We start from the raw sequence: 72089 nt of genomic DNA, 5'->3' as shown, positions 1-72089 counted from the left end.
TTGTTTAACTCAATCAGTACACACCGTTTGACAGCAGCTATGCAAGAAAGCTGTCTCATTAATGGTGAATGTGTGTCAGTAATGATATCTTTGTGGGGTTTAAGCACCACCTGTAATGCTTGGTAGTGATGTTTTAATAGTTTTGTTCCTAAACATTCAGTGGGGAACTGACCAAAGGCATGTATACCTATACTCACAGGTGAATTCTGAAAATGGGAAACCTCCATGCTGGCAAAAATCACCCATATCTTACCTCAGGGGGAAAGTGTTCAGAAGATAAATGAGACCTTAAAATTTGCCTTATTACTTTTCTACCTCATGGGGGGTATCACCTATCTCTGAATAAAGGAAAACATAGTACTTGATCTTGGTCTTTCAGATCTTTTTCTTGACCCCAGTCTGTTTGTTTCTTTTGCACTAGTTAACACTCTAAGCATTGATTTAAAAAAAAAAAAAAATTAGCCAAAAACCAGGAGTTTCCATCATAAGATAGTATCTTATAATAGCAAAATTGGTTATATATTATGCCATTATAAATACTTAAATTACAAAAATATTGCTCACTGTTTACTACATAAGATACTGTTCATCTTTGGTACGTACCTGGATGAGCTCCGTAATGCTGTGGCAACAAGAAACCATATCTAAGGAGCTTATGTCTTGGTCACCTATAGTCTAGGAGACCCTGCAGGGCAGCTTTCGTCTGTGCGGGGACCCAGGATTCTAGGCTTCTAAAGTCTCAGACGTCTCCATTTTGACCCATGATTCCATGAGCACTGAGGTGAGCAGGCACCAGCTCAGCAATGTTTCACCCTGGAAGTGACACGCAGCTCTTATGTTCATATTTCATTTGCCAAAACCAGTCCTTTAACCAAAGCAAACTTCAGAGGACAAGAAAGAGCAAACTTTCACTGACACAGAAGTAGAGAACTGGGTATTTAGGAACAGGAGGGAGTGGGGGGGGGGGCAGGGGCACATAGGTGGCTCCGTCACTTAAGCGTAGCATCTGACTCTTCGGCTGAGGTCATGACCTCACAGTTCGTGAGTTTGAACCCCGCACTGGGCTCTGTGCTGACAGTGGGGAGCCTGCTTCGGATTCTCTTTCTCCCTCTCTCACTGTTCTGCCCCTGCTCTCTTTCTCCCAAACAAACAAACAAACAAACAACAAATCTCCACCTGTCATCCACAAATAATGTCACATGTCAACCTGTTCAAATAAAGCCAATATACTAGTAAATTATGTTTTTAAATATATTAATCTATGATTGGTCATGCAAGTCTTTACTGCAGAAACTGAATCGATTTATTCTCTCCGACTCTAGTCAAAAATGTGAAATGATTATCATGTGTACACATACAAACAGAGACAAGCTTCCAACTTTCAATGGAAAACATATCTAAATACCCCCACCTTACTAAAATAACAGAATTAAGATGATGTAATAACTAGAATAACAGAAAAAAAAAGTAGTCATGAAATATCTAGCTGTGCTCAGAAAAAGAGAGAAGAGTCCTTCCTAGACCAGGAACTATGAAAAATTGCAAAGGGACAGCAAAAGGAAAGCAATGATGTGAAAATGAGGCCACAATGAAACGATGCAACCCAGGGTCCACTGAGGAGCTCTTCCCGAGGAAAGATAGAGTTAGTAGAGTGATTAGTACACAATAAACTCTTTTGACTGAAATTTTCCCAATCAGAAAATAGCATTGGTTGAAACCACTGAAGTTTGGAGTGATTTATTATAATGCATCATTATGTAACAGCTTAGTACAAAAGTCAAAACCAATTGTTTGTGAGCAAACATGCTTAAAAATGCCTTAGTTAAGTAGATAATAGTTGATTATAAAATAATTACTCACCTCAATACAATACCACATCTATTGACGATCTACCTAAGTGCCATGTGAGATACTATTCACCCCTCAAAGATTTGGTACAAATATTATTAAACAGATCCCAGATTAAGAGTAATTTCCTTAAACATTGGGCTTTCTTTCTTTAATGCTTTGTAAAATACATTCATGCCCATTCATGAATAATAATAATATTTTATCTTACACTGACTTTTTACAAGTTTTTATTTAAATTCCAGTTAGTTACCATACAGTGTAATATTAGTTTCAGATGTATGATATAAAGATTCAACACTTCATCACAATACCTGGTGTTCATCCCCTTCACCTATTTAACTAATTTTTTAAAAGTTTAAAAAGTTAGCTTTTACTCTTAATTAATGATCTAACCATAATTTTATCCCTCGAATTGTCTAGTTTCTCGGCATTTGTAAAAGTTGAAGTATTGAGAATATTGACCCAAAAATGTTACTGAAAAGAAGTAAACATCTTCAAAATATTTGGGAACTGGATATCTGGGGCCACTGGGGGCTTCTGGGTGGCTCAGTCAGTTAAGCATTTGACTCTTGATTTCGGCTCAGGTCATGGCCTCCCAGTTCATGAGTTTGAATCCCGCTTCGAGCACTGTGCTGGCAGTGAGGAGTCTTCTCGAGATCTCTCTCTCTCCCTCTCTTTCTGCCACACCCCTGCTCTCTCTCTCTCTCTCTGTCTCTCTCTCTCTCTCAAAAAAAAATCTCCACCATTCATCCACAAATAATGCCACATGTCAACTTGTTCAAATAAAGCCAATATGCTAGTGAATTTTTTAAGTATATTAATTTATGATTGATTATGCAGGTCTTTACTGTCAAAACAGAATCAAATATCAAGTGCCCACAATGTACCCCACATTGAAGGGTTAGAGTTGGAGGGAGAGGAGTTAAAGAAGACAACAGGTGCGATTTTTATGTTCCTTTTGTAGATGGCTTTATTGAATTTTAATTGACATAAAATAAGCAGCACGTAATTCAAGTGCACAATATGGTACATTCTGACATGTGAATATACTGAAGAAGCCATCCCCACAGTCAAGACAGTGGCCACATGTATCATCTCGACAGGTCCCTCCTGCCCAGGTATAATCTCTTCCAGATACCCAGTTCCCTTTTAGTAAAGGGGAGCTTTCAGGTTCCACTGTAAAATCTCAGGTCTCTCACTTAGCAGGCTCCCAATAAATTTGGTTGAACAATACTTAATTCTAGGGAATACTGTGCTTTCTTACATTTATATTTACCAGAAATATCAATCAAAGTTTTTTTTTTTTTTTCATGCATGCAACTCTCTAAAGTGATTACTGTTACTATTAGCCTTTTTATATAAAAGAGGAAACAAGGGATTGGAGACATTATGGAATTTATTCTGAAATTTAAACATAGGACCTTGTAAAGTTTGTTAGAGCTCACTAAATACCTCTTCAATGAATGGCTTAAAATCAGAAAAACCTTGTGAGCCCTTAAGACCAGGAATCAAGGCTTTCCTATAAATTTTGCTGTTAAGTAACTTTTGTGTCCCCAGGGACTAGTCCATTCCTTTTATATACTCAGTGCTTAATAAGTATTACCTGACACTAATGCATTTCCTATGGAAAAAAAATGAATCATCAGGAGAATCTAAGTTGTTTTATTACTTTTCTGGGAGACTTCCTGTGCTTCATTACCCACTGAGTCACTTAGAAATAGATATTTCCCAAAGTTTGGTGGGAGTGGAGGTATTCTACATGGAATGTGTGCTCAATCCTTATATTTCAGCTTCATAGCCACCCCCTACTTTTGGCAATACTTCGTGTCTCCAGAGAATGGGTCACTCTTCTCTGTGTCCCCATGCATGGTCTTTTCTTTTCTTTTAAGTTTATTTATTTATTTTGAGAGGAGAGAGAGAGAGTGAGTGCCTGTGCAAGAGGGGAAGGGGCAGAGAGAGAGGGAGAGAAAGAATCCCAGTCAAGCTCCACACAAGTCAGCACAGAGCCCAACGTGGGGCTCGAACTCACAAACCATGAGATCATGACCTGAGCCAAAGTCAGATGCTTAATCAACTCAGCCACCCAGGTGCCCCCACACTCAAGGAGGGTCGTAGTGGGTGTTTCCTCCACTCTGCTAAGGCACACTTCCATCTGCTTGCTAATCAGAATAACTGCTGCACCTTTCTCTTGCTGTCATCTTCATGAGTTAATGCCATTCTAATTCCTTCATTGCTGTTTTTTTGATTTGGGGGATGAAGAGAAGGTAAACATGTACTCAACAGGACTTTGGGATCTAGGATAACATTTTGATCAATGGTTGGAAAACAGAAACGAATTGAGAATAGGTGTTGGTGAGTTCACTATGTTGTCATACACAATTACATTTCCTCATCTCCAGAATGAGTGAGTTAAGCTACTTGAAAACTTTCAGATGTTCTGACAATAATACTTCTAGGAGATGTTAAATAGGAGTTTTATGAGTAAAGAAATTTTATTGCCAAATTACTTTGGATAAGACAGGCTAAATTAGACTGAAGAAGTTGCATTAATGCAGAGACTTTAGTATGTGAGCACTCACTTTGTGAATTTTTTTTTAAGTGGTCTCCATATCCGACATGGGGCTTAAACTCATGACTCTGAGATCAAGAGTTGCATGGTCTACCAATCGAGCCAGCCTCACTCAGTGGGAATTTTAAGAGGTGATAGCAGATGCAGTATTTTCCAAATAATCTGACTATGGAACACTTCTTATGTACACACAGTTATTAATATCTCTAGACATAGTGCTCCTCGGAAAAAAGTTTGGGAAATTTTAACATAGATGATTGCTTTTAAAATTTGAGTTTCTGGGGCACCTGGGTGGCTTAGTTGGTTAAGCGTGGGACGTTGGCTCAGGTCACGATCTCATAGTTTGTGAGTTTGAGCCCTGCATTGGGCTCTGTGCTGACAGCTCAGAACCTGGAGCCTGTTTTGGATTCTGTGCCTCCCTCTCTCTCTGCACCTCCCTTGCTTGTGCTTTGTCTCTCTCTGTCTCGAAAATAAAAATAAATGTAAATTTTTTTAATTTGAGTTTCTGTGATTCTGAATTAAGTAACCAGGACATTTTAGGAATTACTTCTGCTAATAACTTTCTTATTTCTAGTGGTTTAAAAACAAAATGAAGAATTTAACCTTTGGTATAAGGAAAAGGTACACATACATATATATACATATGTATGTATATACACATGTAATAAACACATATGAAATAATGACAAATAAAACTAAAACTTACGACATTTATTTACCATCTTCTTGCTACAAATGATAATTCTAAGTCTCAGCATGGGGAATAGAATGAATTAAGAAGCCTACGTCCTCTGTCTTTCTCTGCAATTATGCCTTTAATTGGCATAATTCAGAGAAGAAACCAGATGTCAGGGCATAGGAATATGTTAATACCTTGCTCTCATGTTGATGTCAGTTATGGCTCTTTCCTCTAGGGCTCTGTGGTCCTTGTCTGTGACGAGAATGACCTTGGAAGGCTTTTCTTTACTCCTTTCTATATTCCATTTGCTTGTTATTAAAAGATCTTAGATCCTTACATGCAAGTTTGGGCAGCGTATTTTCTGATTGTTACAAATCCGGTTTTGCCACTAATGAGTCAAGGCAAGGCTGAAGGTGCCCAGCTATAGACAAGGCATTTCTGTGACTTATCTCGTTAAATGGTAGGAGAGAGAGTTGGCAATATGTTTACCTTTAATTGTGACCTAAGATTATAGTAACTACTGTGAGGGAGTCAAAGTTTCTCACTGGAGTTTTCATTGAGAAGAAATACACACATTTGTAGCATTATGCCTCAAGAAGTTTCCTTAATCTGCTATGGGCAATTTTATTGCAAAGCACATTTACTTTGAGAGTCCGGTATTTACTGCTTTGAATCATTTTCACAAACAGTTTTTCCAACTTTTAACATTTCAATTATGAAAAATCAGATTTGCTGAAATATAAAGCACAGAATGGATAAGAAACTCCTATCCCTTTCCTTGAAAACCTGCTTGCTAAGGTGAACTCAAGGGAGTGAACAGATTCCTTTATTTATTGATCATTCAGCAAACATTCATTCTTTGGATACTTCTAGTGATATCAGACATGTGAAATTTTCATATGCAAAAGAAATTATTTTAAAACTCTGTGTATTTAACATGTAAGATCAAAGACACATCCATTACAAATGTCTCCTGGCAGATCTTATAGTAAAACCTAAGCCTTTTGATTTAGAATTCTTGCTCATCTTACTCTATCCAGAATGTGGGGAAATCCCCACTTCTATAATCTTATACATAGAGGCTTCCAAAATGATCCCTGTAAGATATTCCAAAGACTCTAAGAGCACCTTATTCTACTCCAGATAAATCTTTTATCATACAAATCCACTGGGCAGACAGAACAAGAAGCAGAAGTGCTTTGTCTAAAACCTGGATCAAATGGAGATCCTTACAGGTAATTCAGTATACAAATGACTTAGAGCCACCTGCCAAGTATACCAAGTATATTAAAATCTGTACCCCTCTGATCAGTTGCATTAACTAAAATGGAAGTCACCATCTGATAAGCCTTTAGGTATTCATTGTCGTTATTGAAGCTCCATTTACCTTCTACACAGATCAATGTAGAGAATCAGGTGGAAATGTGTTAGGAATTACCTTCTTTATATACATCATTCAAATTCATAGTAGCAAAGTGACACTAATATCTGCAATTTGTTCCGAGAATAACTGTCTCTTTGGATATGTTCTCTAGGTTTGTGCTGCATAGTTTCAGTACAAGAAATTCAGAAATTAACCTTTCTATCACACTGACCTTTAATCTATAGGCTAAGGGAAAAAAATGGCAAAATAAACACGGGATGGCTCCTATTGAGCCTACTGTGAAGTAGAATGTGATTAAGCCACAGACTCTGACTCTAATCTTTGAATTGCAGTGACTTTCTTGTTATTCAGTCATCAGTAACGTCTCAGAGTCAATGTTCTATTCCAGAAAGGTTCCTATTCCCCAGGGCCAATTGTCTTGGAAAATAACTACCTGATCTTTTGGGAAAATGTGGGAAGAAAACATTCTGAATGTATTTGTCATGTTGCAGTGTCCTTCCTAAGGAACAAGGGTGGTTCTTTGCATTAAGATAGGGCTTACACTAGGTTTGAGTTTCATCAAACTGAGAACACAGTGATAAGCCCTCTCAATCAAATTACTACATTTTATCCTGGGCATCCATATTCATCGATGCATCCTGTGCTGAAATTGTGCTCCTTCCCCTTGGTGCCATCACCCTTAGAGTCCATTCCCATACATGTTTCCTCAGTTTTTTGCTTATATGAATTGGCAAGTTCCATATTTCTTTTACTTGTAAGATTGCTTTTTCTAGGTTTGATGTTTTGTTGCCCACTGTAGGGCACTCTGGGGTAGGACTAGAGTTACAAGCCTAACCACATTCAGTCATGTGATTAGAATGTTACCATTAGGACCTTTTGAGGCTATTGCACACAGAGCCTATATTCCACCACTGCTATCATGAGTATCTGACCCCTTTGACTTTTTTGGACTCTCACTAAGACATGCATTGGTTTGGATGCCTTATACCAAGAAGTTGACTAATATTTACCACTTTTATAGGTGGAGAAGTGCAAGAAAATGAGTTGTTATTAATTTTGTATCTTCATTCTGATCATGTATTCTTTTATCAGTTCCTTTATTTTTTAATGTTAATTTATTTATTTTTGAGAAAGAAAGAGAGAGCAGGTGAGGGACAGAGAGAGAAAGAGAGAGAATCTCAAGAAGGCTGTGCACTGCCCGATGCAGGTCTCGAACCCATGAATCATGAGATCATGACCTGAGCCGAAATCAAGAATTGGATGCTTAACCAACTGAGCCACCAGGAGTCCCTATTGGTTGGTTCCTTTAAAACATCTTCTTTCTCGAGACGCGTCAAATACATGACTATAATGATAAATTGTGTATGATTTATTTAAGCTAGGCTGCATATTTCTAAAAAAGCCTGTATTTTATATAAAGTATGCACGGATTTTCTTCCATTCTCTCAATCTGCAGTAGTAATGAAACCGTAGCTCAAAATTCCACAGAACAGCAACAACTTAGTGTTTATGGCAGTGATATATATTTCAGGAGGTATTGTATGGCTGCAGTACTTAGCATCTTCAAGTCATTTTGGAAATAGAACATTGAAATATATATTAGAAATATAATAAAAATTTGCTATGGTCTTAGAAACTTTTACCATATTCATAAAAAGAGATCATGTTTCATTTAATTATAATGTAGGATTATTTCTTTTTTTTAATATTTTTATTTATTTCTAGGAGAGAGAGAGAGAGACAGCATGAGCAGGGGAGGGTCAGAGAGAGAGGGAGTCACAGACTGAAACAGGCTCCAGGCTCCGAGCTGGCAGTCTGCACAGAGCCCGACGCGGGGCTCGAACCCACGAACCGCGAGATCATGACCTAAGCGAAAGTCGGACGCTTAACTGACTAAGCCACCCAGGCGCCCCAATGTAGGATTATTTCTTAAGATAGTCTTGAAAACATAGTTTTGAAAAGTAATCACTTAGCATGGGATTCTTTGCTAAGACCAAATCTTCATTTACTAATTGTTGTTTTTTGGGGGAATTATCTTTTAATGTATATGATCAAGTATAAAGCAACATCATTTCCCAAATTATGCCTTTAATAAGATGTGTTTTTCTTATACTGGTGTCATTATAGATCTCTTTTAATGGCACATTTATGAAAGTATTTTACTTTCATCAAGAAAGCATCTTGGGAGGAAAACATATTTGCCTGAAATTATATCAATCAATGTTAGTCTGGATGGAAATATGGAAAAATTACCTGATAGTTGGTTAAAAGGCAAGCAAAACAATTTAAGAAATGGTTAGTTATTCCTGAGTGTATGTGATCACAATTTGAAGTGTTTGCAGGTAAAAAGTAGCAGGAGCTGTGAGCAAGAACACTGCTTTTGGTAATGTGTTCTGAGAAAATGAAGAAATCATCACACATTTGTTTATAATTACCTGGGAAGCACATATAACATTTTATTTTGTAGCTCATTATAAAGCTAGCATTAAGCAAATATATGTCTATGCATGTCCTTGTGTAAAACTATACTTACATTTGCACATGATTGCACATGTTGACATATAATTGTATTTATGTGTATGTATATGTGTTGTTAGATTCTTTCCTATCTGCTTGGTTTTATTAAAATTGATTTATTTGTCCTTAATTTGATAAATGAATTAAACAATTTTGTATTTTCCATTATGTTCACAATTATACTTATAACATTTTTTTGTTTATAAAGGGGTTCAATACTACTTATATACAGAAATACGGCTTACTCAGTCTACTCTGGCTTCTAAGCACGTCAGAGCTTGCATAAAGGTGATATGGAAACAGTATACATGAGACCATTTGGTCATTTCCCCCAAAATACTCCTTTAACATAGAAAGAAAGAATTACATGGAGTTACAGTAATTTCCATATAAGATCCCAATGTATGTTCAGTTCACACTCTAAGAAACTGAGGCAAAATGAAGTTAGAAGTCAGAGGTTAAGAAAACAGCATAAAGGGTAGCTGCTCTATTATAATTATGTGAACAAGTCCACTCTGATGCCTAAAATGGTCTTGATGTGTTACATGTTTAGAGTAATTTGGTAGTAGAAAGTCACTTAAGCATAGATATTTCTTGAACTTACATGTTTAAAAGTAGTTAGAAAAACTAGCATGACCTGGGTGTCCAGTCTTGTGACTTTTAGTCATGCTGCAGAATTTCCTCAAACTGGGGAGGGGTTGATCTTTATTTGTGATTAGACAGACTTTATATGAACTGAACATCAGTGGAGGTTGGAGGCAAACCCTTGCATGACTACTTGGCAAAACCTTCCTTGCCATCCCAGGAGAAGGGTGAGTTAGGAAACCTCTTATCTCATCAGTGTGAAGTTCGAGTCAATAGATAAGATGACAATTTGTAAGAGTATTTGGAAGGATGAAAGGCAGTGTGTTGGCCAAAAAGTGAAATCAGTGGCCCATGTCACCAAGGACAGGAGAGAAGAAACCAAATATATTTGGTATTTACAGCTTTAAAATAATCATTTTCTCATAGAGCACCTTATCTTTTTCTTTTGTGGTCTCCACTTTATCCCCTATGCCTAGCAGAGTAGCAGGCAAACCTTACGTAATAAATATTTGTTGAGTAAATAAAATGACTGAGCCAATCTCAATGATCAGGCTGTATCCCAAATTCATTTTCTCCACTGCTAATAGGTTATTACGTAAAAATATATACAAATACTTCAATAAATTGTAATGTTTTCTCTATTAAAATATTTTGTTTCCTTATGTATATTTTAATACTACTTTAATATTAATTTTATTTTTATTGAGGTAATACATCTCATAGTTTTTTTTAAAATGGTGTTAAAATCCTTAGCACAGATCTCCTCCTAAGTCCCAGTCTCAATCCCCATAGTAAAACATTTGACTTACTGATTCTCATTGTACTTATTTATTTCTAAATGGTTTTCTTATTCTGCTATTTCTTTCCTTAGCAATTTTACACATTGTCTATTGACTGCTATAATAGTTGAGGATTTAATTGTCTTACAAATGTACATAGGCTGTCTTTCCTTATCTCCACCCTCTACATATATTTTGGGAGGACAGACATATTTGCCTGAAATTACATCAATCAATGTTAGTTTGGATGCTTCGGAAATTACCTGATAATTGGTTAAAAGGCAGGCAAAGGAATTTAAGAAAGATTTAACTGTTTCTTTTTTTAAAGTTTATGTATTTATTTTGAGAGAGAGAGCGAGCAAGTGGGGTAGGGGCAGGGAGAGAGAGGGGGAGAGAGACAGAATCCTAAGCAGGCTCCATGCTCAATGCAGAGCCCGATATGGGGCACAAATGAACCATGAGATCACGACCTGAGCTGATGTCGGACGTTTACCCAACAGAGCCCCCCAGGAGCCCCAAAACTTAATTGTTAATTATTATTCACAGAGTGATTTACGGTTACTCTTGTCACTCTCCCATGATTCTGATTACATCTACATCGGAACAAAGTGGTATGTTAACATTACGTTTCTTTTCTCTCATAGCCATTTCTCCCCCTGGAGTTAGTTATACCCTCTTTCCACTTTGTTTAGTAAACGTTGTATCTATTGTAAGTCGTTCACAAATGATCTTTCAAACAGTAACACAGAATAGTCTAACTGCTGTTACAAATAAGTCCAGAAATCTCGGTGGCTTTATATAGTGTGAGTGTATTTCTCCCTCGTACCCCAGTCCACTGGGCGGTAGCTGGGATTCCATGCCACACAGTCATTCAGAGCCACACATTTCTTGCATCTCAGGGCTCTGATGTCTTCTAGGGTCGCAGAGCTCTTTACTGACATTGTGTCTGGATACTAACAACGAAAAAGGGAAAGCATGGAGGATCTCATAGGTCATTTTATGGGAATGGCCTGGAAGCTGCCCACATACTATTGACTAGAACTCAATTACATGTCTCTCTGCTTGCAAAGGGCTAAGAATTGAAATCAGTTGGGTGCCCAGAAAAAAGAGGACAAGGGATCAGATGAGCACTTCCAGTCTCCAACTGCACACACATTTATCAATAATTTTTCAAATGTTCTTTCTGGGTACAAAAGACTCTTTTCTGGGAACTCTCTCAGATTCCCATTAGTCAGAAAAATGTCCCCTTTCTCCAATTGTTCTATTCTCCTAGGTTTGCTATTTTCTATTTTCCTGAAGATTTTTTCAACATAATTTTATAACCTGTCAAATTTAAATTTTTTTTTAATATTTTTATTTTATTTCTAGGAGAGAGAGAGAGAGAGAGACAGAGTGAGCAGGGGAGGGTGAGAGAGAGAGGGAGACACAGACTCTGAAACAGGCTCCAGGCTCTGAGCTGGCAGTCAGCACAGAGCCCGACGCGGGGCCCGAACCCACGAACCGCGAGATCATGACCTAAGCGAAAGTCGGACGCTTAACTGACTAAGCCACCCAGGCGCCCCAAATTAAAAATTTTTTGAGTATATTTTCTAATGTTTATTTATTTATTTATTTATTTATTTATTTATTTATTTCTAGGAGACAGAGAGAGAGACAGCGTGAGCAGGGGAGGGTCAGAGAGAGAGGGAGTCACAGACTGAAACAGGCTCCAGGCTCTGAGCTGGCAGTCAGCACAGAGCCCGACGCGGGGCTCGAACCCACGAACCGTGAGATCATGACCTAAGCGAAAGTCGGACGCTCAACCGACTAAGCCACCCAGGCGCCCCGTTTTGAGTATATTTTCAATTTTGAGAGTTTTTTCCTGTCTTGCATCTAAATTCCTTTTTAATTCATTTGCTACAGGAGCCGAGTGAAAATATGTGTTCATCTGTTAAACCACAAATTACTCTAGTTTACTTTCTCCAGAAAATAAACTTCTTATCTCCTGGAGGCTGGGCTGAGCAGATGGAGGAACTTATGGTCGGCTGATCGCACGGCAGTGGGGAAGGAAGCTTTGGGTCCAGGCATTCGGTATACAGACGTCTAAGCAAACCCGTGTCCACCCTACCACCTGGCCTCCATTTACGGTGGTATTTCTGACTCGTCGGCCTGAGTCTCCCAGGCTAACGCACGGAAACGTTACGTCTTATCCGTAACCCCTCCTCCAGGCGTGCGGTGTGTAAACTGGTCTCCTCTTCAAATTTAGTTATGAGTCTCCATCTGATTTACATTCTTCCAACCATCGATTGCATTGATTGCAGTTTATTTTGTCTTTTTGAGGTCTCCTCTCCCTTCTGTCTGTCCTTACGACTTCATAACATTTAAAAATCCATTTGTTCTCATGTTAGAGGAGTTTGGGGAAGGGGGGATGAAACAAGGGTGATCAATTTGCCATTTTTAAATATTTTTTTGTTTTTCTGTTTTTTACTTTTTAAAGAGATGGAGAGAGAGAGCACGGGCGATATGTATATATGGAATCCCCAGCAGGCTCCACATTCATCAAGAGCCGGATGCGGGACTTGATCTCACAACTGTGAGATCATGGCCTGGGCAGAAATCAAGTGTCAGGCCCTTAACTGACTAGGGTTTGCAATTGCCCTCAGTTTGCAATTTAAAAGAAACTTTAAGTTTATTTATTTTGAGAGAGGAAGCACATGCAAACAAGCGGGGGAAGGGCAGAGAGAGAGAGAGAGAGAGAGAGAGAGAGAGAGAGGATCCCAAGCAGGGTCCACACTGTTAGCACAGAGCCCGATGCAGGGCTGGAACTCAGACTGTGAGATCATGACCTGAACCAAAATCAAGAGTCAGATTCTTAACCGACTGAGCCACCCAGGTGCCCGTGCCGTTTCTAACTAGAAGTCTCCCATGTACATTTCTGTATCTGTTTACCTCAGGGCTGTATTTATTAATTGATAAACCTATTGACAATTTATGTCTATTTAATTTGTGGTACATAAACTCAAGGTACAGGAAGGCAATTATTTTTTTTAAATGTTTATTTATTTTTGAGAGAGAGAGAGAGAGAGGGAGAGATGATGGGGCAGAGAGAGAGATGGAGACACAGAATCTGAAGCAGGCTCCAGGCTCTGAGCTGTCAGCACAGAGCCCGATGCGGGGCTCAAACTCATGAACTGTGAGATCATGACCAGAGCTGAAGTCAGATGCTTAACTGACTGAGCCACTCAGCCTCCCTGGCAGTTATTTTTAAATTGTGACACATAATGCAGTCACTTTGTTTTCACTGGTTTTGCACGGTCTTTTATTCTGCTCTACCTCTGGTCAAAGCGGCCTTCATGAGATGGCCCAGGATCATTTCTTTCACTTTCCTACCACCTTCTCCTCCTCGGAACCTGTCTTCCCACAGGGAAGGAAAAATTCCACCACTCTTGCATCTCCAGGAGGGCTGTCCCTGCAAACGTGGACCCACAAGGCAGCTGGCACACTTCTCTGGGGGAAGGGTGACAGGAAAAGCAGATGATAAATGCCTATTAGACTTTCTCACAGCAGGAACTTTTTCTAGAAATGCTATGGAGGCAGCACTGTGTGGTGACCACCATGAGCCCTGCCTTTAGGATCAGCAAATCTGAGTTCTTTTTTTTTAATTCTTTTAAAAAATATGTATTTATTTGTGAGAGCAAGGAGGTGCAGAGAGGGAGAGGGGAACAGAGGATCTGAAGCGGGCTCTGTGCTGACCTCAGACAGCCTACTGTGAGGCTTGAACCCAGGAACTGGGAGATCATGACCCGAGCCGAAGTCCAGCACTCCACCTACTGAGTTGCCCAGGCATGCCTGGAAACCTGAGTTCTTCTTTTATGGATCTTCGTGATTCTGGGCACATTGTTGGGACTTTCTCAGCCTCATTTTCTTCTTTTTTAATGTGGGAAAAATAAAAATAATAGGTGTCTTGCCTATTTCAAAGCAGTGTTGTGAGAGTCAAATGAGATGATCTATGTGCAAGGATTTTATAAACTTCATATGGGAAATAATAGCTATTAGGATTAATGTAAGTGAATACAGAAACTGGGTGAAGAATTCAGATTTTTCACTGATTAGCACAGAGAATAATATTTATTTATTTATTTATTTACTTATTTATTTATTTAGAATCATTTTAAATTACTGTGCTGCATACAAAGGATTACATTCAGAGTTAAGTTCTTTCTTTTACCTCTCTCCAGGGGCAGGGACACATGCTTCTTTTATACTGATATTGTTGTTGGATGCAAAGCAGATTTACCATAGATATAGATTCCCAGCATACATGTTTTGAAAATCTACAACCCAAACTTCCTATACTTTTTCCTAGTAGATCAGAATAATTTTTATTAATCGGACCTTTGGGAGAATGGAGTAAATAAGTGCTACCAAAATAATACATATAGACAGCACGTATGTAGAATTTACCTTGCCAGATACTATTCTATGTGCTTTTCTGATATGAAGTCATTTACTCACAATAACACTAGTAATGAACTTTATTATCCTCATTTTCAAGATAAGAACATTGAGGCACAGGAAATAAAACTTCCATGTTTTCTTAATAAAATAGAATCTTATGGGACCCAATTTCCCCCATTGTCCTTTTCTTTTCTTTTCTTTTCTTTTTTTTTAAATTTTTTTTTTAATGTTCTTTTTTATTTATTTCTTTCTAGGAGAGAGAGAGAGAGGGAGACAGCGTGAGCAGGGGAGGGTCAGAGAGAGAGGGAGTCACAGACTGAAACAGGCTCCAGGCTCTGAGCTGGCAGTCTGCACAGAGCCCGACGCGGGGCTCGAACCCACGAACCGCGAGATCATGACCTAAGCGAAAGTCGGACGCTTAACTGACTAAGCCACCCAGGTGCCCCTCTTTTCTTTTTTTTTTAAGTTTATTTATTTTGATAGAGAGTGTGTGTGTGTGTGTGTGCACACATGTGCACAGGAGGGGGAGAGAGAGAGAGGAAGAGAGAGAATCTCAAGCAGGCTCTGAGCTATCAGTGTAGAGCCCAATATGGGGCTCAATCCTACCAACTGAACTCTGAGACCATGACCTGAGCTGAAATCAAGTCTGCCTCTGGGGCGCCTGGGTAGCTCAGATGGTTAAGTGTCTGACTCTTGATTTCGGCTCAGGTTGTGATTTCACAGTTCCCTGAGTTTGTACCTGGCATTGGGTTCTGCACTGACAGTGTGGAGCCTGCTTGGGATTCTCTCTCTCTCCCTCCCTCCCTCCCTCTCTCTCTTTCTCTCCTCCTCCGTCTCTCCCCTGCTCGTGCTCTCTCTGAAAATAAATAAGTAAACATGAAAAAAAAAAAAAAGAGTCTGGACTGAGCCACCGACCTGCTCCTCCCATCGTTTTCTTCTTCCACTATTTTCCTACCATTTATTTTCTTGCATTTGGTTTGGGTTTGGGGCGCTGGCCTCACCTCCACCCACGGCACTTCTCAGGCAGATGCGCCCTTAGCTGGTAATGGCTGTGCCTCCCACACTATCCCTTGAAGCGCAAGGTCAGAACTGGGTCAGACAATTCAAATTTAAGTAGCATCTCATTGTTGACAACAATGGTTTGAAACTTTGAAATTTTCTTCACAGAGGACTAATTAAGCTGCTGTTAATGCATACAATGTTAGTTTCTCCCTCTTACCATCAGTGCTAAACTAGGGATGTCAGAGTCTGTCTAAAATGCAACTCAAGAGAGCCAGCCAGGAACTTCCCTATGGACAGAAGGAGCTGGAAGTGTCTACAGCAAGGTCTGCCACATAGTAGGTTCTCAATAAATATTTGTCCAGTGAATGTGTATGCTCTTGATTTCGTTTGACCTCACAGACGTGACCTCAGTAACTTACCACCCTACTGATCTGTGAAGTGACGTTAGGAGGTAAAAAATCAGGATGGTGTGTACTGATTAATGTATTCACATTAACAGGTTCTAACTTTTAAACACTAATTTCATTAAGTCCCCTTTAATTTCCCGCGGCCCTTCTGTGTTCTCCACCGGCAATCCCAGGCTCTCCCCGCAGCTAATGAGACCTCCCCTGGGAGGAGGAAATGCAATGCGTTGGAAGCAGTTCTCACAGTGCCCTGGGCTCTTTGAATAAGAGCAGAGAAAACACGGGGAAACAGAGGAATAAAAATGAGCTCGCGGCGAGGGCGTACAGCCTGGCAGCGTGGAGTTTCTCCAGAAGCCCAGGGCCTTTGAGTCACCCGCAAGATCTGCCCGAGTTGAGCTCCCTGCACATCCGCGTTAGGACAGGGAGACACGCCTTCTTCTCACACAGACCTTCCAGATCCCCGCGGCTCGGCAGCCCCGGGGGTGGTGCTAGCAGTCCAGCCACCCGCAGTGCCGACGGCCAGGGGCTGGGCACCGCTCCCGAGCCACAGGGTGGGCGCGACGAGCTGTCCCGATGAGTGGCGCCCTGTAGAGCCGATCCCGTGCGGCCGCGGGCGTGGAAAAGCCCGGAGTTCAAGGGCTCGGGAAGGGGAAGGAGGTCTCTGAAACCTGACACCCGGCCCTCTTCGCCGAGGAAACTTCGCAGGCTGGTGAGTTGGGCAAGCCGGGCTGTTCTTGCTGGAATGCGATCCCACCCAGTCCGGGTGTTCTCCGCGGCGGCCCGGGGAGAAGGAAGTGAGACGCGGATGGCGAGCGGCAGGCCGGCAGAGGGGCGCGCCGAGCCTGCCAGGGGGTGCGCCCTGCGCGAGCCGGGGTCCCGGGGACACTCGAGGGGGCGGACTCTGGGTGTTTCCGTCCCAACAGCTGGCTAGGATTGAACAAACAGCAACCCCCCCCCCAAAAAAAAAACCCAACCCAGATACAGCAATGCCATTTTCCTTTTATTTGTATCTCAAAACCAGCCAACATAATCATAATCCTGATCATCATAATCATATGTTTAGAGTTTCATTGAAGGGGAGGTTTGTCATTTAGTGAGGCCAGCCAGGTAAGTGATAGGACATTTCTCTGCACTTCCTCAGGTACCGCATGGTAATCAAAAGCAATTTCTGTCTTCCAGGTTTTTGCTCACTTATTTCCAAATTCTGATCCAGGCGCGGCAGCTACTAGGGCGCGTGCGTGTGTGCTTGTTCAAGTGGTCACAGGACCTTAGCTTCCAAGCTTCCCACCCAACACAACGTTATTTAATTATTTGAAAGCTGTAGGAGCAGATGACTAGCGAAAGCTAGAGGCTGCATTCCTAGGAAAAAGCTGTGTTTGGTTAAAGTCACCACACCTGTAAGATGTTTACTGGCTTTTTATTTCAAGAGCTAAAATTAAGAGTATAAGGTTCCAGTTGATTTAAATGGTACATTAGTAAACTAAGCCCACATGAGTAAATGTCGTTCCAAGGTCATTACCAACAGAATGGTTATTTAAGATAACAGTAGCTATGAATTTTTATTTCTATTTTTTAAAATGTGTGCTATTCCTCTTTTTAAATGTTTATTTATTTTTGAGAGACAGAGAGAGAGAGAGCACACAAGCAGGGAAGAGGCAGACAGAGAGGGAGACACAGAATCTGAAGGTTCCAGGGGGGATGCGGGGCTTGAACTCACAGACAAGGAGATCATGACCTGAGCCGAAGTCAGTCGCTCAACTGACTGAGCCACCCAGGCGCCCTTACTATTTTTAATATTTAGTTACAATCACGCAAACTCAGTGATATTGTAAATAAGTAAATAAATAAATATATATATTTGTGTGTATGGTTGTATAGTTCTGAATTTGAGAAGTTAACAGAAGAGATGGGCTTCGGCATTATAGCCTGTTGAATTCTGAAGTTATTATAAAGTCTACATTGTAATATGAAGTGAGAGTCACGCTTGCCTTGTGCCTTTCCGCCTAAATAGTTATTTTTCATAGATGGCATCAGGCCTTCTTTAAGGCAAGAGGGGATTCTTACGGACGACCAAAAAAGAGTAATCCTGACAGATACCTTAATATTAATAAGGCTTTTCTGCTTAAGAACTGACTATGGCCTCCCATAAAATGTTACCGTCAGTGCTTTTGAAAGGAAAACAAAACATTTCAGATGAAACTGGATGAGCCTGTTCTTACAGTTGCCAAGAAGGGATAAAGGGAATCTGTCAAATGTAAGCCAATGACAAGTCTCACAGGCTATTTCTAGAATGGGCATATTTGACCTGATAGGGAAGGTAACCCTCCTAAGTTGGTCTTCTCACCTTCTTGGCACACTGGCTTCATTCTAACATGATCGGTTGGTTTCTGAATTGCTTTTCATTTATTTAACTGTTTTTCTGGAAAAGTGGAATTTTTCCCAAACCACAGGTGGTTTAGAACAGAAATCTGCTCTTTTCCCACCCTTCTCACTCTGGAAAGCTTCATGTTAGGTATTTGGTCTTTCAAGTTGGTAGCACAGCATGAAACATAGACCAACTATTCACATAAAGCTCCGCTCACAATTAATCCAGTTTCTTGAGTTGATTCATCAGGGTAGGTTAACCAGTTGTCTAGCTGTTAAGCAAGATAATTGTGATGTTGAGATGAAGGAAAACAATTACAGTAGAAATAGGACAAACCAGGTGTTGCCCATGAAGAGTATGTCACTTCTAGAGTTGGTGGCTAAAGAAGAATGATTTTTAAAAAAACTTTTAATGTTTATTTTTGAGAGAGAGAGAGAGAGAGAGACAGAGGGATGGGGTGGCTCCAGGCTCCAAGCTGTCAGCACAGAGCCCTATGTGGGGCTCCAACCCAAAAACTGTGAGATCATGACCTGAGCTGAAGTTGGATGCTTAGCCAGCTGAGCCACCCAGATGCCCCTAAAGGAGAATGATTTTGTACTCATTATTAGGTGTACCTAGAGATGAAGTTCATTACATAGTAGTAGGGAATAGCAACATCACTAAGCATAATAAAAGCCTATTGTAAAACTCATAAGTGGAGTTGAGGGTATTACTTAGTTTCACACAATCCTTATTCATATTCTCCAAATATTAGCCTTCTCTCATAGGCCCGTGTTGAATGGAGGAAACTTGTCTAGATTACCAATAATGAGAGTAACACACAATCAAACAAATCTTTCATTAGTTGTCTTTTTTAACTAAACAACTGTTTGGTGTCTTAAGAAAAAGGATTAAAGTTTCTTATTCATTTATGCAACAGATATTTCTTACTGTCAGGCAGTGGTCTGGGCTCTGTGTGGACAGAGTTGGACAAAACAGACAAAAAAAAAAAAAAAAAAAAGCCTCTGGCCCGAAAAAGCTTGCCTTTTATTGGGGAAATAGAGAGTAAACAAGATACATAACTATAATATAAGCTATAATATGTTATGTTGAGTAATATACTGAATCTATAATCTATTAGAGATAAGTGCTGGGAGAGAATATATACAGCAGAGGAGGCATGCAGAAAGTGTCAGTGGCATGGCCCAGCACGTGTTGAAATTTTAGACCAGATGCCCAGTAAGCTGATGGAGGGGCTAAGTGGAAGGCCGCTAAGTGGAGGGGCTGAGTGGAAGGCACTCCAAGGTGAGGCTGGAGAGACCACTTGGGAAGTCATTACAGGGACTGGATAAAACCAAAGAAGACCAGAGAATGTGCCACTCTAAGAATTATTTGTTGCAGAGATGGCCTATACTGGGAAGTTGAGCTTATTTCTTATCCCTTATAGCTTATTCTTTATCTAATCCCTTTTTCTAATTTATTTATTAGACAGCCTTACCGAGAGGAAGATCTTTGAATGTTGGCCTGAAGGAAGTCAGTGGGTAAGCCATGCGGTTGTGAGGAGGAAGAGTTTTCCAGACAGAAAGGATAACTAGCAGGGGTTTGTCTGGTATCTTTCAGGAACCAAAGAAGCCTGCACACCTGGAGGAGGGGGTGAGGGTAGCAAGAAGTGGGGGAGCGGGATCATGAGGCCAGGTCACAGAGGGCTTTGAAAGTCCTAAGGCACATTGTTGACTTTCGATTTGTGATCTGAATGAAGTGAGAAGATTCTATGATTTAGATATTGTCTATTTAAAATTCACTCAACAGATACTGAGCGTATTCTGAGCCTTGGTATTTTTCTAAGCCAGTGGATAATAGAGGTTAATATCATGGAAATTACATTCTTGTTTGAAAGATAGACACCCAAGTCAATATACAAATTAGCTATTACACAAGTTTCTGTACTATTTAAAAATTTTTTTAATGTAAAATACTGAGAGTGACCTGGAGGGGTAGGAGAGTGCTGTATGATTCAAAGGAAGAGGACGCCATCTTTCTGAAGGATCCCCCTGGCCTCCCTGAAGAGAAGATCCTGTAGGGTGAGCAGAGGAGAAGAGAGACGAGCTAGGAGGCTATTTCGGCAGATGACAGTGGCATAGAGCAGAGTTGGAACAGTGGGCCTGGAGAGAAATAGATTCAGGAACCGTTGGAAGGCAGAGCTGGCGGGCCTTGCTGACAAATTGGATAAAGGGTGGGATGAAGAAAAGGAAGAACCGAAATGATCACCAGACACTGGATAGATGGTGAGCTGTCTCCTAAGACGGATAACACTAAGTGAAATGACAAAACTGGAAGAGATGCAGAACTCCTTTTCAGCCTTTTGGGGTATATTTGAGGTGTCCTTGTGGAAATGTCACATTGGGCTTTTGGATATCGAATTTGGAGCACTTGGAGGCAGTCGTAGTTGAACATAGACATTTGGCAGTAAAGAGTTTTGGCCGCTGGTTAGAGCCCTGCTCTTGAGCATATCACCTAAGGACTGTGCTCTGGCTCATTCTAACATTGAGGGATCTTGCATAGAAGAAGCCAGTAAAAACCAAACCAAACAAACAAACAAACAAAAAACAAACAAAAATAACCTCCCTCCTTCCCTAGAAAAGAGTATCATCATGGAACCCAAGCCAGGAAGTGTTTCCCAAAAAAAGGGGAATGGTCACTTGTGTCAGATGTTGCAAAGATGCAGAGTGGGATGAGGCCCAGGAAGTGATAATTGCCTGTGGCAGCTTGGAATCATTGGTAACTTTGACAGAAGACAGAGTCCTTAAAAATAAGGAATTCTATAAACTAACTTTAACAAATGCTGGAAAGAGCATTTCACTTAATCCCTAAAGAGAGACCACTAGAAAAATGTATGAGTCTCCAGAAAAATCAATTTTAAAAACTGGCTTGTAGAACAGATGAACAAAGGAACACATAATGAGAAATACGCACAAAGGTGTTGCATGAGCTGTAAACAATAGTAAGAGAAGAGTAAAACCCAGAGTGGGCTGAAGCCTGAGAAAATGCTGAGAGCCAAAGATTCTTCTAGCATTGTTCAGAGCAAAGCAGTGAATAAGGAAGTTAGTGGATGTGAGTGAAAGTAGAATTACTCAGTTTCTATTGTGCTTCCCTTTTCTTTCTACATACAAGAAAATAGTGTTCCAAAATGGGAAGGAATTTATGCCACTAAAAGAAAGTAAAAGTCAAAGGTTGATGGGAGAGAAAGTTGCTGGGATTGGTCAGGAAGACTTGTCTGAAGAAACTATGTTTCAGTTGAGACTGAAAGATGTCTGGATGCCAGTCAGATGGACAGTTAGGAGAGAAAAATCCAGATAGAGCAAAAAGCACCTGCTGAGTTCTTGACGTGGCAAAGAGCTTGATGCATTCAGTAAGCTGATGGAGGGGCTAAGTGGAAGGCCACTAAGTGGAGGGTCTAAGTGGAAGGCACTCCAAGGTGAGGCTGGGGAGACCACTTGGGAAGTCATTACAGGGACTGGATAAAACCAAAGAAGACCAGAGAATGTGCCACTCTAAGAATTATTTGTTGCAGAGATGGCCTATACTGGGAAGTTGAGCCAAATGACATTTCTTATCCCTTATAGCTTATTCTTTATCTAATCCCTTTTTCTAATTTATTTATTATTTTGAGAGGGGTGCCCTACGCAGGGCTCAAACCCATGAACTGTGATATCATGACCTGAGGTGAAGCCAAGAGTCGGGTGCTTTACCGACTGAGCCACCCAGGCACTGCATATCTAATAACTTTTTTCTGGGGATAAGAGCATCCCTAGATAAAAGTGAGGGTGGAGATGAGGAATGGAGGCTAAGGACTGGTGTGTTGTCCTCTGATGGGGAAAGCTATACCAGCCCCTGGACTTGGTCTCCTCCAAAGACTTGGAGAAGGCCTGGTGCCCATCTGTTTCCTGTGCAAACTGGGAGGAAGTCTTTGAATCCTGTGTTGTGGTTTCTTCTGTAAAACAACCGTATGATAATAACTGAGTTGGTGCAAAGATGAGTTTCCTAGAATCATAATGTTCTCCTTTCTAATTCCCAGCAGTGTTTCTAATCAAGTGTGGTTTTCATGGTTCTGACTCCTTATGGTTTTTCACTCTTTCAAAGTACACTGTGACGTTTAAAATAAATGCATGCGTGGGGCCCAGAAAACCAGAAACTAGTTTCCTATCAGTTCTTGGAAAGTGTTGAATTAGGCTGATTTTAGTGAATAAAACCTTGAAGTCTTCTGTAATCGGTCAAAACTTGTATCAACATTTAAGAATGTTGATTCTTAAAATCAATATAGTAAATATCCACACACAAGGATAGTCTTGGCAGCTTGAGAACAGAGAACTAATTCAAAAGAGAAGAGAAACAATTTGAATTCATAAATGTTGACTATATACTTGAAGAAAGAAGCCATGTTTGTGTCCTGGTATTTTATAACCAGCAGAAGCACTTTTATTTGCCTTATTTTTCAGGAACTATGTTTTTTAAAAGTGCAGAAATTGGAATAGGAAGATTAAAGAGATAGTTCAGAACTCCTTTCTAGTTCATTGTTTTTATTTTTTTTTTTATTATTATTTAGAGTAAACACATTAGTGCATGATAACTTGATCCAGAAGATGGAAATAAGAACACAAAGAATTATTGACATTCTCTGGAGAGCACATGGATGGCATAAACTTTGGAGAAAATATCATTAGTTAAGTCAAAGTTGACAGTAGTATTTGTTTCAATAAAAGATTCCACTCACCATATTAAAACTGATAATAGCAATTTAATCTTTGGCATAATTTTTATATATCTGAATTTTTTTATTGAAAAAAGTCACAAAGTACCTTTTATCTGTCAGCAACATATTTGGTATTTTGGTTGTAGACAATGAATAAGATAAATCCTATTCTTAAACATTTACATTTTTTATTTTTTTAATGTTTTATTTCTGAGAGAGAGAGAGACAGTGTGAGCAGGGGAGGGTCAGAGAGAGAGGGAGACACAGAATCTGAAGCAGGCTCCAGGCTCTGAGCTAGCTGTCAGCACAGAGCCCGACGCAGGGCTTGAACCCAAAACTGTGAGATCATGAGCTGAGCCAAAGTAGGAAGCTTCACCGATTGAGCCACCCGCGTGCCCCAATAATTCCTATTCTTGAAGAACTAGGAATCTGGTATGTTAGAAAGATTCATGAACAGACAAGTTTAGTGTAACCACGCAAGGTTTAAGCTAGTGGTTTCAATGCAATATTGTGATAATAAATAGCAAGATACATTTAAGAGGGTTAAAACTGTAGAGAGATCAGTTAGAAGTGGGAAATAAAGTCTGAAGTTAGCTCAGTAATTGTAAGGTTGGAGAAGAGAAGTCAGATTAGAGAATTAACAAGAGTGGCATTGACCAGACATTGGGAGAAAAGAGGCATTTTTATAAAGTCTCAATTGCTGGTTTTGAGGTAATAGATGAATGGTGGTCCCCCAAACTGAAATTTAGTATAAAAAAGATGAACCAAGTTGAGGGATAAAGACATACTATATTTGGGGTACCTATGGTCATTCAATGTGATATGTTCAGGGAAATGGCTTCCAGAATCTGAACCTCCTAGGAGAGGGCAGGCTGCTGATACGTGGCTGGAAAATGTTGCTAATCCTCAGGACCAGGTACTATCCCTCAGGGAGAAGTAGTAGCTATAACATAGGACTCATGATTTTCTTTTTCCATAAACACTGATCGGCTTTGGCTAATAAAGACCTTTATGTTCCGAAAAGACTTAAGGGAAATGTAAGGTCACATCTAATTATATATATTTATCATCATTATTTTTATCATTATTGTTAAACTGGAAGACTATATTAAATTTGCCTTTAGCTCTTAGTTCATGAATAAGACATCATTTATTCCTTTTGGGGGGGGGGCAATTGCTTCAAGTAACACTTCCTTTTTCTATAATTCCGTTTTGTATTCTCTCCCAGCCCCACCTTGTGAAAAATGACTCGAATCTCAGGAATGTGTTTTCCTACCAGAGAATGGAAAACTTAACAGATCCCTTAAGGGATTGAATCTAATGATTTGGGCTCTTTAGTATCATGTTGTAATAACCGATAGCCAGCCAATATCAATTTTAAAACAAATTCTCTCCCATTTTCTTCATTTTCGTCAGTAGCTTTCTTTTAGCTCTGCAGTGACTGCATTTGTGACACTTTTTATCTCAAGATCTACCTACCAAAACGTAAATATATCTTGATGTTCTAAAAGATTTAAGGAACAATTCTCTAGTTATGATTACTTTTGCAATTTCCAACAATATGTAAAATATTGTCAAATGTAATGTATGTCAAGTGATTGACCAAGTTTTATGGAGAATTATTCTTTCTCTCCTCCCTCCCCTTTCCCAACCATCTCCATCCCCATGATAATACACTTTCCAGTTCACTGTTTGAAAAAGTCTGGGAATATTTTATTACATTTAAATAGGTTCTTTGTGGGGTGCCTGGATGGCTCAGTCAGTTAAGTGTCTGACTTTGGCTCAGGTCATGATCTCACGGTTCGTGAGTTCAAGCCCTGTATTGGGCTCTGTGCTGACAGCTCAGAGCCTGGAGCCTGCTTCAGATTCTCTGTCTCCTTCTCTCTCTGCCCCTCCCCCACTGGTGCTCTGTCTCTCTCTGTCTCAAAAAAATAAACATTAAGAAAGAAAGAAGGAAGGAAGGAAGGAAGGAAGGAAGGAAAGAAAGAGAAAGAAAGAAAGAAAGAAAGAAAGAAAGAAAGAAAGAAAGAAAGAAAGAAAAAGAAAGAAAGAATAAAAAGATTCTTTGTGCTACCGTATGACTGCCTCTCACTCTCCATTTCGAGTATTTCTGATTATTAAATAATTCGAGTGAGAGCACTCTGCACGCCCATTTGTCCCAGTTGAGGTGTTCTCTCTGTACCTTGTGGATTTCAGGTGCGTAAAGCATTCTTTGTTGTAGATACATCATTTCCGACACCCAATTCTGGACCAATGGGTTTTTCGTAAAAGATATAAATCATGATGGATAATGGTTTGCAGATCACTATCGATTAAGGCTCTTTGATATCCTTGTCAAGGGTGAAAATTTGCATTGATAATGAGCCCTTGATTAAAGACTGACAACAACCACCATCATTTTCAGTTTGAAATGGTAATCCATTTGAGGAATGCATTCATTGAATGCATCAGTTTTCGAATCTAGGTCACTGTGTAAGAACATCAAAAGCTTCATCATTTTCATTTTAATGGGCACAGTTTTGCAAATTCTACTTTTTCTTACCACTGCTTTCTGTTTGGGATAATTGTTTTACATATGTCCTGTTAGGATTTCAGGCATTCAGACAGTATAGATGCCAAGATATGAAAAAGACAAAAGAAGGTTAAAGTAAACAGACACGTCTCCCATCCTAACCCTAATCTTTTTGAGCCTGGTTCCCTCTAACACAATTGCCAAAATTAGCCCAAGGAATGAACGATTTAGAGGCAAAATTCAGTGATGTGGGTGACAGTGAGGTCTCCACACCACAAGGTGCCAAGGAAAAGGGTATATAAAGGCAGATGCGAAATTTTTTTTTTTTTTTTTTTTATCTATTTAGGGTTTTTCTCCCAGCATGATGTACTCTCCAGGGCTTCCAGATACTGAGAACGTGTTTCAAATCCAGCACTAATGAAGAAAAGTCTAAGGAGTAGACTGGATCTTGAATAATACCTTTTTATAATTTTAATTTTATTTTTATTCAAATATTTTTAATATACAGTGTTCTATTAGTTTCAGGTGTATAATATAATGATCCAACAATTCTATACATTTCTCAGAGCTCATCAAGATAAGTGAATGGATATGCATCTATGATGAACACTGGGTTGCTTCCATATCTTTTTGGGTTTTTTTAAGCAGAAAATATCACTTTATTCCCATTACTTTAAAATTACCCTGTTTAACAGAATCTGAAATGAATTGAGGCTAGAATTAAAGAGGAGAGTAAATATTTTTATCATAATCATTCCAGTGTTGAGTTTCCAGAAGTACATTTACACTATAGCAAGGTGTCTAAAGTAAATCCATAACATTCTATTCTTAAGAAGAGTTAATATATTATTAAGAATATTTAAGAATAATTAAGAATTATTTAGAATCCATAGCATCCTATTCTTAAGAATAGTTGCTTTAGTCCTGAAGCTTTATTAGCAAAGAAATGAAAGATTCTTTTTTGCAGACATTTTAGAAAAATGATATATCCTCAGCTTCTCCTATATAATTGGAAATAAGGAAGCTTTTTATAAAGCCAGGTATTCCCTATGGCCCCTAAACTCCTATCTGGACAAAAGATTTTATTACATAGTGTATTTTGTCATAGAGGTAAAATTGTCTGCTTGAGTCTTTTTTTCTTTGACACTCCTTGAAAGTGGAGCAAAGAACTTTCATTTTAGTACAAGTCAAGGAAAAACTGTTCCTTGTAAGAACTTTATTTCAGAGTCCATTTTTCTCTGTTTTGATAGTTTGTTACTTCCAAGATGGAAAATTAATGGCTTGTTGACCCGTCTTTCTGATGAATGAATTTCTGTTAATGTAGGTATTACTGAAAACGGGTAATGAATTACTCTTCCCAGTGAGCGTATTTACTTTATGTAGCAAAAATCCAAAGGCAAACATAATGTCAGAAGTTGCAGGCTTAAGAATAGAATTGTAGAGGAACAATTTGGGGCAAAAAAGAACTTTATAAATAAAGGCTAATGTGGGCCAAGTTAACCTCCAAAAAATTCTGGAGCAGCTACCACATAGACATTTTTAAATGTTTATTTATTTTTTGAGAGAGAGAGAGAGAGAGAGAGAGAGAGAATCTGAAGCAGGCTCCAGGCTCTGAGCTGTCAGCACAGAGCCTGATGTGGGGCTCGAACTCACAAACCGTGAGATCATGACCTGAGCTGAAGTTGGACACTTACCTGACTGAACCACCCAGGGACCTCTAAAATCTTCCATTATTAAGGCAGACCCTGGGCTAGATAAGTGTTCAAATTGGCAGTTCTGAAAATACAGTCATGTCCTCTTGTAGAAACGGTCATTGCTATTCTTCTATAGTCTTCTCAGTCAATCTTCAGGAAGGGAAATGACACTTAGTGTGAGGCTTGCTCACCATTACTGTCCACAACACTTGACTGTGTATTCTTTAAAGAATGTGTTTAAGTTTATTTATTTATTTTTGAGAGAAAGAGAGAGCACAAACAGGGGAGGGCAGAGAGAAGGAGAATCAGAATCCCAAGCAGGCTCTGCACCATCATCGCAGAGCCTGATGCAGGGCTCGAACTCACTAACTGTCAGATCATGACCTGAGCAGAGATCATGACCTGAGCCAAGAGAGTTGGATGCTTCACTGACTGCACTACCCAGGCACCCTGACTGTGTATTCTTGACAGTAAGTTCTCAGTTTCCTGGCTCGTGGGTAAAATTACAAATATATGTAAGTAGACTCAGGTGGTAAGCTGGTAGACCTTGTAGTTTGTCTGCAGACTAAAGTAATTGTAATCAATTAACCTGCCACAGCATTTTTCCATCAGGAATGGTAGCATTTTATGAGCCAAACTTAGCCAGCTGCTAGAATAAGAGTTAGGCTTATAAACGGCTGTACAATCTCCAAACAGGTCCGAGCCCACAACTACGAACTAAGTGGCCAACCTTTTAGATACATAATACCAAAGATCTCTTGGTTGATTGCACCTTGGTAATTTTAGAGTAATCGTTAAAACCATTACTGCCCTCTGAGTTGTTATCTACAGAAATAGATGGCAGTACTCTTCAGTCCAATTTCTAACCTGTCAGTCTAGAAAAACAGACTTATTACATAAAATAAAATGGTTCAGAATTGAGGATTTAAACAATTCACAGGAATCACAAAGATAACAGTTTGACTTTCCTTAGAGATAAAAATATACTTCATTGATTATAAACCAAAGAAGAGTCCCTTATTTATCACATTAACACATTTGGAAGTGTCATCAAAGCAACAAGGTAGGTCAAGTGTCTGATAGCAAAAGGAGGCTATGTAAGAAATAGCCCTAAAGTAAACTAATTAGTCCACCATGGGAAAATTTGGACCTGGCTTTCTATCCATACTTGGCTTATCTCCAGATAATAATTTCAAGTCTGTGAAATTTAGAAAACTGACATGGAAATGGTTGACCCACTTGTTTGTAAAAAACGGTTATGCAAGCAGTCTTCTATTTGTTTCACCATAAGAAAAACCTAGGTCAGATAACTACAGGAATGTTTGGAAGGATTTTATGGGATTTTTTTTTTTTTTCAGAACTACTAGAACACTTCATCAAATGCACTGAATTCATTTCCAGTCTCTTCTCAATGACAGGAGATTTTGAACCATTTTTCAGAAAAAGAGGTCTATAAAACTTTATGTTTGAATGGAAATTTAAATAGATATTTTCAGCTAATTTTTAGGCATAATGTGATTTATCAGGACAATCCAAAGTTCATCAGAGCTTAGATAATAATATCAAGAAAGACAAAGAAAATAACCATTGGGAACATAGAAATAGGATAGGTAGATATCCTTTGCCTATGGTATGGGTCCAAGCAGAAATCAAACTGTTGATTACAATATAGTTTAAGATATTCATTGCTGTTAGGTTTTATCTTTTACTTCTAAGAAAAAAATGCCTATTTAAAATATATTCTTAGTTTGGGGGGAGTGGGGGTTACTGCAACAATTTTACCTTAGATTTGCTAGTTTCAGGCAAAAATATTTGTTGTGAGTATCTTCAATTCATGCCATTGTATTATATTTTAATGAACAGAGACTGTAAACCTCTATAAAGTCAATCACTGTCCCTCAGATTTCCTTACACCATTTGTCCCTGGGGACTGTGTCAGCAAGTACCATAACCTGCCTAGAATTTGTGCTACAAGTTTCTCTGATGATTGAGGTTCAGAAAGGCACTAAAATAAAGTAGCACCGTGTACAGTGTTTAAATATTTTCTATTTTAATCTTCCTACTTAGTATTTAATATATCTATTTACTATATTTAAATATTTTATATTTAATATTTATTAAAGCTTTGTGATAATAGTATACTATCATTTTAGATTTTTAAATAAAGTCTGTTTTAGTAGTGCTGAATAACCTTATTCAAAAAAAATTTATTAAGTTTACCTATTTATTTTTGAGAAAGAGAGAGAGAGAGAGAGCAAGCAGGGGAGAGGCAAGGAGAGGGGATATCAAGCAGGCTCCACACTGTCAGTGCAGAGCCTGACATGGGGTTTGAACTCAACAAACCGTAAGATCATGACCTGGGCCAAAATCAAGAGTAGGATGTTTAACTGACTGAGCCACCCAGGTGCCCCTAACCTACCTTATATTAAGAAAGTGCTTCCGATAGGAGAACTTTCATATGAAGTAGTTTTAAAAATAGCAGCAGGGATGTATTCACACTCATCTCTCCTGTGTCCTCTCCTGGTTCCCCAGGGACTAGGTGTAATGCTGACGACATTGAACAACCAAAATAGCTGGTGACCAGTAAGAATAGTAGGAACATGTAAGTTACATGGGTGTGTGCCTGCTGCTATCAGCTGGCCCAGGGCACTAATGTTAAACTACTGTGCAATAAAGCAGAACAAACTGGCTTATTTGGAAATCAGACACATCCTAACCTTCAGCTCCCTGTACTTGATTCCAATGCGTTGAAATATCGTATGGTAACGATGTTTCTATTATTTCTGTTCTTCTGAAATGTAAATGATGAAGCCTCCCTTGAAATATTTCTTCAAATTCTATAAACTTTGACCAAACTGGGGCTGTACATTTTTCTTCCTGTTCAGATAATCAAGACTAAAATAATTTTCAAAACTGTGCATATTGGAGCAACCATCCCTCATATGCTGGAATCTGTATGTAAATTGCCCATCCAAATAGGTTTAGGACCGCAGTCTAAATGAAGAACAGGAAGTGCAAGTGCCACAGTGGGAGATGGCTTCAGTGTCATAATCACCAGGGTGGGGTCTGAAATAACAAGGGTGTGACTTCAAGAACCATGCCAAGTTCATGAATAAAACACAGGTACAAATATAGGTTTAAGATATATGAATATCTTGCATGAGAAAAAATCTTACAGAAAATGACATTGAAGTACTCAGAAGCCGTGACAGATAGCTGCAGCTGAAATATATACAGAGCTAGCTGGTGTGAATATTCCCAGTAATTTTCATTGAATGAAAGATGCAAGAGGGTTTATTAGTGTTGGTGGTAAGCCAAGTAGAGATAGAAAACCAGACTGAATTTTCACTTCATGAGCTAATTAGTCTTCATTTAGACCTACTTCTAACTTTTAGTCTTCATTTAGACCTACTTCTAACATAGTTGATCCCTGGAGGACCTACTGTGTGCAGCATCCTAATTGAGCAGGTGGATGTGCTTTATTACACAAAAAATTATCCTACATGCACCCTCCTACTCTGTTGGTGGGAATGTAAACTGGTACAACCCCTCTGGAAAACAGTGTGGAGGTTCCTCAAAAAACTAACACTAGAACTCCCCTGTGACTCAGCAGTAGCACTGCTAGGAATATAGCCAAGGGATACAGAAGTGCTGATGCATAGGGGCACATGTACCCCAATGCCCATAGCAGCACTCTCAACAGTAGCCAAAACATGGAAAGAGCCTAAGTGTCCACCAACTGACTGAATGGATCAAGAAGATGTGGTTTATCTATACCATGGAATACTACATGGCAATGAGAAAGAATGAAATCTGGCCATTTGTCACAACATGGATGGAACTAGAAGGTGTTATGCTGAGTGAAATAAGTCAGGCAGAGAAGGACAGATACCATATGTTTGCACATGTAGGTGGACTAGGAGGAAGCTAATGGAGGACCATGAGGGAGAAGAAGGGGAAAAATAGTTGGGGAGAAGGAGCGAGGCAAACCATGAGAGACTCTTGAATGCCGAGAACAAATTGAGGGCTGATGGGGGTGAGGGAGAGGGGAAGATGGGTGATGGGCACGGGGGAGAGCACATGTTGGGATGAGCACAGGGTGTTATATGGAAACCAACTTGACAATCAACTATTTAAAAAAAAAATTATCCTACAAATTATTTACAAAATTCACATGGATCTTTCCCAACCTGCCTTTCTACCAGTTTTTGCCTAGTGTGTGCCTTTATATTGGTGTCACTGGGGGAGATTGGAGTGGTTGTTCTAAGTTCAATATCATTTTTCATCATCAGCGAGAAAGAGGGGTCTCCCTCTGAGAACCAGGTATTACCACTTTTACTTACAATTTGGCCCAAATCAGCACATTATGTATTAGGCCTCTTTTCCCTCAGATGTATTAGCATTACAATACTTGGTCATATAGCGTGACACATTTTTCTGGGTTTAGGGTAGGAATCTATTGGGGAAGAAAAAAAGTCCCCATGACTTTCCCTAGTTAAGCAATAATGGGTATAATAAAAGGGTCACTGAGATAGGAAAAAAAGTATGGTTGGTGCTAACTGGCCAAACTATAACAGTGTTAGTTTGGGGAAATCATATAACCCAGCTTCATAATTTGCCACTTGTCTATTTGTGCCTTTGTCCACTGGCTAAAATTTATTGGTAACTCCAAAATGTCAAGACCCCCAGTGTTTCTGTAGGCGTTCACAAGTGTGCAGAGACAGGGGGAAAGTTTTGAATCTTCTGTTGTGCTTGCTCCCAGCTGAGGTCAAACAAGTGGACACTCTCTTGTTTCAGTTTCCTATCTTTCAGTGTCTCATACTGTAAACAAGTGTCCTTTTCTCGGTTTATTTGGTGCCATATTTTCCCCATTTTTGTGCTTTTAGGTAATAGCTTTTCTGTTTAAAATATGCCCCAAGCATATTACCGAAGTGATCCGTGTTCTTAAGTGCAGGGAGGCTGTAAAGTGCCTTATGAAGAAAATATGTGCAGCCGAGAAGCTTCATTCAGGCATGAGTTTATAGTGCTATTGGCCATGAGTTCAATGTTTATGAATCAACCGTAATGTTAAATCAGATGTCCTTAAGGGAAATACACATAAAATGAGGTTTAAATTGATCAGTTGATGAAATATTGGGACCAGAGGCTCCCAGGAAGTGTATCGTGTATTTCCTCTAGGAAAAATGGTTCAGTATTTGCTAAGTCCATATTTGCGGTGGCTTTATAGAATAAAACTACCATGAATAATGAGAATCAACTGTGTTTACTTCCTCCCACAGAAGGATTTGCAATAGCTTAGTGGTAAAAATGCAGTAGCTAAAGGAACAAGAAAAGACAAGCAAGAGCAGAGTTATGTAGTTCACAAGTAGAGAGAGGTAACCAGGGCACCTGTCATCATTTAAACATTAAAGAAAAAATGAAATTCTGATCCTCCAGGCAACAGAAACAAACACAAATAACAAGTACCATAGCTTTTCTTATCAGATTAAAGAAAGTATATCAGTTTATTGAGAGGGACACATGTCTTTTTCTATCATTATGTTCTAATAGTAACATTATTGCACAAAGCCCATTATGGATAATGTTTTTAATTGTAGTTTTATAAATAATGTAGAAATGGACTTTATATGATTGCTATTATATTGACAATAAAGAAGTCTGAGATGCTAATCCTATCCCATTAACTGAAGGATTTCTCTGGGGATCTAAAGTTCTGTATGTTACTGGGATGTGGTACTATCGCACATGTTATGCTGACATTTACATTTTTAAAGAGCCTCAGGTGAAATTATTGTAATGGTGGAACTACCGAGTTTCCTGGTAAATTAGAGGAAGCGGTATGGTTGAGCAGACTATTGTTTCAGTTCTTCTAAAATCACTGTAGAAAGAGGATAGTGTGTATTTACCTGTGGATTAGAGAGTCAGCATGGGGCATCCCAGAAAAATGATCAAGGCTATGGCCTCCAACCCATACCAGACTACCCCAGTTAAGGACATGATGTTAATTAGAAATATCACATTGATTACGAGGTTAGGTATAGCTGAAACTGGCCTTCCAAGCCTCTCTCTTTTAAATATTGGTGCTCACTTTTACTTGTTAATTCATCTTACCACTGGTACTAAGAATTTTCTGATAAAATTTAGAGAGAGTAAAGAAATATTAAATTTCCTTAATTTAATATTTCAACTCATTATTTGAGTAAAGAAAAATTAAATTAAAACAGTTATTTATAAATAAATGTACACATATTCCTTCAGAGTCTAGGTAAGCACACATTTAGGTAAGAATAGGCTGTTGACAAGGAGAAAAAAAAACAAGAGCTTCAAAAAACTGAAATAAAACCTTTTTTTAACCATCAGAGTTTGTAAATGATATAAACAATTCAATTTCCCTACTTTTAAAATGAAGAAGAGTAAACAAAAATAACCTTGATTCAATTACATACAACAAATATAATTAAATGGAGATACAATTTGATTTATTGGAAATAACACGAGTTTTATGCAGATTAACTACTGGCAGTATCTTCCCAGAATGTAATGCATTCTGGAAAAGATGCACTGAATCAAATATGTATAAATCTAAAAAATAAATAAATTTCATGGTATGGGATGGAATTGAAGGGTTGAAGAGGTGGAGGGCTGTCTGTTTCCAGGGAACTAAAAGTAATATAAAATCTTCAATTACTCATGGTTATTTTTTTTTTAATATTTTTATTTCTAGGAGAGAGAGAGAGAGAGAGACAGCGTGAGCAGGGGAGGGTTAGAGAGAGAGGGAGACACAGACTCCGAAACAGGCTCCAGACTCTGAGCTGGCAGTCAGCACAGAGCCCGACGCGGGGCTCGAACCCACGAACCGCGAGATCATGACCTAAGCGAAAGTCGGACGCCCAACCGACTAAGCCACCCAGGCGCCCCCAATTACTCATAGTTACTTAGATAAAATCTTTGATGGTGTAGATCTAGCATTTTATACACATTCTTTAATTTCGTTCTTTCGAAGAAAGTGCTCTCATTGATGGGAAATAAAGAGGAAAATAAATAGAATATTAGATGATGACACAAATACTACTCTACCAAGATGGCAACCAACATTGACAAATGGAGCCATTGCCTGGCCAACAGCATTCTGGGCATGGTTTTAAATGGTCATTCCTGAGTTGATTTTTTTCTGAATTAAGAATCATAATACTGGGCACTCAGAAGAGTTGATGTAAAGTAGAAAGGATGAAGTTTGAACGTGGGGAAGTCAAGTGTTGCCTTAACCTCAGAGTAATGCTCCGGTTGCCCTGGGACTGGAGGGTACAGTTACCTGCCTTACACCAACTCCCGTCCCAACCTCTGACAGAAATCCTGGCAACTCTGTGGCTCACTTCTTAACAGGAGTATAGCTTTTGGTCAACTCTTGTAAAATTACTAATTTTAATTTTTTTAATGTTTTACTTATTTCTGAGAGAGAGAGAGAGCGCAGGGGAGGGTTAGAGAGCGAGAATCTGAAGTAGGCTCCCAGCTCTGAGCTAGCTATCAGCACAGAGCCTGATGGAGGGCTCGAACACACGAACTGTGAGATCATGACTTGAGCCGAAGTTGGACGCTTAACCAACTGAGCCACCCAGGCGCCCCAAAATTACTAATTTTTAAAGACTCGAAATATTAATTAGCCTTTGATCATCAATTCCAACAGATAAACCCTTTCCTCCCATTTCCTGCATGTTGCCATGTAAAGAAGGCAGATCCTGGGAATGTGTAAGATGTGACCAAGATAGATGTTGGGGAAATTTCTTAAGAACAATTCACAATAGAAACTTAAATACTCCTCTAGCATACTCCTGTCTCTGATAAGCTGTGAAAACAGTACTGGTTTGATAAGTGACATTCTGCTTCTCCATAACAGATATTTACTCATGCTTTTTAAAAAAATTAATGTTTTTATTGATTTTTGAGAGAGAGATAGAGTGCAAGTCGGGGAGGGGCATAGCGAGCCGGAGACACAGAATCTGAAGCAGTCTCCAGACTCTGAGCTGTCAGCACAGAGCCTGATGTGGGGCTCGAACTCTTGAACTGCGAGATCATGACCTGAGCTGAAGTCTGGCTTTCAACCAACTGAGTCACCCAGGCACCCCATACTTAGGCTATTTGACCAATAAATTAGCTAAAGGTAGCCTCAAGTTAGAAATTTAATTTAACCGATTAAATCCTTTGTACTTTAGCAAAGTATCCTCTCCCACACATAAACTGTCAGTCATATTTTATATTAAGACCTCAAACTCTGAAAGACCATTAGCAAACTCAGGTTATCTGACTTTGTGCCCTGCCCCCAAACAACGGAATTGAGTTCAGTCATATTTATCTTCTGAATTTAACATACTTTATTTGAAAAGCAGACTCCCAGTTTTACTCTAAATATGATTGCATTTGCATAAATCTCATTTATAGACAACTGTCCAGGAACACAAGCTTTGCCTAAAGTGAGGTGTGACTATATATTTATTTAAAAAGAAAATAGTTCCCGTGGCATCATGGTTCATAGCTCGGTGACTGGTGCTCGTCTGTGAAGTGTGCATTCATTGCTCTTCCATTTTGCATTGATTTTCATGCCCAAATACAAATTCCCTGACTTTGGGAATCAACCTGCTGGAAGACAGTACAGTAATTGTCTTGTGTTTAAAAGCAACAAGCTGTGGATTCTGACTGACCTGGATTCAAACCCCAGGGCTGCCAATCATTCGTTGTGTGATTTGGGCAAATTAATTAACCTTTCTGAGTTTCAGCCTTTTCCTTTGCGAAACCCCTAAGGCTTATTCTGAGGATTAAATAACTAAAGTATGTAAAGTGCTGAGCGTAACACCAACTCAACAGGAGGCTGCTAATATTCATTCCAATTATAATCGGGCAACTCAACAAGTGATTGTTAATATGAATTCTATTTATGTCTACACTGAAAACCTGGAGTCTAATAGAATGAAGTGTTTTGATGGATTCCTATCAGTTTTGTTTTCTAAGGGTATCATACGGATTAGTTATGTCTCCCTATATTGATTCTTCGCTCCTCTTAGGAATTATTTTTAATTTGTATAATTCTATTTGTTTTAAAAATATGTAATACTTCCGTGTGGTTCAAAATTTTAAAGGCACAAAAAGTGTACAGTGAAAAGTATCTTTCCCTTCTTTGCCTCCTGTCTACTTCCCCCTCCCAGAAGCAAATCTTCAAAATCCATTTTATGCATGTCTAATTAAACAGTTGGAGATATATTTTCTTCTTTCTCCTTTTTTTTGCACCAGAGTTCTCATACTGTTCATGATTGCCAAATGAGACACACGACATCCTGTTAAATGTACAATATTTGTGATGCACTTACACTAAACCATTGGTTTTTAATCCCAAAGTCCGATTTAACCGAGTGTCCTGAGTTTTATTTGCTACCTCTGGCACACTGTTTACCAGTCATGTTGTTTAGCAGTTTATTTGTCTGCTTTGGGTTTTTAAATTTTTCTCACATTAGAATCATCTGAGATGGTTTTAGAATTCTCTGACCCCAAATCACATACTCCAGGACAGTTTATCAGCATCATTCAAGACTGTACTTGGGCAACGGCACCTTTTTTTTTTTTTTTTTCCAGTGATTGTCTTTAACTGAGGAATAATTGGCCCCACACTGAAAAATGCACCCAATTTAAGTCTACAGTTCAATGAATTTTGACAAATTCATACACTTGTCTTTACTTATTTTGGCGATCATTCACAAAGCAGTTCTTAAGTTGTAAACTCTTTAGAACATTATATCTTATGCTTTATTTTCACTTTTTTATGGGACCTGAGCATTCCATCGGTGTTTCTGATAAATATAGGTTGACTAGCAAGAGTCCTTTGCTGCAGTCACAAAGTGTGAGATATCATTAATAAGTGTTTGCAATTGCCACAGTAGTTACAAAGAAATGCAAAGATTCCAAGGAAATTGTTGCTGATAGTGGTTTATACCAAGATCATTTTCACCTACTGAGTGTTTCCCCATTGGCTAAGTGACAAATCAGGTGCTTTACAAATACCGTATGGCCCCATTTACACAGGAGAGGTGTGGAGAGATGTGAGAGCCAGGTTAAATAATTGTTCAAGCTACACAGCTGGTGATTAGAGGAAAGGAATTTGAGCCATGTCTGACCCCAAAGTCTTGTTAGGGTCACCTCTCAATCTGACCTAATTTTTAGATGCCACTTTTCTTAGCACTATTCAGAATGCCAATTTTTTAATTTGGAAAACAATTCAGAACAGCTGTTTCTGTTTCTCAGCAGACGACTATCTCTGCTAAAATGCTTTCTAGAGAGAACCAGCTGAGAGAAACTGAACAGGTAAAATTCCTTGGAGTTCAAGTTTCTTTCATCTCTATAAATCCCTTACAAGGTAATTCTGGATTTTATGTTTGTTGGTTCATCTGCCTTGAGTCACCTGAGCCTGAAGGGCTTATGAGAAAGACCTGAATGGACATAATTATGAGCTGTGATTTAAGGGGAAAGGAAGCAGTGTTTCTTGCTAAGAAATCTTATTCTGCTTGAAGTGTGTGTATATCATACCCGTGTCTTAATGTGTGACTAAATGAAGGAACTGAATTAAAACGAGGGGTAGATATCTTATTTCTGCCCATTCCAAATATTTTCTTTCTCATCCTTTGTAGATGTGCTTTATGAAATGCATGATGTAGAGACAGACCACAAAACCATTCTAGTTACTGTAAGAGAGGACACAACGTGAGTATCTGTTTCAAGATCATTGCCTGATAATGATATCTTTTGAGGTACAGATTCAGGGAGGAGAGATGAAACCAAATTCTATTCCCAGCTTAACTACACTTGTGTGTCTCTCTGTTTACAGCACTTAGAAAAGTCTCTTGCATATAGTTGATGTTCAGCAATTGTTTGTTGAGCTATCCTGACATTCTCTTCTGAAATTGAGCATAGGAGCCCCTGGGTGGCACAGTCAGTTAAGCGTCCGACTCTTGATTTCAGTTCAGGTCATGATCTAACAGTTTGTGAGTTTGAGCCCTGCATTTGGGCTCTGCGCTGCTGGAGGCTGCTTGGGATTCTGTCTCTCCTTCTCTCTGCCCCTTCCCTGCTTGTGCTCTCTCTCTGTCTTTAAATAAATAAATAAACCTAAAAAAATTGAAACTGTATGCTGGATTGCCTGGGTGACTCAGTCCGTTAAGTGTCCAATACTTGTTGATTTCCGCTCATGATCCAGGCTCATGGAATCGAGCCCCACATCAGGCTGCAAGCTGAGCGTGCATCCTGCTTGGGATTTTCTGTCTGTCCATCTCCTCCACTAGCTCGCTCTCTCTCTCTCTCTCTCTCAAAATAAGTAAACAAACATTAAAAAAACACCTGAGCATGCACTGTGTTCTGGGTAGTTGGGCAATGCAGGGAAATCATTGCAGCTGGACCCATGCATAGTTATCATGGACACCATGAGACTACAGGGCTGCACTGACACATTAAGTTCTCTGAATGTTGATCATTTCAGCTCATCTAGAAGCATCTTTAGGAGATCAACCAAGCTTGAAATCATGACATTTAACAAAAAGTAAATGAGAAAGAATTTCTTAAGGTCCAGTGAATTTCAGAGGGCATTTGCTGCCTGACAATCAGGGGCAAGTGTGGATGCTTAAAATGAAAAAGAAAGAGAGAGAGAGAGAAGAAGAAGAAGAAGAAGAAGATATCCATGAAACCACAAGTTGAGTGATTCCAGTAGTTTGGAATTGGGTTTTGGCCCAGCATCCAAAGAATAATGCTGTGACAGCAACAAAGAAATAGTAAGTAAAGCTTTCCGTAAAAACTATGAAAGAAGAGAAGAAACTGGAAACCAAGTCAACTTCCTAATGTCTTATTGATTCTCTTAGTGTTTTGTTAATTTTATGAACTGATCTGAAATCTCTTGAGTTTTACTCTTTTAGAAGCCTGATGATCATGTGTGCTTTACTACATAGTGGGTTCCCTTCCCGTGCATTACTGGTAATGCATCTGCTCTAGGTGGACAGACTAGCCTTTACTTTTTTTTTTTTTTTAGTGTATTTATTTATTTTGAGGGAGACAGAGACAGCGTGAGTGGGGGAAGGGTAGAGAGAGGAAGAGAGAGAGAATCCTAAGCAGGTTCCACACTGTCAGCACAGACCCTGATGCAGGGCTCAAACTCACTAATCATGAGATCATGACCTGAGCCAAGCCCAAGAGTCCAATGTTTAACTGACTGAGCCACCCAGGCACCCCTGAAACCAGCCTTTATAAGCTCACAATGATGGCTAGTTCCTGTTGGAGTTTCTACAAGTCCCCTTTGTCCAGGCTGGGTCTTTTATGATCTCATTCTAAAGTTTTCACCTCCCTTTATCTTTCTTCATACCACTTATTTGAATGTTTTGGTAGCCTTTTGCCTGTTGCTTCTTTGACATCTAGAATCCAGTAATACAAGTGTGTCTTTATATAAATTCTGGCTGAACAATTTGGAATTTCCCCTTACTCCTATATCTTGTTTCAACACGTAGCTTCAGACATAAAGTATTAGCAAAAGTACAGATGATCCTTGATTCAATTAAATGCCACTGGTAAAGGGCAGAGTGGTTTTCTTAAGTTAATTATTTATAATGGTTTTTAGAACCTGAAGAGCTCAACCATTGCAATACAGAGATCTAGAATGGTTTGACATGTTTAGGGCCATCTGGAAACAGAATTCTGAGGGGAGAGAGGAGTTTGGCTTTATTCCCCAACCCTTCCCGCTTTTTTTAGTGTTCCTCCATCAGCCCATTGACCTTTTTTTGCTAATTCCTTCTCTGTTTTCCCATTCAGGAATTTCATTCATACAAATATGCCGTATTCTACCTTTACCTCTCTTTCATTAGTCATTCAACACAATATGGTGTGTCTCTTTTTACCAAGTACTCTACTAATCAAAACTTGCCTTTGGGGGAGGTGGGGGTGTCTTGCCTTGGAAGACTTAGTTTAGGTGACTGTGGGAGGTAGTGAGTTTAGTGAGTCAACCTAATGAACACTAATGAGTGAACTAATTAATATATTACCTCCTTGATGACTTCTTGCTCTAGTATAGTTAGCATGCTTCCGCTAGATCCTTTGGCGTATCTGCTTCATAAGGGTTTCATGAGGGGTTTAGGCACTGTGGCTAGGCAGATGTTGGGGTTCAGGAAGGCCTTTCAGTACACCTCAAAAACACTGTCTACAGATGCTACTGTTAGAAAACAACTGTCACAAAATACATATGGGAAAACATAAGAGGTTTTCTGACAGTTTGCCTTTGTACCATGTAAGGGAAGATTAACCATAACATTTAAAAAAAAATATGTAGAGGCAGAAAAATGAAGCAGGTGAATTGAGTAAAAGATTTTGTAACCCTCTCCAAAAATCCTTATAATATAGGTTCTGAGAATTCAACACAGCTGAAATTTGTTCACAGGCAGAACTGCTTCCAGATTCCAGATCCTTACTGAGCAATTAATTTATCCTCTAAGAATCAAGTCCACGGTAAAAACAGTAGCAAAGAGTTACTCAGTAGCAAGCTTCCTCCTTCAGGTTACATATAATGTAAGGTATTTGCATTCTATAGTGATGTTTTCTTCAAATTTCTTAAAACATTAGCCATTTTTATACATTTAAAATATGATTGCTTTCTCTTGAAGTACAGATTATTTTTATTTTGTATTATGAATGTTTGAGATCTAAGATAATGTGTTGCATCATTAAGAACTTTACATATCAGAGGCTCCTGGGTGCTGGCTCAGTGGGGTAAGCCTCAACTTTTGATTCAACTCAGGTAATGATATCATGGTCTGTAGGACTGAGCCCTGAGTCTGGCTCAGCATTGAGTGTGGAGCCTGCTTAAGATTTTCTCTCTCCCGGGGTGCCTGGGTGGCTTAGTCGGTTAAGCTTCCGACTTTCGCTTAGGTCATGATCTCACGGTTCGTGGGTTCGAGCCCTGCGTCGGGATCTGTGCTGACTGCCAGCTCAGAGCCTGGAGCCTGTTTCAGAGTCTGTGACTCCCTCTCTCTCTGACCCTCCCCTGCTCACGCTGTCTCTCTCTCTCTCTCTCCTAGAAATAAATAAAACATTAAAAAAAAATAAAAAAAAAAATTTTCTCTCTCCCTCTTCCCCTCTCCCCATGTGCACGCTCTTTTTGCTCTCTCTTTCTTTTTCCCCCCCAAAAATCTTTACATACAAGATTGTAGAAATGAGGATTTGAGTCCATGATTTTCTTGCATGAAATTCTGTGATATTGTGATTTGTAAGAAATATATATATTTGATCACTCGGATGACCAAAGTATATTTCTCAAATATATTTGGTCTTCATCTGCAGTTCCTGACTCACAGCTCCCAAACCCCTTGGAATTTCCTGAGGGATAAGAGGGATGGGGTAATTTTTGTTATAATATTTGGTCTCCACTTCTCAGTTCCTGACATAGCTTCAGAGCCATCAAGGTGACATGGGTATCTTGGTATTTATAACAAACTCTCTTCTATTACAGCTAGGTATGTGTTAATGAAGTGACTTTTGGAAAGTGTCAAGGGAAGAAGGTTTCTTGCCAGGGGATCCAACCACGGGTAGAAAGTTGGAACTTTCAGTCTCACCTACTGATTTCATGGTAGCAGAGAGGAGCTGGAGGCTGGATCAATCACCAGTGGCCAATGAGTTAATCAATATGCCTAAGTAATGAAGCCTTCATAAAGACCCAAAATGGAGGGGATTCACATTTCCAGGTTGGGGAGCCAGAAAATCTCCACATGCCACCATGCCAGGCCCCAACTCCATGAGGTCAGAAACTTCTTTGTTCACTGCCATGCCCCCATGCAATCTCTTCATCTGATAATTGATTTGTAACCTTCGATAATCTTTGTAATAAATCAGTAATCTAGTGAGTAAACAGCTTTCCTGAGTTGTATGGGCAAATTAATCAAACTTGAGGGAGTTGTGGGTTATAGCCACTTGGCCAGAAGTACAGGTAACAATCAGGACTTGAAATTGGCATCAGTATCAAAGGGGTCATTGGAACCTCCAATTTGTAGCTGGGCAGTTAGAAGCACAGGTAGCGACCTGGGCTTTCAGTTGGTGTCTGAAGTAGAGGACTATCTTTTGGGACTAAGCTCCTTACCTGTGGAATCTGGGTGTAGTGTCAGAATCAAGTTGAATTCTCAGACACCCTACCGGTGTCAGAGAATTGCTTGTTGGTGTGGGGAAGCCTACACACACACACACACACACACACACACTCACGTTGGACTTGGTCCAAGAACCCAAAAAAGGTTCCCTCTTCAGGAGTCTTACCCTGAAGCACTTAAATCAAGCCCTTTCCAGCATCTCATCAAAATCTTATGTACTTTAACTGGACATAAGAAAACCAAAGAAGTAGAAGTAGGTATTAAGGCCTTTGCTGTCTTAAATGCCACTATTAGTAGAGTGGAAACTAATCACTCACCCACGGATTCTTTAATATTATAGCTTTATACTTATGCATTCCAGATTAGTTTCTTCTTTGATTCAACATGTAAGGTAACTTTGATGGTAAAGACACTTTCTTATACAGAATGTTCAGGGTTTCTAGTGCACAACCCAAAGTTCTCCAAGACCAGCTGTCTTTATTACAGAACCACACAAATTAGATCTAATTTGTGGCATGTGTTAGTGTCTCCGGCAAATATTTGTTGAACACCTGTTTTTAGCCAGGATCCAAAGTGAACAAAGCATGCACAGATTCTCCCCACTCAGAGCTTGAAATCTAGATGGGAAAGCGAGTAATAAACAAGAAGACAGATACCAACTGGGAAGAAGGGCTAGAAAAAACAATTAAAATAGAGCGATGCCATAGAAAGTGATTGAGAGCCTTCTTTAGATTTGGGGGCCCTACACGATCCCTCTGATGAAGAAACATTTAAACTGAGAACCAAATGATAGTAAGAAGGTGGTTTGCGAGACAGGGGAGCGGAAGGGTAATAGGCAGAGGGAACAGCCAGTGCAAAGACCCTGAGACAGGATGAAATGGGCTCCTTGAAAGAAGAGAGAATTAGTGGAGAACAATCTCCTTGTACACGTCACACAGCACTTTGTAGGGCAGGAAGAAGGGCTCCGGGGTTTATTTTCAGTTTGATGAATGCCATTGGAAAAGGTGAAGCAGGAAAGTGATGTTCTCTGACTATAATTTTGAGGGAAAATGTGCTGGTCATATGGAGAAGGGTGGGGGAAAGGCAAAGCTGGAGGTCTGAAGACAAGTTAGGAGACTCTTATTAGCTGTAGTGACCATGCGGTTGGTTCAAATGGAGACCCTTCCAAGAGCAAAGGTGACCACTGCTAACAGAATAGGAGTGGCAGCTGGGCCTGTGATGGCTTGTGTCGTCACAGTTGTCTTGGTAACGTAGTGGAGCCTTTACGCCATTTCATTTAATCCCAGCAATAAACTCTGTGTGCCCAGCTCATGGTAGGTGCACAATAAATGTTGGGTGAGTGAATGCATGAATCTGGGGGAAATTAGTATCCTTGCGTTATAAATGGCGCTGTGTTCCAAAGGTATGGTGAAGCCTAATTGTGACTATAAAACCCATATTCTTTTCTCAGTTTTTCACCTCATGCCTCATTACTGTTGCTTTTTAAGTGTTTCTAAACCATCTCCTCTATATTTCCATTTTCTTCTTTCATTTCCTCCTTTCTCCTGGGTTTAGTGTTCTACATTCAGAGGTTCTGTAAATGTGTTTGCTGTCCCAGTTTTTATCAAAGGCAGGAATCAGAGAGGCCATTGACATGTCAGGTCCCCAGGCAACTTTTTGATCTTTCCTTTGAAGCGCCCTGGGTCACATTTAATACCCAGGCTCCTGAGGCCCTCACCTGGGCGATCTGTCAGGGTTGATTGAACAAGGCTGATGACAGGCGGTGCCTTTATGTTCCCCTCGCTCCTTGTACAAAGATCTCCCTCCTCTGTCTTCCTCTGTCCTTCTAGGAAATCAGTACCAAGTGCGGAGACCTAGGAGTCCTCTCCAAAGTACTCAGCATGCTCTTTACAGGCACAGGCGATTTGGCATGTTGGGTACATTGCACCAAACACTCAACAAAAAAGAGGGCCTCACTCTCCTACTTTGAGTTATAGGTATAGAAAAAATTCAAATTTGTATATGTTATGCAATCTCTATTGTAAAGGGACATATTTCTGGCTTATTCCATAAACATTCAGAGCAGACGTGTCTTCTGACAAAATCAGGTGAAATAGAAGAGTGGCTTTTAGGGAGGGGTATGCACAGGCCCCAGGATCTTTTCAAACTCGATGAGCCGGTGTGTGCCTGTGTGTGTGTGTGTGTGTGTGTGTGTGTGTGTGTGTAAGTGCGCACGCACGTGCGTGCACAAGCATGTGCATGTGTGCGTGCATGCATTTGTGCTCATGATGACCCTGCTGATCCTTCATAATTAACAACTGATGCAATCCAGTCAATGTTGTTACGCTGGAGAAAAACGTTCCAGCTTGCATTCTTATACTCATTCCTCATATTTTATCCTACTCATTCGTTTTGCTTAAGACAATGTAAACCTATCTGCCATGAGATATAGCCTATCATTTGCTAATCTTTGTGGTGATTCAATAAGTAAACCTTACCTATATTTGGATTTATGAAACTAGTTTCTGTTTTAGACCCTAGGAAAAGTCTACTCTTTCACAGGATGTTGAAGGGTTTTAAGGTGAATAATATTATAGTCCCACCCTTGGCTTAATTCCGGGAAAGACAATGGATGTAACATTAGTCTGTGTTTGGACGTAATATTAGTCTGTGTTTGTCATTGTGTGAATATGAGTGGGAAGATTAGCTGCTGAATCACATTATCAGAGAAGAGCAGAGCCAGCTTTATGCTAAAACCCCTTGTAGCCACATATGGTAGTATATTCATCTTAATGTAGTCAATAGAAATATATAGATAGAACACATCTGAAACTTTTCTATTTTGTTATTAAATGTAACTGGAAGTTTTCTGAAATTTAATATGCAAAGCATTTAGCTTTTATATTTTTTCCTCTTATTGTAATAATAATAATACCTACCCACATGGGCTCAGAGTTCAGCAGGAAAACCTTCGCATTAGCTATAATAATATAGCTGCCTAAAAAAACCCTTTGCTTATTACTGGAACCATAGCAAACAAGACAATAAAGAAAGATATTTGGATTTTCCTTTTTAAAAAGTGGTAGAAGTGATGATAGAGGAAGAGCCTTCTTTGATGTAAGGGAAGTAGATTTATTTCCCTAAATGTCTTTGAGACATGCACAGACCTTCCATAAACTGGAAAGTGTCAGATATTGCAAATGTATTCTTGGTGATGGAAAACTTCCTGTGCTTATTTTTCCAACTAAAATGTTAACATTTTCCTTTCAGTATTTTGACTTCATGTAGTGAATTGTGATATTTGTGCTTTTGTTAAAAAATACCAGAAGGTAAAATGTGAATCTTTAATGGAAAATGTGATCCTGTTTTTCCTTGGGCAGGAGGGGTCTCCGGGGTGGTGATTTTGCAGGGATGAGAGATGACATCACCCAAGCTGTGCTCTTGCAACTTGTTGCCCGGTTTTCTCGCATCTTAGAACAAATCTGGGAAACTTAGGCAAAGCTAATTTCATAAGACCTGTCTTATAACAATTCTTAGTCTATAAAAAAACAACAATTCCAATTCATGGCGTTGCTTTGCTGAGGTCATGATTCTTTTTCAGTGAGAGCAGTCATTATGGATATGAACAGTCAAGAGGGGACCCACATGAAAGTCCCTTTCTCGGTTTAAAAAAAGGAGGGAGGGGGCAATGCAGAATGCAAAATTCTGAGTAGCAATCTTTTTATAAGTATAATTTTGGTAAACCACTCACACTGTTGAATATTTCATGACTTTTCTCAGCCCAAAATTGTTTTTAACTATTAACTATTCACCAACCCTGAAGTTAAAGAATATTAAAGAATGGAGAACTGCCCTGCCCTGCTGGGCTCTGAGCAAGGCACTAAACTGCCTTCTAGTCTGCTCTGTCGAGGCTTGAATATTCCTCTAAACAGCAGGGACAGGAGGGCATAGCTGTAAACATCTTTGTGCTAATAATGACTTTTCTTTACTCAATGGTGGCAGCTGGGGGTGCACGTTGTCAAAGACAAAATTATAAATGTTTTATATCGGAAAATGCTAGGTGGGCTTAAAACAGTGGTCAAGTCATTAGGCTACTGCCAAGAAGTAAACAATAGGCTTATTAAGGCTGTAATTAGTCATTGTTGACATACTGTATTTTTAATCAGCGCTCCAGCAGGGGATCAAGTAGCTGAAATAATCTAGTGCTTTGTCAAGTAGAAGTAAAATGAGCTCTTTAAAATGTAGCTGTGCCTTTTCCCCAAGATTTCTATACCACCTTTGTTCTGAGAAATTTGGGGACTTCATTTTAAGTTACAAAGTAACCTGCATGAATTGATGAATGATGTTGTGGTTGTGTTATACTGTGTCATTGGTCAGAATGCTTTTTTTTCTTTTGATAGTTCTCTAGTTCTTGGCAAGAGTAGAAGGGGAATTCATGATGATTGAAAGCATTCAGCCAGGTGGTTTTACCTACTGAAACAACTGCAGGTAAACACCCTAAGAATCAAGGGTTAAGTAAATTGCTCATGGCCACATGGTGGTCCAATGGCTGAAACTGAACTTCGAAACATAGGGCTGTGGACTCCAACAGCTGTGTCTTACATCACATCACGGTCCACACTTGATCTGCAGATCCAACTCGATCAGTCAAGGACCCCCAGAATGCTGCTTCTGCTTCCACCTAAGCCATATTTGCTGCATCCAGTGCCATGGGGTATATACATGTTGCCTTCAGGACGTGAGCACTCTGCTCATCCCAGTCCTTGTCTCTTCCCTTCCCACATCAAAGTCCACCACATCTCTCCTCCATGAAGCCCTCCTGGTTATTTCTGTCCCCACTCCTGGATCTGTTTATGAATTTTTCTTTTTTTCCAAATTTTTATTTAAATTCCTGTTAGTTAACATACAGTATAATATTAGCTTCAAGTGTGGAATTTGATGATTCATCACTTACATACAACACCCAGTGCTCATCCAAAGTGCCCTCCTTAATCCCCATCATCTATTTCACCCATCCCCCACCCACTTCCCCTCTAGTAACCCTCATTTGTTCTCTATACTTAAGAGTCTCTTTCTTGATTTGCCTCTCTTTTTTACTCTCTCTGTTCATTTGTTTTGTTTCCTAAATTCCACATATCAGTGAAATCATATGGTATTTGTCTTTCTCTGACTGACTTATTTTGCTTAGCATAGTACAGTCTAGCTCCATCCATTCATTGCAAATGGTAAGATTTCCTTCTTTTGATGGCTCAGTAATATTCCATTTATTCCATTGTGTGTGTGAATGTACACACACACACACACACACACACACCATGTCATCTTTATCCATTCCTCAGTCATTAGACATTTCGGCTCTTTCCATAATTGGGCTATCATAGATAGTGCTGCTATAAACATCGAGGTGCATGTATCCCTTTGAATTGGTATGTTTATATCCACTGGGTAAATACCTAGTAGTGCAATTTCTGGGTCATAGGGTAGTTCTATTTTTAACTTTTTGAGGAAACTGCATACTGTTTTCCAGAGTGGCTGCACCAGTCTGCATTCCTACCAACAGTGTAAGAGTCTTCCTCTTTCTTCGCATCCTTGCCAATACCCATTGTTTCCTGTGTTAATTTTAGTCAGTCGGACAGGTGTGAGGTGATATCTCATTGTAGTTTTGCTTTGTATTTCTCTGATGATGAGTGATGATGAACATCTTTTCATGTGTCTGCTGGCCATCTGGATATCTTCTTTGGAAAAAATGTTTATTCATGTCTTCTGCCCATTTTTTAACTGGATTATTTGTGGGGGGGGGTGCTTTCTGAGTCTTTCACTCTTCTCTGAATACCTTTTAAATTTAGAGACATAGATTTTCTGGTGTAGGGCCCATTTCAAATAATTTACCAGATGAAGAGATTTAACATTTATTTATTTTCTTTCCAACGACATAAGGGTTAAGAACCACATATAATAGCATTCTGTATTTTCTACTCAGCTTTATACACATTGAAGAAATAAAATTCTAATCTAGAAATTTCCATTAACATAACCATGTACATAATATAGGAAGAATCTTTGACACAAATAAGCACTTTCTTTGGACTAATCCCATTCCTTATAGATATAATCTCTTTTTCAGCATTTATTAAGCTCATATAATGCTTCCTGTTAAATATCATTTAAAACAACAACCAACCAACATTCTTTTCCTAAAGAGATCTTGGATTTTTTAATATATTTTTTTTATTTTTGGAATTACATGGTTCTATGAGTTAGCTAGAATTAGGTTTAAGGAGAAAATTGTATTAATAGGGAACTCATTCTTTTTTTATAGATATGTGAGCCCATAGATGCGATCTAACTTGGCTTCCTCACATTTCAGAGATGCAGAATTTGTGGGCAGAAATTTTGATTAGTATTCCCCTTCTCGGATAATGAAGCAAAGCAGTATAAGTTTGGCAAGACTTCAAATCAGCAGCCAGCTGGAAAATGATCACAATTTTGCAAGATTATTAGGCCAATGTCTGAAAACTTAGGAAAACATCTTATTAAATGCTCATCTCTTTAGCTTAAAACCATATCTTTTTTCCATGTGGAAACCTTGAGAGCTGAAGCTTTAATTTACATATATACACTCAATATTTTCCATATGTCACATAACAGAGATAGATTGACTGCTCTCATAGAGGATGGCATGCCCTTGTCGTAATGAGGGAAAGCAACTGTCCGGTGGCTGGAGCTGGTGGGTCCGTTGAGGCAGGAACCTATGGTGGGAAAGGAACCATCTTATCAACCAGCCACTGTCTTAGAAGATGATATGCCTCATAAATGTGGTCCACTCTATTCTCCTGTTAGCTATATTATGAAACTAGGGGTTATGTGCGCCGTTCAAATTAGGAGTCATTCACTGGCAGTGAGGAGTCTCTGTGCTAAAAGGTGGCGTGGTGGTTCTCAAACTTGACTGTACATTGGAATCATCTGGAAAGCGTTAAAAAAATATGAATGCTTTTGTGTCACCATCAAAAGTCAGATTTATGTGATACAGGGCATGGTGTGGGCATCAGGGAGTTTTAAAAGCAGCCAAGTTTGAGAACCACTAAGTTGGAAAACCCATTTTCGGTTCTTGCTGACTGGCTTCAGGGAAGATGTCCGCCTCTGTTTGTACACTTCCTAATGTGCTGCATCGCCTCAAAGGATTTTCCCAGTCCTGGAAGAGATATAGGTCAAAGATTCTTTCCATGAAAAGTCTTCACTGAATGTCAAGGAATTTACGTTTCTTTTTCTTGCTCCCTAGTTAACGTCCTGGGCGAAAGGACCCACAAAAGCCTTTTTATTTATTTTTTTTTAAGTAGGACTCTCGAATAAAAAGTAAGCCATATAGCTCCCTTATGAAGACAAACATAAAACCTTTCCAGGTCAAGAACTTAATCTTTGGAAAAATTCTTAAAGCTTAATTTACTTAATTCAAACATGTATGCAATGTCTTCAGTGTATAGAGTATATGTGTTTCCAGTGAGTAAATAATGTGTTGAGGACTACTCCTAATTGTCAAGGAAACAAAGTTTACAAGATGTGAGGGAACTAAATGACATGTAGCTGGAAAAGCATGGTAAGGGCACTGTAATAGTGTGTCAGCAGAAGGAATCCACTAGCTATGTGCCAAGCTTTGCAGATGGCTATCAGCAAGAGGAAATTGCTCTCAACTGTAACAAGATCAAATCAGATAGACTGACTCTTTTCTTGACCAAGGGGTTTCTCTACTCTAGAATGAGTTGCTGAAGGGGGGTAAGAGTCTCAGACTCTTGGAGTAGTTTCCTGTAGGTATACCTCAAGGTGAAAAAAGAGGGAGAAAAACAGTTGCCAAATCTGGCTGCTCTTCTATCGTACTTTAGTGGAACAGGTAAACCCTGAGCACCAGGAACATTGGGACCCACTGGATTTTCTGTACACTCAACTTCGGTTCCAGTGCTAGTTTACAGGCTCCTGACAACCAGTCTACCCTGCTGTGCCCCACTGATTATCATTCAGTTACTCATTCTGGATTTGTGAGCACATCTGCTCAGTAGATTGGCTATCAGGACCCTGTCAAATAAGGAATATTTTTCTAAATATGAAATTACTGTAAATGTGAGACTTAGGCTCATAGAGTGTGTATCAGGCCCTTTCCATTCAGGAAGGTATCATGATCTGAATACACATGATTCTTACTAGTAAGTGACTTCATTGTAAACAAGTAGTAATTAACACCTAGCTAGTAGAGCTCAGCTAAGAAAGTTATTGTTAAAATAAGTTTAAATTAAATTAATTTTATGCAAAATAAATACATTTAAATGGATTTTAAAATAAATTTAATAAAATTAATTAAATTAGTTTAAAAAATTTCTTAGAGAGCATGCAAGTGGGGAATAGGGGCAGAGAGAGAGAGAGAGAGAGAGAGAGAGAGAATATTAAGCAGGCTACAAGCTCAATGCAGAGCCCAATGCAAGGCTTGATCCCATGATCCTGGGATCACAGCCTGAGCCAAAATCAATAGTTGGATGCTCAACGAATAGAGCCACCCAGGTACCCCAATTTAAATTGACATTTGTAAATTAAAATATGATATTCTTACTTTGCTGGGCTTTCAAAACAACTCATCCGATTATAATTCATATATCTACCCTTTCAAAGTATACAACTCAATGGTTTCTAGTACATTCACAAAGATGTGCTACCATTATTACCTAAATCCAGAACATTTTCATTATCCCTTCCAAAAAGCCTCTTTCTCCTCACCAGTCACTCTCCATCCTTCCTCTCTGTATCCCCTGGCAAACACTAACTTATATTCTGTCTCCATGAGTTTGCCTATCCCGGACATTACATATATATTGAATCACAGATTATGTGACCTTTTACATCTGGCTTCTTCCATCTAGCACATTGTCAAGGTTCATCCATGTCGTAGCATATGTCCTTTTTGTGGCTGAGTAATAGTCCACTGGGTGGCCATGCCACATTTTATTTATGCATTTGCCCATTAATGGACATTTGGGTTGTTTCCAGTTTGGAACTATTATGAGCATTTGTGTATAAGTTTTGTGTGGATATCTGTTTGCATTTCTTTTGTGTATAGACTTAAGAATATTGGTAATTTATAAGCTGGCTGATGTACACTACTATTCCCTCAAGTTGTATATATGTTTGAAATTCCTTATAATAAAAAGTAAAGAAAATAAAAGGGAAAAACCCTCACACAGTTTCAAAATTTCCCACAAAGTGAAGCCAAAGGGTGAAAAATGTGACTTTTGAGAAAAAAAAAAAACATTTAGACAAATAAAATATTCATTGCCTTAGAAGTGAGTTTAATATGTGAGAATAATAAAGAATGTGAGACTAATACATCAGTAGAGGCAAATTAAGTTAAAGTTGACTTGTGTTAGAATTTTTATCTCTTATTTTCAGGGTAAGTAAACTGAACTTCAGAGTTCAATAGCTTCTTGGTTTATCTCTATTTCATTGGATCCCTTAATCATTGAATGAAACAAAATGGATACTTTTATCTTTTAAAGTAGATATGATTGCTCCAATAAACACATTGTCAGCTTAAGTAAAGGCTGTTTGATGAAGTTGATATTGATTTATATTTATAATTGGGTTTGAATTTTCTATATAGGCTCCACATAGGCTAACTATACATAGTCATTAAGAAGAATCAAAATGAGAATTATAAGACCTTCCTAAAAGAACAAAGTGCTACAGCATATACTAAAGAAAACTTTTTTGTTTTTTTCTTTTAAATTACCCCACCTTTCTTCCCTTCAGAAAATGCATTCTGTTTTACTGATGCACAGAGACTATAGGCCCTTGAGTACCGTCCATGATTTAACTCTAACCTGTAGGATATGAATATGATTACAGGAAGCAGAATTTCAAGGTCAGTCCGTGAGAACCACCCATGGGGTATCACTCATGCAATGAAATTTTTGCTATGAGAATTCCGCATCTCAAGATGTTTCTCCTGGGTCTCAATACAAACCAGCCAAATAAAGATAAATGAGGAAATGTTGAACATCTGTCCATTTTATGTTTGACAGCATTATTTTACTTAAAGCACCTACAAAGTAGTATCGCTGATACTTTGCCTACTATTTTAAGCTTTCCAAAGTATCTTAAGATTGTTAAGTTGGTTTTCATTAACAATAAGTTTAAGTCAAAGGGTCATAGATTGTGATGGTATTTTTAAGATTGTGACATGAAAAAGTAGCAGAGAACACCAAAGCTTGCATGCGTAAGTCTGTCCGTGTGATAGTCACCCATACATCTCTGTAGCATTTGGTAAGCTCCCCTCTAGAGAAAACAGAGTATATCCTCAGTGTCACGTAGACTATCATGCAAGATAAGAGGTGCCAATGGGCGAATGGATGCATTCACAGAGAAGCTCAGTTCTGAGCCGTGACGTATTCAACTGACAAGTTTACACGCTCTCTGCCAAGACAAATCTCACTTCCAAAAATTACAGTCCCTCTGTATTTTCTGTTTTCCTAGATTCTTTGAAACTGCTTCTTTGGAGATGTAATATTCTATTTTGAGAAGGTTTTTGTATGCTTTACAAATTAAAATGGAAAAATCAGCTCAGGAAGCTAGACCCGGAAGGCACCATCGTGGTCATTTAATCTAAATATTCACCTCACGATTGAGGAAGGAAGGAGAATATGTCCTAAACTAGGTGGGACACCACGTCCACCAACTGCTCAAATATTAATTGCATTAATTATGACACTTGCATGGCTCTAACACTAAACACGTATGTATTGAGCTCCTAATACATGCCCACCAGGGTACTGGTCCCTGTGGATCCAGCAGTAGACAAAGGATATTAAGTTCCTGAGAAAATGGAATTTATGTTGAATAAGAATGAGGCATACTGGGGAAGAGGAGGGGAAGAAAGAGAAAAAGAAACTATAAGCAGCCTCATTTGAGATAGTCTAACTCTGTTAATCATGTTCCTGTCAATAACTAGAGAAAAGCCCCTTCCCCCATAGAATGAAAATATTTCTACTTTTTATCACTTTTCATTTCATTTCTTCTACTGGGTTTAGGACGTTCTTGTTGCTCTGCCTCTAGTTCCTTTAGGTGAGCTGTTAGATTTTGGACTTGCGCTTTTTCTAACCTCTTAAAATAGGCCTGGAGAGCAATGTACTTTCCTCTTAGGACTGCCTTTGCCGCATCCCGTAGATTTTGAATTGTTGTGTTTTCATTTTCATTTGTTTCCATATATTTTTAAATTTCATCTCTAATTGCCTGATTGGCCCATTCATTCTTTAGTAGGGTGTTCTTTAACCTCCATGTTTTTGGAGATTTTCCTGACTTCTTCCTGTAATTGATTTCAAGTTTCAAAGCATTATGATCTGACAGTGTGCATGGTATGATCTCCATTCTTTTATATTTATTGAGGGCTGCTTTACGTCCCAGTATGTGATCTATCTTGGAGAATGTGCCATGCGCACTTGAGAAGAAAGTAATTCCTTGGCCTCAGGATATAGAGTTCTAAATATAACTGTCATATCCATCTGGTCCAATGTGTCTTTCAAGTCCATTATTTCTTTAGTGATTTTCTGTCTGGTTGACCTATCCATTGCTGTAAGCGGAGTAGTAAAGTCCCCTGCTATTAGCACATTCTTATCTATAAGCTTGTTTCTGTTTGTGATTAATTGTTGTAAATATTTAGGAGCTCCCATATTCAGTGCGTAGACATTTATGATTGTTAGTTCTTCCTGATGGATGGACCCTGTAATTATTATGTAGTGCCCTTCGTCATCTCTTGTTATTGTATTATAACGAACAAGAGTCTTAGGTTTTCTTGTTAGGAACTGTCATCCCACAAATCGTCTAACTTCTGTGCACGTGACTTCTCATCTGAAAACTGAGGCCTAGACCACAGGATTACTTAGGTTTCCTTCTTCCTCTGAGACTCTTCATTAAGCAGAGCCTCACAAGTGTTTTGAATTACCCTTCCTGCTCTTCCGAGCCCCTTACCTTCCAATGAAGGGCTCTGAGAATGATGCCTCAGTTTCTATATCTGAAAAGACCTTCTGGTTCTTGTGGTATAGCTTGTGACGCAGTGATAATGGTAGAAAGTCCACATATTTCCTGAAGCACAGCAATCTTCCGTTTTTTCTTTCCTTTTAGATCCATAGAACCAAAAACTGACAAGACCATCAATCATTGTGCAGGAGTAAATACTGCTAAACTTGTCAGCTTTTTGATCCTTCCCAGATCATTTTTTTTTTTTAGCTCAGTTCTTGGAAAAGGAAACCTTGCCAAGGCTTTAATTTTCCTTTGTGGTGTCATATTTGCCATGCCAAGGATAGAATATTGAGGTCATATGATTTTAGGACTCAGAAAATCACATGGTAATAAAAGAGGAACCAAACTAAGTAACTATATCTGAGTAGTGATATAAGAATGAGAAATAAAATTCACTTTGGAAAGAACCTTAAGAGGCACACTATCTCATGCCGAGTTTACTTTGTCAGTTTCTTTAACTGGTCTACTGGAGACACTAAATAAAGGTTTTCCATAGGGCCAAGCTTTGCATTCATTTTGGGTGGAATTTTTGTTAAATGCCACAAAGTATGCAACAACCCTTCACTTCCAGAAAAGAGCCAGTGTGGGGCCACCGTGAAATTGATCCATGGTGAGCCAGTTGTTCACTCTGGATTAGAGCCTGGCTGGGAGGCAACTCCAGTATTCCTCCAAGCAAGTTTATGTACCAACAACAGAGAACAAATTGGCTGCAGATCAGGAATATGTGGTAGGTCATGTAGCTGGCTAGTGGTGACAGTCTCATTCTGCAAGTGGAAAGGCATCTCCCATGCAGTGCTCCTGTGTCTTCTTTCCTCATATCTAAGTCCTCCCTTTGTTATAAGATTAAATACAAGTTCATCTTCCTCTACAAATCTTCACAGACCACTTCAGTCCATGAAGATTACTGTTTTGTGTGAATGAAAAACACAACTATTTGACTCATTTATCAATTAAGCAAGTTCCCCATCTTGTAAATTATGTTGTATTTTCTTGCTTCTTTAAGTTTTAGGTGTATACATCCCTTATCAGAAACTAGATTATAAATTACATTGAAAAAATTTTCATCTTTGGGCCTGCTACTATATATTGAATATGTTTAGCTAGATTTGCTCAAGATGTAGCTTTTCTTAACAGTGTCACAGACAATATTACAAAAAACTTAGTTAACTTTAAGCAAAATTTTAAAGTATGCTGATAAATCTTCTTGACTCTATTATTTTCATTTTTCCAGGGAGCCACAGTATCCTCCAACTTTATTTTGCATTTAGGCAGCCAATAGCTTTAACTTCTTCCCCCTAATCAACACATGTGGTCAGGGAAGAATTTAGCTTTGGTCACTTTTATCTCAGTTAGAAAAAACTTAACCTTTCTTTCCCAAGAGAATTAACAATGTCACCCAGTACTACTAGTAAAATGATAGACTTTATCATCCTGCAGAGGAGTTTCACATGAGTAAGTTTGGTAGAGAAAGAGAGAAAAAGGCAGAGAGATGGTGGCATTGATATCCCCAAATGGGGGGAAATTATACTACTCTGGTAGCAATCTCCTCTAGCAACCCATTGGCTCAAAGACTAGAATCGGCAACATCTTCAACTATAAAGTCCTAGTAAGATATTCAGGACCATCCAAACTCGGAACTAATCACTGCTTTAAAGACTGTCATTGAAGACATTTTCCCAAGAAGAATTTCATGTCAATACTTGAGATAACCCATACCCTTTTATTAAGGAAGACTGGTTATTGATAGAAGCTAAGCATTTCTTCCAGAGCAGTGATTATACTTTGTACAGATACTAAGCAAAAGCAACAACAAAAAAAGAGAACATTAATCATCAGCCAACATTCACCGTAAGAGTCCTACTCAGTGAAGAGAGCATATTATAGGGGAGGAGAGCTTTAGCATAAAAATATGTATTGGCAGTTCTCAAAACACTTTAACTCAAAAACAATTCACTAATTAAAGAAACATGCATCCATCATAAATTTGCAGGATTTCGCAGCATTAGGGTTCAAATTTTAGAAAATTCTAATGTAAAAACACTTGCCGATCTTCCAAATGATGTAATGATACTGATTTGCTAAGTACCTAATTATCATCTTCATCATTATTTATCCAAAGATATGAAACCTTTTAGTTTTGATGACTAACTAAAGTGACAGTATAAAAAATAAAGTTTTGTTTGAATTGATGAACATATGCACCATTTTCTTACAGGTAGGAAATGATTAGAATTATCTAGCAATTTTTAGATATGTCTATTGGATAACCTGTTGTTGAAACTTAATTTTAATTGCCCCTGAACTGAAAAGTATGATGTTTTCTGGATCTGTAAAAGTGGGAAAATATTCGTTCATTTCATAATAGGAGAGATACTTTTCTAGGAATGTCTTTGTAGGCCTTTCTCTACATGGGCTCTAATAAACCCATTTCTACAACTCACAAATCAGAAAGTTTTACCAAATAGCGAATCATTTTGCTGACCTCGGAGTGGAAATGTCATTAAGCATTTGGTAGGTGGTAGTGTAATTCAAAGGTATTACCAGTGTAGGTGTTCTTGGCATTGACCCATGGCATCACCTGTAGTATTGTAACAGAAGAAATTAAGACTGAGGCAAAGGGGGTCAGGGCAATGGAAAAAAAATGGCAAATGACATTCCTTCTAGCAGGTGAGATACCAGCAGAATTACCATAGTTATGCTTCTTACTAGATTTCTCCTTTTTCAGGGTCTGGAAAACAGTCAGCAGATTTGCCAAATACAGCAGATTTGCCATTGGAGAACAGAGGCTTTGCTATTTCAAAACAGAAGATTGTTAGACACTGCTTTTGAAATGATTTCAAATCAATGTTTTTAAAGGTTGTCATCTCAGTTGTTAAATTTTTTAAATTAAAAAGGAATATTTTGTATGCACATAATAGAAAGCTCATTATGCATGATTAGATGCAAAATGTTCCCCTAGGCTTTTCTCTTCCACTACCCATGTATGATTTCAATCTCTCCCTAGCCTACCTGCATCATCTTGGGCAGGCTTTTCTGTTTCCTGTGACCTTCTTCTCTTCCTAGCACCATACTCCTGATCCCAAAGGGCACTGGCTCTAAAACAAAGGCTGTGGCTCTTTAAGTTGTACTCTTGCTGGGGCAGGGGCTACTGTGGGTACCCTATAATCACATAGCTTTTTGTTCGATATTAACCGACATGATGTAAAAACATTTGTACTGAGTGAGATGGTAGATGTGCTTTTTCTTCCGAAGCTGCTCTGTACAAGTCCAATCAGAATCTGGCAGAAGGGAAATATTCAACTATTTTAAGCTTGAAACGTAAATTTATGTTGTGTTTTGAAGGAAGGCAAAGGGGAACCAATTCTTATCATAACCTACTATTTTTCCTCTCCTACGCAGGCCCACCAAGTCCATCACTATGACCGATGGGGACTATGACTATCTGATCAAACTCCTGGCCCTTGGAGATTCAGGCGTGGGGAAGACGACATTTCTTTATCGATACACAGACAATAAGTTCAATCCCAAGTTTATCACCACAGTAGGAATAGACTTTCGGGAAAAACGTGTGGTGAGTTTTTAACCATACTGTTATGTTAACCTTGTCGTCGACTCCCCGCCCCCATATAAAATAGAACTAAGGAGCTATGTTTACTGCATTGCAAGGAGTCTTTTTTTATTTTTGCAGGAAATTCATAACCTGTCACTGTAATTCAATGTGGAATATTTTTAACTTTGTCAAGCATAAATAACAGTTTGCTAAGAAAAATGTTGAGTGGCACGATGACTTGCCTCCAAAAGTCTACAGGACAAATAAATAGTTTATGGATTTATATGAATTCTCTAGGAATCTTTCAAAACCCAAATCATTCAGGTGGCAAAAACATTCACTCTTGATCTGAGTTAAGCTTCTCAATAAGAACTAGTGTTGCTCATTTCTCCACTCTTAAGAGAGAAGTTAATAAAAGGATGATTGGCAAATAGCTGGAACATGAGCTTTGTAAGTTCCTGCCGCATTTGTATTTATGTGTAGACTCAGCTATCAATCACTAGCTTATTATGAACAGAATGTGAGACCAGTCCATGCTATTTTACAAGATAGGGGAGTTTAAGTGAGAATTACAACTGCTTTCTGCTCCTATGCTAGACGCTAATGACAGGAATAAGGATATTGTGACATGTGAGACATGTAGCATAGACACATAAGCTTAGCCAGATTTACTGCCACCCAAGGTATTTGTGATTGCCAACATGGCTGCTGCGTCCAATTGATGTAACAAGTCTACTCTTTTCTTTGAGAATTGGTGGTGGTGGGGGGGGGGGAGGAAATAGTGGTTGAGAAGTTAAATTCATGGTTCCTTATAAATCTTGTGCCTGATCTGAAAGTCAGTACATTTTAATGCATTCTTAGCAACCTTCTTCTAACCCCTCCAGGATTTTCCTGTGACTTCACCGCTCCCAAATGCCTCCACTCGTCTAGGTAGAAGTCCTTACAGAGTTTTCCCTTTAAACGTTTTTACTAACCCATACTTAGGAGAGCTGGTTAAGTTCTAAAGTTGTTATGCTTTGCTGAAATAAGAAGTCAAAAGGCCATAGTTTTGAAAATTTAAACATTAAGACAAGAGCCTTTGGAAAAATGGCTAGTAAAGGAAGACTTGAAATATCTTGTGTAAACTTATTAAGAAAGCCTGTGCATATTTCATGGGCAGGTCGTTTTAAAAGTCCAAGTCACAGTAAAAGATATTCAGGTATTAGTAAAGCATTTTATTGTTTTAGAAGTGCATTCACATCTACTACTTAGGTTTGTAGGAACTCTGTAAAATAGGAAGAGACTGTGGGTCTCAATTTGCTGTAAGAAAATAAGGTTCAAAGAAGTGAAATGAAGGGTTGATACTTGAACCTAGAACTTGGGTCCTAAATCTAATGTTTGCTGCCTCCATGAGGAAGTGACAGAAGGTGTCTAATTTAAGTTTGCAGTATGCCTAAATTGTGTTGAAAATCATACTTGTACTTGACATTTAAAAGTGAGAGTCTATGTGATACTTCTGGAAAAAAACAGAGCAAATATTTATTCTGCACTCTGAACTTTGATTATAGTAATTGAGAAAAAACATGCTGAGTGAACCCGGAGAATTTAAATGTTGACAAAATCCAAAGGAATATCAACTGATGGAAATTTATCTTTTAGGTTTATAATGCCCAGGGGCCCGACGGATCATCAGGAAAGGCATTTAAGGTGCATCTTCAGCTATGGGACACTGCGGGACAAGAGCGGTAATAGTAAATTACTTTGTTTCTAGCTACAAACAGCTTAGAAAACTTACTTTAAAGTGACTGCCGCACGTGATCTTGAAAGTCAGATGATCTGCAACTCTTCTCCTGGCTTCAAAATAGACATTTATATCAAGAAATAAGAATAAGTTATTTATAGTTCCTTGACCATAGCTAGCGTTGTGCATTTGGTACGATTTCAAAAATCAGATCTTCAAAAATCTCTGAAGATCCTTGTGTTGTCTTTGTACTTTCTAATGGGAAAAAAAAAATCTTCTTTAGCATTTAATTAAGTTAAGATGGGAAATTGACATGAGTAGAAGTGCAACCTGAAGAGGGAATTAAAGAAAGGCGGGTAAGACCTTTCTCATTTCTTTATCCTGTGCCACTTGACTGGCTTAGTTTTCTAAAATTTGGGTCACACCATTGCTCTCTAGCTAGAATATTCTCCTCCCTTCCCACCTTCCCTGATCCTCCCCTTTTACCAGGCCTGGCTCACGTACTACCTCCTTTGGGGGGCCTTTCTAAACACCCACCTGAGACAAACTTCCTCTTGCTCTGAACCCCTACAACACTGATCCTTCTCTCCCTTAAGTTACTCAATTAATTATATACCGCCTTATAGTAAGGTGAATCTTTTATTGATTCACCTGTGACCTTCTCACCCCAACAAAATTGTCAGCACTACCAGGGCAGAGACGTGCTTGGTTTCCTAGCATCTTCTCTGATACAATGTCCAAGGCAAGGCAAGCTCAGTAGACAAGAGTCTTGTTTGCTTAGAGCTGGAGATACTGTTCCGTTATTTGATGAAAATATATTTCTTGGAGATCCAAGCTTTCAGCATGCTAAAGACCACGCGCTAGTGAAGCTTTTCAATATCAGATTAAATAAAAATTGGCAGTGGGTTGTCAGGGAAGATATTTAGTAGGCACATACCTCCAAATCCGGCATCACATGTCTTAGAATGTTTATGCTTGTAAACACTTTAGTTTTTGAAATGCATCCAAAGTGTTCTCGCTTTCAGTGAGTGTAAACGCCAGGAGAGGTGCCGGGCCCTCTCTGTTAGCTCTTTTGACTGTGAATTCCATTTACACACATTCTTCAACATCGCTAGTTCTTCTGAAGTCATTCCTCACAAGAATCTCTGTTCATATGTCAGTTTTGTTGTCACAAAGATGTATGTTTTATAGACCAATTTAATTCATTTTTGAAGAAGTAATATGAGAAAATGTGGTTCCCATATGTCCTCACACATGACATGTCAGCCTAGCGTGATGGTAGGCTTCTCTCCTCTGCCCCCTTAAGGCAGCTGCTCCGTGAGGAAAGTGAGGAATACTAGTGATAGTCTCAGTAACACTGGGGTTATTCATCCCTTGAGAATTTTGCATTCTGTATATGTACAAGGTGTAGCGATGCAATACGATAAACAGTGTCTCACACCTCAACCCTGTGCCTAAAAACATCTGGCAGCATCATCTCTATAAGATAATGCTTATTGATAAAAGCGGTATCCTGGGAACAAGAGAAGATATCATACCCCTTACGTAAACCTCAAGGATAGAGGGCACGGCCTTAGTTCCCAGTGAGGGAGAAAGTAATAATGTAACTCTGGGATCAGTTCCTTTTGTTTGTTTGTTTTGATGTGGTTCTAGCTTTCCCCACCCCACTGACTACTGGACAGAATGAGATTGGTGAGTAAAACTGGAAATCAATTACCCTTCCCCTGGAGGAAACCTGGGAAGAATGGGCATAACAAGGGAGCAGAGTGGTCCAGGATATCAGCCTGTTGCAGAGCAAGAGTGTCCTGTGTTGCGGTGGATGCGAGAATGTTTATCCCAGTGAAATCTGTACCAAAAACATGTTTTAAAATTAACTTCGTCATGTGCTATGGGCGATGAGAGGGAATATCGTACAGTCTTGTCCTTAAATGAGACACACATACACAACTCTCTCTCTCTCAGGAAGAGAACAGAGAGAAGTTGTCTTAGCCACACTATTGTGGTTGAGTAGGAGACAATTCTGTGAATACAAATAGTCCCCAGAAAGAACACTTTCATAAAAGCGCTATATTCCCTGTGAGCTTCCAGAAACTGGTAAGAGTGATTCCACCAGAAAAAAATTGAGGCAAATTTTTGGTATTTCATGGTTTTCATGATTAATGCCTTACCAAAGAAATCAAACTTGGGAATCAATAGTCACTAAATACCTATTCTCCTTTCTTTGGTATTAAAAGAACTGTTCTCTATTGAAATCATTGAAATCTTTTGTAATTTTATATTCTTTGCTATTCTCTTTATTTCTTTTTTTCTCTTCATTTCACAAACATTTCATGAACAAAAACTATGTTCAAGACCATGAAAATGTAATGGATAACAAGTTGGAAATACAACTTCTTTCCTGTTGGGGCTCACAAGTCTAGGGTAGCATTTGAATAGATAAGGAACAATTGCAATGTAGCCTTAGGACAATATCAGGAAAACAAAGGGTGATAAGCAGGTGCATCAAAAGGAGCCTATAACCCAGATGTGGGTGTTAGGAAGGCTGCTTGGGAAAGTGATATTTCCTCTGATAGATAGCTAGATAGCTAACTAGCTAGCTAGCTAGATAATAGATGGATAGATGATAGGTAGATAGATAGATAGATAGATAGATAGATAGATAGAGATAGGTATAGGTATAGATATAGATACAGATATAGATATAGATACACACACACACACACACACACACACACACACACAAACTCATACACAATGTATGAGTGAGTGAGTCTTATCCAGGCTAAACAGGTGGGAGATTGAAGAAGCATTAAGGCAAAGTTACCCACAAAAAGAACAGCATGTGTGAGATCCCAGGGGAGAGAGTGAACTTTCTAAGAACTAAAAGAAGATTGGTATGCCTGTGGGTAGTCAGGAGATGAGGCAGGATAGATGAGCAAGGATCAGTTCCTGCAGAGCCTGACAGCTTATTAAAGAGTTCAGTCATTATCTTAAGAGCAACGCATCATCGTTTAGATGTTTTCAGCAGAGGATTTATATAACCAGGGGGAAGTAGCCCTGGTATTTAACCTCCATGACGGGGAGGGTCCCAAACAAAACTGGAGACAAGAAGTCTGTTAAGAAGGCTGTTGAAGTTATTCAGGGGAAAGATAATAGGTTCAAAAATAAAGCAGATGGATGGAAATGAGAAGGTTAGGAGATGCTTGGTGATTGTATATAGTAGGTGAAGGAGAAAGAAGAGCTGTGGCATCACTGAGGATGATGATGCATTGACAGAAGAAGAAATTAGGAAGAGGGGCCCATTTGGGTTTAGACATGGGAAGTTAGAGTTGCCTCAGTTTCCTCCAACTGGAAAATTCCATACAACAGGTAATTGGGTGTGCAGCATGAAGGACAGGACAAATCTAGACCTATTCATTTGGGGTCCAACACATAGGTGATAATTGAACCAGGGAAATGGAAGAGATTACTTAGTGAGTGTAAGTAATGCAGAAGGGGGTTAAGAATAAGACTCCAGGGAAACCAAGAATCCACAAATAGGCTAACATAGGAGTCCAAAACTTAGGAGGACACTTAGGATAGGAAGTAGTATTCTGTATTTCAAAGTTCTGTGCCTTTCTAAATACCCATTTCCAAATTCAATTCTGTATCAGTATAGCCCAGACCTTCTCTGATCCCTCTGTGTGGTCTCTGTTTTGCCCATTTTTAACACTGAAGTAGAGCTAAGCACACCTTCAGTTTCACTGAAGATTTTGGGGTGCAGGAGGTAGGAGCAGAGGAGAAAGTCTTTACACTGTACATGACAGAATATATTCTTCAAAATCCTCTATTAGAGATGAGTGTTCTTGCTTTCTGTCTCCACCTACTGTTTCTCTGACCTTGCTTTGCTTCCCCTAATCATCTTCCTCTTTCTCCTTTTTTCAGTGTTTTTTTCCCTCTTTCTCAGGAGACATGGATGCCAGACTCAAATTCAGCTCTACCCCCAGAATGCTTCTAAAAGAGTTTTCTCACCAATATTGTTTTTTCTCTGCAAAAGAACCCCGTCTCCAGCTGCTAACAAGTTGTGGTTTTCTGCATGTAATCATAGGCATTCATTTTTAGGTTACCGAGTGCCAAGCGTTCTTCTAGGCACAGACAAGGGAGATTGAAAAGTTTAAGTTAAAGTCCCCATTTGAAAGTGGCTTCCATTTTAGCTGTAGACCACAATATATCCATGAGCCAATAAGGGGCCTAACAAATCCAAGGGCTGTGTAAGCCAGTGTGTGATTGAATGTTACAAACTCTGTGTATATAAGTGCTCTAAACCATAAAGCCAGGATGTGGTCCTAAAAAATGTCTACAGCTAGAGGTCCTCCCCTGACCCTTTAGCATTCTTCCTACCCACTTTCTCATTCTGTAGAAGAATCCATGAGGGTTGCCATGGAGATTTCACATTTCAAAGTAAACTAGTGTTGTGTGTGTTGTCATTGTAGTATGTTTGTGGGCTAACTTCCAGGACTATCCACTGTGTTTTCTTGGCAGATTCCGGAGCCTCACCACTGCATTTTTCAGAGATGCCATGGGCTTCTTATTAATGTTTGACCTCACCAGTCAACAGAGTTTCTTAAATGTCAGAAACTGGATGAGTAAGTGGGATTAACTAACTTGCATTGGCCACATTGGGCCTCAACTTCTTTGCTTCACAACATGAAACCAGATTGGGTTAACTTTGATTAGCTTTGAGAATTCATGGGTTTAGCATTTCCTGTTTCACCTTCAAAGTGATGGCCTTAATGTGGTTCACCTAAGGTGACTTGGAATTGTATCTTAGAAGAAGCCTATGTAGCTCCATCACCACCTATATTCAAAGTCATTATAATTGCAATGGAAAGGCTATTAATTCCACTTATCCAATAAGCCTTAAAAGATTTCTTACAACTATGTGAGCTGCCACATCTAACCTGGAAAGGAGACAGGGAAAAGCAGCAGTGTTTTCTGAGAGGGTTCACTGACACCTAAAAATGTGTGCCCTTGCGCATGGGTTAACTGAGGGATTAATTAACCAATGGATTAATTTGGTGAGAAACTCCTCAAGAGCAGACCAGCCATGTGAAGATAAGGTACAGTGTGTCAGTCATCTCACATGGAAATTGTACATTTTTGGAAAAAACGTTTAAATGTAAAGGGGCCTTGAATAGAAAAATGCATACAAGTTAGATATAACATTGAGTTTAAAGTAGCCTAAATAGTTACTAAAGACAGATGGACATATGTCAGCCCAGGGTAGTAGCATTTGATTTCCTTTTTAAAAAATTGATATAGCATTAAAGAGAACATTTCGTTTGCATTTTTATTACAAATATGAGTTTTGTTCCTAATGGGGTATACAAGCTATCCTATGGGACCAGTGAATCATCATTTCTAGATTTGTAGGGGACGTCTATGGCCAGGGTGATTTTTTTTTTTTTTTTTTTAAATAAATGGATCATGTTATTTCCCTGCTCAAAGTCCTTCTGGGACCTCCCAAATTACTTAGAATAAAATCCAGAGTCCTTCACTCACCTGCAAGGCCATGGACATAAGGCCTTGGATTCCTGTGTAATTAACTCTTATTCTGCCCCAGCTCGCTGGCCTCCAGCCAAATGTCTCTCCGGCTGAAGGAGACAAAAGGCATATTCCTACCTGTGGCTTTTGAACTTTCTGATTTTTTCTGCCTTGATTTCTCAGCTCCCTTTTATGGAGTGAACTAGCTCTCTTCTCTTGTTTAAGGTTTTGTTCAAACCCAATTTATCCCCTGGAGGAAGCCTTCCCTGACCACCCGTCTAAACTAGTACTCTTCCTTACTTTGTATCTCCCCAATGCACTTTATATTTCCTTCTGTCATTGCCACCACCTGACATTATAGTATGTATTTCTTTGTTTACTAATCCTTTTGACTCTCTGCCACTAGAATGGGAGCTCTATAAAAGTGCAGACTTTGTCTGCTTTGTTCCATTACAAGAGTCCAAAGCCTGGATTAGTGTCTGGCACAAAATAGTGCTCAAAAAATATCTATTTACTCTTATTACATATTATTTATAATTAATATATATAATTGCGTTAAATGCAAGTTTGATAATGCACTTGCTACCATGGGGAAAAATACCAACAAATTCTGACTTCCTTAATTGCTTTTCCAATTCAGTGTTTATCCTAGGATCTATCTCTATTTCCTTTTATTATTGTATTTTTTATCCAAATTTTGGTGGGATTATTAGATTCTCAGGAGATAAATAATAAGATTATTAGATATTTTTCAGAGAATGACTTATTCATCCTTTTTCAAGGCAGATAAAATTCTTCCTTATTTAAAAAAAATTCCTGAAGGATACTGTTGAGATTTAAGATAATTCATTGGCATGTCTCATAACATTTTAATTTTTAACACTCAAGTAATTAGTGTTATAGGGTAATCCTTGTCTTTTCCCTTAGCAAAGTTTCATAAGCAGCCCTTGAGATAGAAATTACAGTCATCTCTGTAATTTCAAAAGCACAGGTTGATAGATTTCTTATCATTTCCTTCCTTCTTTCCTTCCTTGTTCCCTCCCTCCTTCCCCCAACCCTCTTCCAGTCTATCCTTTATTCCTTCCGTTCTTTCTTCTCTCTTTTGAACAGTGTACCCTGGAGAAAAGAGAAAAACCTGTCTTAAAATTATTTCTACATGAACTTGTGGCGGTTCAGAAATGTTCTGTTCTTATAGATCATCACCTTGGACTTCAGGAGATAGAAATGTAGCAGCAGTCTCTTAAAGGAAAGAGCAAACTTACACATTTAAAAATCCTGTTTGGGGGTGCCTGGGTGGCTTAGTCAACTAAGTGTCTGATTCTTGATCTGGGCTCAAGTCATAATCTCACTGTTTTTGTGAGATCTAGCCCCACATCAGGCTCTGCAATATCAGCATGAAGCCTGCTTGCAATTCTCTCCCTCTTTCTCTGTTCCTTCCTACTACCCCCCCCAAAATAAATAAATAAACTTAAAAAAAATATGTTCTGTAATCTCTACTTTTATTTGAGGAACAAATAATATGAAGTGGTATGTCCCTTTCCCCAGATGCAGAAGAGCACTGATATGTGATCCATATAGGTGGGTCATATAAATTATTATTATGTTCACATTCTGCAATCTGTGAGACATTATCTTCATTCATTTTACCAATGAGGAGGCTGCAGTTTGGAAGAGTGGAGTGACTTGGCTAATATAACATAACTAGTAGGCAGCCAAGCTGGAGGTGAACAATTAGATTAGGAATATGAAATATGAAAAAAAAAAAGGAATTTGAAGTATGAGCAGTCATTAGACATCACTTGTTTATAACTAACGTGCTGGGTCCATCTGCTTTCTTCCTAAGGCCAACTGCAAGCAAATGCTTATTGTGAAAATCCAGATATAGTATTAATTGGCAACAAGGCAGACCTACCAGAGCAGAGGGAAGTCAATGAAAGGCAAGCCAGGGACCTGGCTGACAAATACGGGTGAGTCATTTACGTGACTGAATGAATGTAATGTAATGAATGAAGTAATGAAATTATTATGTGCTAACTGTCCCTAGACTTTAACTCATTTAACCCTTCCTAACCATATGTAGAAGATCTAGAGTCATCCCATTTTATATACAAAGAATTGAGGCATGGAATCGATGAAGGATTAAGTAACCAATGGAAGATCCTGTAGTTGTTAAGTAGCAGAACTTGCATTCAACCGAGGCAACCTGAGATCAGAGCTCATGATCTTCAACACCATATTCTACTGCCTTTCAACAAATAGCTGTAAAACTCTCAGAAATAATACCTAACGTGGACATAATATTGCCATCCTCATCCAAGCTGAGCTTAAATGGCAGATTAAAAAAATGTTAAATAACCCTCTGTAATTATAAATTGAGTTCCAACACAGACTTTAAATTTAAAACAGTTTCATCCTATCTGCCAATATTTTACTGAAGAATTCTCCTGAGAGCTTTGAAAATGTGTCTTCTTGAAACTTTTGATTCCAAATAAATATAGACTCTTTGCTTACATGTATATCCTATTCAGTGCCTGCTTAATTTCTAAGTCATATTTCCAGATAATTGATTAAAAGGGAAATGATATTTTAATGGTAATATTTATCACTAGTTGAGGTATCTCTACCCTCTTAATTTTTTTGAAACAGTGGTAATACCTTAGCTTCAAATCCCTGAGTACCTACTGTATCCATTTCCTTGTCCACAACATTGGTGATACCCGTAGGGAAAAGCAGCCCTTTTACTAACTGAGAAAAGAATGATTTTCAACTCAGCTGGCAAAATCATGATTATTACACAATCTTTCAGCCAGCCATGGTTTTTGCATGTGTGACTCATTTGTACATCTTGTTGTATCTTTTCTGATTTCTTCTCTCAAAAATATTTGTCGTCTCTTCCGTTCAAGTATACCCTATTTTGAAACAAGTGCAGCGACTGGCCAGAATGTGGAGAAAGCTGTGGAAACCCTTCTGGACTTAATAATGAAGCGAATGGAACAGTGTGTAGAGAAGACACAGGTTCCCGACACTGTCAACGGTGGAAACTCTGGAAAGCTAAATGGGGAGAAACCAGCAGAGAAGAAATGTGGCTGCTAGTCTCTGCATAGGAACTGATCATCAAAACCCCCATATTACTTCCCCAAACAGCAACAAACCACAAAATTGTTGTTGAGTAGACCACGCATAATGACATATCTTGCTTTTCTGCCAGAAAAATCTATTTTAAGAAACCAGAATAGTCAACAGTGTTCAAAAGAATTGACCAGTTGTCTCTGAGACCCCTCCAAACAAGATCAGAGATTTCTTTATGTGGTCTCACTATCATGGATGCTCAATTTGTGTTATTTTTTTTACAAAGATGAGTATATAAGAAAGTATTCAAGATGATTATTGGTTTTAAATCAGAGCAAAAATTACCATGTCACATGGAGGAAAGGGATAGTCCACTAGAGGGAAAATATAGAAAGACAGTTTTTTTCTTAAAGATTAGATTTACTTCTTATAGAATTTTTGTCCTTTTAGCTTTGCATTGGGGGGACATATTAGCTAACAATGGGTACACAATAAAGAAATCTAAATCAATCGTTAAGAATGTCATGGCTATATACACCCAATAAGCTGTCCTAGGATGGCTTACTTGCTGATAAGGTTATGAGAGTGTGAGAGTCAGACTTCTGCTAAAATATGGGATATTGTATATTAATGTCCTTTTTATATTCTTAATAAGTGGCAAATTGACAAGAACAGGACTGTGAGTGACAAAGTACAAAAGAAATGCCCTGGGAGAAAAATGAAAGTGTGGAAAAACAGCATTTGGACCAATGAAATTAAATGTGTCTGTTACAGATGGCTGGAAGAGTCATTTAGCCAAATTTCACCCAACCAATTAGAAGTTGACATTATCGGTTGGGATTAAGAGAATCTCCAGAGGTTTCCTGTTCAAACAAAATTTTGGCAATTGATTCGTTGTTCAGTCTCACATTTCATTTTTCTTAGCATATGGTCACAAGGAGAAATTAAAGGTTGCCATTATTAAATATTTCTTTTAAAATGCAGTAAAAAAAACTATTTAGCCTTGTTTTTTTAGATAAAATATGTCAGTAATATGAAAACAAAAAGTGATAATAATTGTGGGTTCCTTTTTCATTTACAAAAGCAATGGAAACTCGGAATCACATTTCTACCCTCCACAGCCACTCCTGGTTTTGAATCAATTGTAAAAATACAGGTATGTCATTTTGTAGATCAACAATTTCAGAATGATGGATTGATTTTATGGTCTCTCTGAATTTTCATGTCATTCGTCACATAAAAATTGATGATGCCTCATGCCATAAAACAATATATTTAACATTTGTTTACATGTTGCCACAGGCAAAATACCCACCCTCGAGGTATATTTGGGGGTAGGGTTGGAGTGGAGCTGTATCTTACCTCTAAAAAGTTGGTTAATCATTTTATTTTTTCACATAAAACTGCCTTTTTAAGAAAAGTCATCACAAACATATTTTCCATTGGTCTATTCTTATTATTGTGTCTAAATTGATATTACACTGTTTTTTACCTTTGTTTCTGATAAGCCTAAGGAACTCCTATTAAACTATTATTTAAATATTCGTCAGTTTTACCAATAACAAAGGCATCATGCTTCAAATTTTCTCTTTTGATCATGAGTATATAATTTTGATAGGATGGTTCCTCTTCCTATAAAATTGGCCAATTAAATTTCATTTTGCCATATTCTGTGTATATTTTTAAATTACAAACATTAGAAATCCTAAATCCCAGTCTCCCATTCTCCCCTTGAGCCTCTCTCTCTACAGTCTACATCTGGTTTTGAATCAGTTTTAGGAACACAGACCCAAAGGATTGTCTAAAATGTTCGTGCAAAATTCTCAGTGTTAATTGCTCAGTGCCTCTGACTTCTGTAGTGTAAGGACAGCTTCTAAGATCCATCATGCTTGGGTGTTCCCTCCAATGGTGTTTTTCTCTACCATGCTCTTTGTGACCTCAGTGCCTGAGCCATGGGGATAGAAAGCCTTTAGCTAAGGTCCAAAATGTTTTAACTGAAAGTAAAGTGAGCAGAAACAATATAATCCTTGCTGTGGCAAAATCTGATAAACTTCTATGGTCATTTTATTAACTCTTCTTTGAATTCAAATTGGGATGTCCCCTGCAATTCCATAATAGGGAATACTTAGTCTTTATGAAATCCTACAGGTATTCTGTTTTGGATTTTTTTTTCGGTATCTGTTCTTTTTCCAGTTATAGGATTGACTTACTTTTGCCAAGATTCTGTCATTGTCAGTTATTTAACAAGAATTTCTTCAGAGTCTATTTTAAGATAATTATTTAATAGCCGTAGCATGAAGCAGAGGGTGATGATGCCCATAATTATAGAACTATGCCTGTAAAAATAAAAATTATTGGGTAACATTCTCAAGAGGAATGACATTTAAAGAAGACAAGAAAATTAATTTAAACTAGTATTCTACTTATAAATAAGTACTTGTTCTAAAAAAATATTTTTTTTCTGTCAAGTTTGACATCTGGTCCCAAATTCTATGTCACCATTACTGGAAATAATTATTATTTCTGAATTAATAATATTAATTATTTCAGAATTAATAGTTATGTATAATTCATTTTCTAATGTCAAATTGATTTGAAATTGCTTGATAGTTTACAGACTGCTTTAAAGAATTGCATACCTCCTTTAACCCAAAACAGCATGTATTTTTAGCCAAGATGTATCCTGTTTTTGGTATCTCCCGAATGCTTTGGTTAACCCCCATACTGTATTTTGGGGAAATATTTAAAATGTATATGAAACTCCTATCTGATATAGAAATCATTTCTAGAGTGCTTACACTAGTTTGATGTTTACATTGCTCTAACACAGTGCCTCGAATACCTCTGTAACCAAATTTGTCTCCAACCACATAGCTCATTTCCTATTATGTCATAATAGAAGAGGGCCTCACAGAGACACTAATAGAGGGAAAGGTATTCTGGTACCTTCAGCCAAGGGTACAGGATGTTACTGGAATCTGGAGATGATTACCACCATCCTCTTCTCCTAAGCTTCTCCTGGAAAGGGCATTGCTTGAGATTCAACTGTAGGTACAAGATTACCTTCTAATACAAAAAAAGAAAAATCCTTTGAAAGAAGTATCAAAAAATAGCTGAGAAAACACGGTTGTTTTGGTGTGATGGGGATCACAAGTCATAAAATGGTAGAGAAAATGCGAAATGCTAGGAATTGAGCTTGTGGGTCTCTACATAAGTTTCAGAATTCTTGCAACCATTCTAGTGATTTGCTATCGTTTCCATATTATCGGCTATACACTGCAAAAAATTCAAAACCAGCATTTTCTAAAGTAAAGTAAATATTTCATCTGTTGTTCTTAACCAGATGGGCCAGTCCAGTCCATGTATTGGTGGATGTCTTTGTTATGCTTCTAGTGTAAGTTATTCCCTGCCAACCTGTACAGATAAAATAAAATAAACGGGGTAAGAGTTTTAATCAGACCTTTCTGGTCTCCATTGTAATACAGAGAAGTTGACTTTAGAGAAGTACATGACTACATTAAAAATAATTTAAAAACAG

The 72089-nt window shown here is 38.7% G+C and overlaps 1 protein-coding gene across 1 annotated transcript; it reads left to right on the top strand.

Moving 5' to 3' along the window:
- The first annotated feature begins 16874 nt into the window (after positions 1-16874).
- Positions 16875-69486, top strand: RAB27B (RAB27B, member RAS oncogene family). The gene is made up of 6 exons (XM_039255260.1): positions 16875-16916; positions 58089-58260; positions 59878-59963; positions 64481-64584; positions 67326-67449; positions 68386-69486. The coding sequence occupies exons 2-6, from the start codon at positions 58108-58110 to the stop codon at positions 68573-68575; spliced, it is 657 nt and encodes a 218-aa protein (XP_039111191.1). The 5' UTR covers positions 16875-16916; positions 58089-58107; the 3' UTR covers positions 68576-69486.
- The last annotated feature ends 2603 nt before the right edge of the window (positions 69487-72089 follow it).

This window comes from Hyaena hyaena, unplaced genomic scaffold, assembly GCF_003009895.1.
Source record: "Hyaena hyaena isolate Hyena2069 unplaced genomic scaffold, ASM300989v1 scaffold_523, whole genome shotgun sequence".
Lineage (NCBI taxonomy): Eukaryota > Metazoa > Chordata > Mammalia > Carnivora > Hyaenidae > Hyaena > Hyaena hyaena.
Note: the sequence above shows the minus strand (reverse complement) of the source record. Positions and strands in the feature narration are given on the sequence as shown.

Bases quoted from the DNA above. Each gene is read 5' to 3' on its own strand.
- RAB27B (XM_039255260.1), top strand. From the start codon at position 58,108: ATGACCGATGGGGACTATGACTATCTGATCAAACTCCTGGCCCTTGGA. The intron at 59,964-64,480 runs GTAATAGTAAAT...TTTTCTTGGCAG, and splicing joins GACACTGCGGGACAAGAGCG to ATTCCGGAGCCTCACCACTG. The intron at 67,450-68,385 runs GTGAGTCATTTA...CTTCCGTTCAAG, and splicing joins GACCTGGCTGACAAATACGG to TATACCCTATTTTGAAACAA.